At 41.4% G+C, this 72,089-nt stretch overlaps 2 protein-coding genes across 2 annotated transcripts; both read left to right on the forward strand.

The window, feature by feature from the left end:
* The first annotated feature begins 36,976 nt into the window (after nucleotides 1–36,976).
* On the forward strand, nucleotides 36,977–52,299 carry LOC147461787 (zinc finger protein CONSTANS-LIKE 9-like). The gene is made up of 5 exons (XM_086509240.1): nucleotides 36,977–37,752; nucleotides 38,022–38,429; nucleotides 51,075–51,326; nucleotides 51,427–51,752; nucleotides 51,832–52,299. Exons 1-5 carry the CDS (start codon nucleotides 37,330–37,332, stop codon nucleotides 51,959–51,961), a joined length of 1,539 nt encoding a protein of 512 aa, XP_086365366.1. The 5' UTR covers nucleotides 36,977–37,329; the 3' UTR covers nucleotides 51,962–52,299.
* Nucleotides 52,300–52,336: 37 nt separating this feature from the next.
* On the forward strand, nucleotides 52,337–53,151 carry LOC147461788 (uncharacterized). The gene is made up of 3 exons (XM_086509241.1): nucleotides 52,337–52,396; nucleotides 52,478–52,567; nucleotides 52,762–53,151. The coding sequence occupies exons 1-3, from the start codon at nucleotides 52,339–52,341 to the stop codon at nucleotides 52,815–52,817; spliced, it is 204 nt and encodes a 67-aa protein (XP_086365367.1). The 5' UTR covers nucleotides 52,337–52,338; the 3' UTR covers nucleotides 52,818–53,151.
* The last annotated feature ends 18,938 nt before the right edge of the window (nucleotides 53,152–72,089 follow it).

A 72,089-nucleotide genomic window follows, 5' to 3' on the forward strand; every position in this document is an offset into this window, starting at 1 on the left:
GGTTGATACCTTGTGGGCCTTCTTTCCTGGGAGGGACTTGACGTTACTTCATATGCTCTAATCTGTGGTTTTGGTACCCATATCAGTCTGTTATCTCTATAGTACTCCTGTTCCTTTAAGCTCCATTGTGATGTTATCCACCCAATGTGTTTGTCCTTTTGTGCTGATTTTCCCTCCTTAATCCAAACCGAATCATTGACTTTGACTAAACTGCTCGGAACAAACACTTGCTTGAATTTCCTTTGCTTTCTTGAGTACTTTGGCTGAAATATCTTTGCTTTTCTGGGTGTCTCCTTAGAGGTTTTAGTTGGGTCAGCAATTGACTCAAAATTTTGAAAGCCTGACTTGCTTGAAGAAGTTGATCCATGAGGGTTATTTGATGTAGAACCATATTCTGTCACACCTTCTTTGCTAATCGGAGGAGGTTCCACTTTAGCTTTACCTTTGTCTATCAGATTTGTCGATGAATCTTGTGTCTTCTACAACTCTGAATCTAGCATTAACGGTACCTGTAAATGTTGTTGGCTACCTCTTGGAAAAGAGAGTATTAGCATTTTATTTATAGGCTTTGTGTTGTTCTAACCACTGATGTCCAATGATGACATCTCCAAACATTTCCTTTGAAGGCCTCATCTGAAACTTCACCTGCTCTTCATGATTTTGGATGCTAAGGGTAGCAGCCATTTCTTTTTGACTTGTAGCCTTACGCATAATTTCTTTATTATCTGGTTTGCCTTGAGTAATCTCTAGAATACTCTGTATGACGTCTGCAACCATATGGTACTTTGCTTCGTTATCCAGCAGAGCATTGCATCTATCACTTGCTCCTTTTATACTGCTGAGAACTATAGCTATTCTCGTTGTTGGTTCTATTGAAGATCTTTGTTTTGCTTTTGTCATGGTCTCATCTTGATCTAATTATGTCTCTATGGAGAGTGGCTTGAGACTTTGTTTTCCAATCTGACTTACACCAACTGATTTGATCGGCAATGAGTGATTGATCTTTGGACTTCCTATTGCATCCTGATTTTTTGCAACCCCGTTCTTCTTTACTTCTAACTTTGGTGGCATTCTTTGCTCAATAGCTTTTGTGGTTGCTCTTTGTTATGTTTGATCTGCACTATCTATTGCTTGATTTGCTTTAAGCTCTTCTGAAGTTTTGTTTGATGGAGATGAATCATCTTCAATAAGATCTACTTTGATATAAGTCTCCATTTTAACTGTGTTTGAGGACTTTGTGTTGTCGTCTGTGAGTGATCAGTCTTGGTCTTCATTCTTTGTTGTCTTTGAAGACTGCATCTTGTTTGTGTTTTGTATCTCTGACATCTTTAGAGCCATTGGCATTCCCATTATGATGTCGTCTGGCATATCTTTTGTTGTGATCACGTGGAATTGAGCTATGATGATCTGTGAGCTTACTTCAATGGTGGTGGAGATGCTTCCCCACCATTTTTCTTGTTTATTTCCTGATATTCTCACAAATTCAGGAGCATCTTCCAGTTGTGGTTGGCCACATCTTTTCCAAGTGCGAAAGGACACGAGGTTCTTGTCTAGATTGAAAATCTAGCTTTACTTCACTTGACAGCTTTTCTTCTTTTTCACCAACAATGTTGCACTTGATCGTCTTAGGATACATGTATGAATTGACTGCTTTTGTTGTGGTAGTGTCCTTTGGTTGAGCTTTATCTGAATTTTCTTTGCTTTGATCACCTGCTTCCGTTGATGTCGACTCCAGTGGCTGTAATATTGCACTTTTTTGCAATTCTTGAGCATTGTCCTCCTGCATCTGAGTGACCTTTGACCTTAAAAGATCCATTGTACTTTCTGGCAGAATCTATCTCTTCGGAGGAGATTTTGGTGGGGACCTTTGTATAGATTTTTGGACTTTAGCTCCCATTGACTTTGACTTTTTTGTTATTTGTTCTGGCAGCTTGAGGCTTTGCATCATCTTTCGATAGTCTTTGACTTCATCCATACCATCCATATGGGTTTGTACAAGATCATGATCTTGATGATATTCGTTACCATGTGCATCTTGATATGCATATGTGAGCTTGATCACATGTAATTGTTTGAATATTATTGGATTTGTTGGCTTTTGACTCTGATTTGTGGAAATCAACTGAAACTTTTGTCCCTGATAATCTTCATATAAGCATTTATCTGTAGACTCTGATGGAATCTAAGTCAATTGGAAACTTCCAACAACCATATGATCTTTCAATGGTTTCTGCCTTGAAGGGGTCTATTGGCTAGAAGCTCTAGGGCTTCTCACTGATGTAGCATTTCCTGGTACAAGAGTTGATTTTTATGGGTTTGCAACTCCCCCCTTCCTAGGGTGATCACTATAGCCTGCTTCATTATAAGAGCTCAAAATTGTTTGGGTTTGGTTTAGTCTCACCTTTTGGACTGTGAATTCACACTTTGGGCAGCACTGTTGATGTTTGGCATCTGTAAATCTTCTGCATAGTTTCCTATGTATCTCCTTGAAACATGACAAATTATTTTCCAAGTCAAGTTGTAGATAGTATTATCTTTGCCCTAATATTGTCTATCCCGTGGGTCTCCTATGATATGAGCTTCCGTGGTTTGAGGACCCAAGGCATCATAGATGCTAAACTCTCGTCTATATCTACGACTGTTTTGGTCAAAGTATATGCTTGTTTGATCACAACATTGAAGCTTGATTTCCGATGGAGGAGAGTTTGGCTCTAAACAAATTTCTGGGTTCCCTTGGGTAATATCCTTCAGCTCTAGAGAGGATGGGCTATAATACATTCTTTCCTCTAAAAGGAACCATCCTTTCTGATCTATCACTGGACGTACTTCTATGAGCTGGTATGTGGACCGTTCAAACACTGGTTGATCCTTTTTGTACAGTTGCCATTTTTGGTCTACATAGTGTGCATATGAATTATTGGTGCCATACAAAGCTAACATCATTCTGTCTGATGTGTCCCTTAGACTCATGAATGATTGCACACTTGTGGCAGTGGATGCAAAATCATTTGCAAACCTTACAGCCTTTTCAACATTCGGTGATATCTGGACATCTTGACCAAATTCCTGCGGGAATTTGTTGTTCAAAGAATCAATTTTAATCTTTTCAGGTGCCTGTGCATCTTTATGCTCATTTTGAACTTGCAGTGCTATTACTGTGCTTCTAATGGTAATGCAGAATCATCTGATTGCATTAAAAGTGACAAGTTAAATGCACTTACATCGAGATTTGCATTTCCAATTTTCTCTGTGCTGGCAGTTGATGTATCCCTGTTGTCAGGATTTCTTCGACAATCTTCAGAAAAAGGTCCACTTTTTTGTCCACAATCTGAGCAATATGCCATGACTGGTGGTATTTCATTTGGTTCTGTCATGTCAAGATTTAGCTGAGGAGCTTCTGCTTCTACGCTTGCCAAGTTGTCGGCATCTTCTTTTAAAACAATGAGCATCAAGCTATAGACTGCTCCATCTTGACCTTTGTATCGTCTTTGACTTGGTTCTCCAATTAGACTGGATTCTATTGGTTGATCTATTGGATCTTGCAATTCTAGCTCTCGACTATAGATCTGACCATTGTAATCCATGTACAATGACCCTAATTGCATATGCACCAACTGTATGTTTTCCTGGCTTGTGCAGATTTCTGGATAAACACTTGGGTTGATTTTTTGCACCTCTATCTGCACTTCATCTTTGAGTTTGCAATACCTGGCTCCACCAAAGTCTGTGAACATCTGGGAGTTCTCTGAATCTGGCTGGGAGTTCTCTGAATCTGGCTTTACTCTGATCAATAGAATCTTGGCTCCTATGTTGTTTTTCCTGCTCATAAGATACCTATGACCTTCTGTATCTGTGTACAAGACCTTATCCCCATTATAGCCATATAGCTGTAAAATCTGCTCTATTGCAATTGTGCATGTGTTTCCACTGCTACCTTAAGCTTGGGCCGGGTTCCCACCTCAAGCACCTCAAGCTTGGGCCAGCGGGTTCCAAACTCAAGCTCAACGCTAGCTTACCTAAGGTCAAAGGACTTTTACACTAACTATTGGAGGTCTTCAATGAACCTAACCCTAAGGTCTTATGCTCCATTGGTTAGCCTTGCTCTTTGATAGAACATCTCTCATTTGGGCCCCTTTACCATTGGCCCCGTGTTGAGATAGATCTATAAGCACATGTCTATATCTTAACCCTTGTTCCCGTTTATTCTCCCACATTAAATGATCAGTTTAATATGAGAAAATCATTTGGGTTGGTTAGATATTAGATTTCATGACACTCGAAGATAGTGCTGCAAGAGGGGAGATACACGAGCTGACCCTACCTAACAATGACCAACTCCTTGTGAAGCTCTTTGTGGATGACTCCCTTCTCTTCCGCAAAGCTTACCCTCAGATAGTTAGGAAGGATTTGGGGATAGTGCAAATGTTCACCATAGCCTCTGGGTCAAAATGCAATATTGATAAAACAAGATTAAATTCAATGTTAGAAAACAACTCATTCGATCCCTCTATGTGGACTGGAGAGATAGTTTTAAAAGGAAAGATCTTCCACCACTTGGGTGCTCTGTTAGTGGTTGATGTAACTCACAAGCAAAGATTCCATTGGGTCATGGAGAAGATTAGATGTAAGATACAAAAGTGGGAGTATGTGATTCTTCCTTTCTTGAGCATTGTGAAAGTGATCAATTTGTTTATGCTCCCATACATAGCCTTCACTGGTCCGCTCCTTAAGTTAGACAAGTGTAACTATAAAGATTTTTTGAAACCGATGAAAAGATTCTTATGGAAAAATACCACCAAGGTCTCGACGCCATGGTAGTGGGCCAAGTGGGAATCTATTATGAGACCAATAGAGCAAGGGAGCATCAGGATTTTTAATCCCGTACTTCATGGAGAGGCACATTGTGCCAAATTTTTCATGTCAATCACTAAGCAGGACCAGGCTGGGGCTATTATGATAAGTCAAAACTCTCCTTGCAACGTGGCCAATGGAAAGACCTAGAGGTGCACGACAAACTGCTTGCCCCTCGATGGACCACTTTAAGACTTGGAGGCATAACGTGCGAGTTAGTACAAAAATGTACTAGAGCAGTAGAGACTCTAGAGTGGGGAGAGTTTATGAGGTATTTTCAAAAATCCATTACTCATGGGTCTCCTTGGATCTTCAAAGCAGGAAGAATACTTTTGATCCCATTTTGGAGAGTAATTGCCAGAAAAATCAACAACAAAGGGCTTAGGCGACTAGCCCAATGTGTGAGTCCAAGTTCCTGTGGAAATCTTGGCAATGGCCCAAGGATAAACACTTCTTTAAACCACAAACCAAGGTTGTCTATCACACAAAAATGATTTTGGTTTCTTGGTTCTCCCCCCTTAACAAGAAATGGGAAAAGAATTGGTTGGAGTCAAGATTGGTGGCAGTGAGAAATAACATTTGGGGTCCTCAATGGCCACTATCGATGAAGATCTTTATGTGGAAGGTGTCATGGGGGGCTTTTCCAATAGGAATAAAGATTCTAGCTAGAGGTATTGGTTCAGACAGATTCTCGAGTTGCAAAACGACTAGTGAGGATTTAATCAATGGCTTCTTATCACGCCATTCTGCATACAAAGTCATAGATTGCAAAGCTTTGGTGCGATACATGTTAAGTATGTAGGAAACACACATGACACCCTCCATCCAAAAAGCATGTGGAAAAGCTTAGCTTTTGACCATACATTGTACCATCTCCACTCTACATTGGTGTTTGTTTGGGTAATCATCAATGAAAGTCATGAAGTACAAATTGTTATTGAAAGGAGGGGGGCACATCAATGTGAGCAAGTTGTAACTTGTGAGTAGCCTGCATTGAACCGTCTTTTGAAACCTAGAACACTAAATTTTTCCTATAATACAACCTTCACAAAAAAAGCTTAGATGGTGTCTCTAAAGGGAAATGAAGCAACCATATCATTTTTGTACAAATGCATCAAACTGCAAAAATCCAAATGCCCAAAAAGTGTACACCATAATTTAGCATCTAAAACAGATTTAGAATCCATGATTGCATTTGCAAACTTTTCCACACACTTGTCATAAGAATTGAGTTTGTACAACCCATGAGACAAGTTACCTTGTACCACAATAGTTTCACTTGAATTAAGTTTGTAAATAGTGTATCTTTCATCCACAAACTTTACAACAAGACCAAGTCTCGCTAATGAAAAAATAAACAAAAAATTCTTTTGGATCCTAGGCACAAAAGGTACATTAGAAATTGTGAAGAAATTGCCATTAATTGAAATGAGTACAATTTTTATAACTCTTGAACTAGTTGAGAGGCATTGTTGGCACAAGTAATAGTATTCCCATCAAGGATATCATCAAGGATATCATCAAGAAAATTGAATAAGTCATGATGAGATGCAATGTGCCTTATAGGACCACTATCAAAATACCATACATGTGAATCTATAGCCTCAATCATGCATGCATTATGGACAGAAGGGTCATATTGACACTATGCACTAAAATCCCATTATGCATCAACAACAAAATTTGTGGATTCTACAATGACTGCATTTGAAGAAGATTCACTTCCTTTCTTACATGTCTCTTTAACCTTTAGCTCATGACATTGCTTTATCAAATGATCATTAGCTCTATGATAGCTACAATGCAACTTTTTATTTTCTTTCTTGGTAGATTTACTAGGTGTAGTGTTGTTATGGGAGCCATTTTTCATAGATGGTTTCCTACCTTAAGAAGGACAAGTGGAAGTACCAGCATTGTTATTGCTATCTATCCAACATGTAGCAATAAAAGCCTCATCAACAACACACTGTCTAGCTTTTTTTCCCGTTGACATAGCCTCTTGTAATAGAGAACTAACCATCCCATCAAAATTAATAGCATTATCAATTCCCTGTGCAACAAGTCTCAAATTGTAAGCCGCAAAGTCTAATACAAATCTGGTAATACAAATCTGGAAAGTCTAATACAAATCTTGTAAGTCTAATACAAATCTGGTAATGCATCCAAGAATGTCTACACAAGTAAATGGTTGGGAATGACTTTATCTACAACAATAAGTTTCTCATTGATATCTTTTATTTCAGCAAGAAAAATTTCCAGTTCATCTTCCTCATGCATGATCTTTGATTCTAGCTATTTGGGTAGGTATGCTATTTTTGCCTCATTGCGACCTGTATACAATCCAACTAGAATTCCCCAAGCCTATTTTGTTGTTTTGGCTAAATGAATATGAGATAGTGGTGCAGTTGACAGAAAACACAATCAATATATGCACTTGCACATCTCTACTATCCCAATGAGCCTATTCATTTGTAGGTAAAAAACACGAGTAGTAGGAGCAGAATTGCTAGAACTTGCAACATCCTCCACAAAATGTTGGCGTACGTCAAAACTTTTAGCAATATTCCATACACTCTTAGAAAAAAGTACATGATACATCATGTAAGCCCATAATGGATAGTTGTCTTTGTCCAGTTTGTCATCAACAGATTGTAACTTGAAAACATCATTCCTCTCAACCCTAGTGAAAGAGTGAACCCGATGTAGAAAACACTCAAACTGAGCAGGAACTGAAGAAAACTTGTACGTGTTGTACAACACAAACCACAGTAGATTGTCAAGCACTTGTTATGCAAAAATTTCTAGTGGATGAAATCTACACAAAAGGACAAAATTGCATGTGTAGTACTTGTAGTAGTGGAAAGGGAGGCGAAAATGAGCCAAAATCAAAATGTTAAGCACACCAAGCAGCTGTTGCAAAGTATCTATCCGCTCCCCCAAAGTATTTATCAACCTATTGAATCTTGCCAAAGCTCACCCAAATTAGAGAAAGTGAGTGGGGGAGTGTTGGTGACACTTGCGACTATGCCTAGAAGAATGCAACCTGTTTTGGTACCAATTGTTGGAGTTAGGGTTTCACAAATGCACAGACAACTTGGAAACGGAGAAGAAGTTCAAGGCACACAATGGAGAATGTATTACTGAGTGTGAAAATACAAGATAAGATAGCCTTAGAGTGATGGGAAAACATACAAAGTACGGGGGGAAAATCTCCTAATCATGGAAAAAAATGCATGTTCACACACATCACTTTCGTATACATGGCAACAAGAGAGGTTGTGGGATCAACCTCACCTCCTAATTTTAAGGGGGGAATGTGGGTGGAATCCTTTTTTCTTTCAATTGAAATGAGTGGATCCTTCGTTTTAAGGTCTTGTTTCCCAACGAGCTTCTCAAGCCCATAGCACCAAGTGTTATACTACTTAAGAGACACTTTTCACCCAATTGTTGTAGTTACAATTTAACCACATCAATTGATGGTGTTATCTTTACAATGGAGAGTTCCCACTGCAAGAAAAAGGAACCACATATTTCTTCACATGAGGATGTTCACACAGGCAATGGACGGCTTTTCATCTTCAAATTTCTTGAGGAAAAGTTGAATCAGCAAAGAAAAATTCCATTTCTCTCCCTTATCCATTTCACTTAAAGAAAAAATCCTTTTATATCTAGATCACCAAAAACAAATTGGAATGTATAAAATCACATGTATGGAGATGATGTCATTTTGGGCTATTGTGTGGATATGGACAATGTTTCCAAGTGGAGATAGATAATGTCCTTGGAAAGTTTCCAATTTATAAGTCCTCTCCATCTATCATTATGAGGTTTTAGAAAAAATCACCTTCAAGGGGAGCAACATCATTAGCATTACAAAGTCTTACGTTTCTGTCACCATCCTCTAGCTTTGCATATAATAAACATATAAGAAGATGTTGTGAAAGTAGAAAATCAGGGCACATAGTTGGGGACTATTGGAATATCAGAACTTGTGCACATTGTGGGTAGTAGGGACATCCAACATAACCCTAGAAGAAGCACTATAGGAGAGAAGGACAAAGATGAAGACACTAGACAATACTTGATAGTGATAGTGAAAACTTGTATACAATATGGGTGATCATCAACCTCAACATTGGAGTCTTTTTTGGAATAACTAGGATAGATTGGTCCTATTTGATTCTTTCTATGAGGGGATGTATCTATATCCTTTTTAGCATCACAGTACATTGAGGAACTCTATATCCTATGTGGTTGGTGTAACATTTAATGCACTAGTAACTTGTGTGTAGCAAAAAATGATAACATAGTGAGCATTTTGTTAAGAACAAGTTTCTAGTGAGCATAGAGAGAGTACTTAGTTGGAGAAAGCAACATAGAAATTTACACCTAGCTAGTTTGGCATAGACAATACTTGAAAAGAGAGAGATATAGAACAATTGACAACAGTTCAGGACCGGATTTACATGGAGCGGATCCCCCCTCCAAAAAGGCTTTGTATTTTAGCTTCTCCCATCAAAGGAGACTTTTGTACAATACAATCTTTGTGTTCCTTGACAAAACTTGTTGGTGCAATGAAGATGGAAGCTTCATGTACCAAATTATTCTTGGAAAACACACCTAGTGGGCCTAGCCTCAGTCCCAAGACCTCACACACCTTCAAAGATGGTGAGAGCTAGCAGGGAGTGAGGAAAGATTGAGAGAAAGAAGATGTATCTTACGAGAAAGAATTATTCTCCTCACATAATCACTCTAATAGTATAGCTTAGCTTAGTAATTAGCATGGTAGAGGAGATGAGCATGCCATTGAAGATTGGCTCTTGGTTGGATTTGCATTCCATAGCCAATAGTTGTTGGTGTAGGCCTCTACTTCTCAATGCTTCGAGAAGAAGATGGAGTTATTGCTCAACACATGAGTTGGTTCAAAATAAAATCTGAAGTGTACTATTTCAAATCTGAAGTGTACTATTTCAAATCTTGGTTTTAATATAATCTTGAACTTTTTTAGGTTAGGCTTTCATCATTGATTGCCTACCTAGCATAGTTGTCTCAAGGTAGTGTGATGCCATCTTGCCTTCATATGTGCTTATGCCATCACCCGAATTTGCTATTTAGAAGTTGTTGGCGGTCAAGCCAGACGGGCGCCCTTCAAGTCGACCCCTTCTTCCATGAGCCCAAAATTTTGAAATGTCTTCATTATTTTTTTGAGAAGCTTTGTAATTATTTGATACTCTCTAATTATCGAAGGGTAATCTCTAAAGAGTTGGTTACAAAATCTATAATGGAATCTGAGTCCTGTAAAGTCAGCCAATGACCAAAAGAGCTCTAGGTATAAAGTCTATTTTCTAAAGTGGGAAAAGGGCCCCTTATCATTATCAAGTTTTAGAGTATTGAGTGTATGACTAAGAGTGACTTATCTCTTGCAATTTGTAATCATCGTATCTTGAACTCTGGTAATGATATTTCAATTTTGAAACTTGCATTGTGTTCCTTATCTGATTCTCTTTCATTCAAGTACATTCATTGTAGATTCTGGTGTGATTTATGACTACACGTTTGTAGACTAAATCTATTGATTTGAGTGTGTTAATGACTGCTTTTTGGAGGGATATACGTACTTTGGGGCCCACTCCATCAGTACTATGTCACGCCTAGCGTACTCATACCTGCAGCCTCAAAAACAGCAAGATCAAAAACTACGAGAGAGAGTCCTCCGAGATATCATGTGGAAGACTCATTTAGTCGATCGCATATGTCTGTAACAAGACCAATCGGATCCCTAGATTCCCGTGTTAATATGACAATACATAGAGGAAGTGCAGTCCCAGACACAATTTTTAGTATGAGGGTGCCGAACTTCACGATTGAAAGTGCAGGGCATAGAGGCATTCAGCCTACTATGCCTCTATGCCCCTATGCAGGGCATAGAGGCATTCAGCCTACTCTTCAAGGAGTAGAGACGTACTTTGATTGGCCTACCATGAAAGTGGATATACAAGAGTATGTTTCAAAATGTGTAGTATGCCAAAAGACCAAGTATGATAGAGGGAAGCAACCTGGATTACTCCAGCCATTGTCAATTCCTAATTCATCATGGGAGAGTATATCCATGGATTTTATCTTTGGATTACCAAAATCTATCCATGGGAATACAGGAATATGGACAATAGTCGAGAGGTTTAGCAAGCAAGCACACTTTATCCCTGTCAAGAATACTATTAAGGCACACCAAATGGCAACTCTCTTCATGTCATAGATTTTCAAACACCATGGATTGCCAATATCCATCGTGTCAGATAGAAATCCTAGAATGACCAGTAATTTTTGGAAAGGTCTCTACAAAAATCTAGGTACAAGATTGAATTTCTCTTCGGTCTATCACCCACAAACGGATGGCCAAAGTGAGATAGCCAATCTTACGATTCTTGATCTACTAAAGACCTATGTTACAGAAGTAGATCAACGCTCACAATGGGAAAAGTACTTACCTCTTGTAGAGTATGCGTATAATAATACTATCCATACTTCTATGGGAAAAGCACCTTTTGAAATCATAGAGGGAAGACCTAAAAGTCCCTCACTACTTAAAGTACATGGGAAGATCTTCGCTGTCGATGAGTATAGCCGTGACTTACAAACATCTTTTAAAAAGATTAAGGAGCCTATATCCATCTCCCAACTAAGGCAAAAAACTACTACTGACAAGCATAGAAGGGCCTTAACGTTCAAACAAAATGATTGGGTTTTACTTAAGTTTCCTAAGGTCGATTGAGGCAAATGACGGGCAAAAATCTTACGGGCCATCAAAAGTATTATGCTAAATTAGCAAAAAGATACTATGGTCCTTTTCAAATTTTGAAGCCAATCAATGAGGTGGCTTATCAACTCAAGTTACCTAACCATTTTCTCATACACAATGCTTTTCATGTGAGCCTACTCAAGCCCTACAAAGGAGAGCCTCCAAATGAACCAATTATTGAAGACCCTCCCATAATCGAAGATCAAGAAGAGGTACTACAACCCGAAGCTATCCTTCGGCATGAAGACAAGGTACTACGAAATGGTAAGATTATCCGACGGTATCTTATTAAGTTCAAAAATTATCCTTTTGAAGATGTTAGATGGATGCAAGGAATCCAGCTTAAGGATAGTATGAACCTTGTCAATGCTTACAATGCTACATTAGAGTAACCAAATGTACATGTTTCTTTTAAAATGATCAATGTTTTTGTCTTTTAAGACTAGTTCTCTCTTTATTGTGCACAAATTTTAGTAGTATGCATACTAAGAATCATGTTTGGGATGACGATGTCTCTCAAACACCATGTAGAATTTGTCACTCTACTTGGGAGGATGAAATGGACTAAAGAGCAGACATGCTTGTGACAGCTATGTCTCCCAAGCACCAAATGGACTATTCAATCATCTTGGAATGATGTCGTAGGGTAAAAAGTTATCAAATATCATTAGTATTGTCAGTAAATATCTAATATCTACCCAACCCAAATGATTTTCTCATATTAAACTGATCATTTAATATGGGATAATAAACGGGGACAAGGGTTAGAATATAGACAGGTGCTTACGGATCTATCTCAACACGGGGCCAATGGTAAAGGGGCCCAAATGAGAGATGGTCTTTCAAAGAGCAAGGTTAACTAATGAAGCTTAAAAGACCTTAGGGTTAGCTTCATTAAAGACCTCCAATGGTTAGTGTTAAAAGTCCTTTGACCTTAAGCAAGCTAGGGATGTGCTTGAGGTGGGAACCTTAAGCAAGCTAGGGCTGTGCTTGAAATGGGAACCCGACCTAAACTTAAGCAAGCTAGGGATGTGCTTGAGATGGTAACCTTACCTAAACTTAAGCAAGCTAGGGTTGTGCTTGAGGTGGGAACTCCACCTAAGGTGCTTATCATGCTTGATGACTAAGGTACTTGAGGTACTTGTCACATTTAATGAGGAAGTTGCTTGAGAAGCTTCCTATGCATGGGGTGTAAGATGCTTGAGTCAAAAAGAGAACCTACACACTTACTGAGGAAGTTGCATGAGAAACTTCCTATGCATAAAAATCTCAAAGTTAGGGGAATTCTAAAAGAGTACATGGGACACATGCCAGACTCTCACTAAGCTTAACCACATGGTGTGCTTGAATGCTATTGGTTGGGCTAAAGAGGGGTCCAATGATCTTATACTTCCATCTAACAAATATCTAGATATTTTCAAGCTCTCTCTCTCTAAGGGATAAGGAGGAAACTTGTCAAAAGACTACCCATGTACTTGACTGCATGCTGCATGTGATTGGCTAGGGGAAGAGGGTTCAATGAGCTTGCAACATGCAGAAAGGTCACCACTCGCCCAAAGCAAGGAGGGGGGGTGCTAGGGGGATATACTCCACACACACACACTCATTTGCAAAGCCATTCTCACTTGGTGAAAGTTGAGGAACACCACCTCCTTCTCCAAGCTTGTGAGAGTAAAAGCCTACACCAACACTCTTGGCTATGGAATGCAAATCCAACCAAGAGTCATGCTTCAATGCTTAAGCTTGCCATCTTCTCCATATTCATTACTATTCTATTATGTATGCTAACAACAAGAGTAATGATAAGTGAGGAACTATTTATTTCTCCTATGGAATGTTTCTTCTTCCTCTTCCCTATCCTCATTCCCCACTAGCTCTCTCCACCTTCGAAGGTGTTTGAGGCCTTGGGACTGAGGCTTGGGATAGTTAATGCTTTCTTCAAGTTTATGTTATGCTTGTGATGCATGAAGCTTTCCATCTTCATTGCATCACCTAGGTTACAAGGAACACAAAGATTGTATTGTAACAATTCTCTCTTGATGGGAGAAACTATAATACAAATGCCTATTGGAGGGCGAACCGGCTCCATATGAATCCGGTCCTCAACTATTGTCATGTTCTGTAATGGAATTTGCCTATTCAATTTGAGAGTAGCGGAATTTAATAAGAGTACTTTCAAGAAATGATTTTGTGAGCATAGCGGGTTGACATAATTGAAGATAGCAACATAATCATAGCAATTAGTTAACTTGGCATAGACAATACTTTTGCAAGAGAGAGAATTTAGAGAACATGACAACAGTTGAGGACCGGATTTATGTGGAGCCAGTCCCCCCTCCAATAGGCATTTGTATTATGATTTCTCCCATAAAGAGAGACTTGTTACAATACATTCTTTGTGTTCCTTGTGACCTAGGTGAAGCAATGAAGATGGAAAGCTTCATGCATCACCATCATAGCATAACCTAAACTTGAAGAAAGCTTTAACTATACCAAGCCTCAGTCCCAAGACCTCAAACACCTTCGAAGTTGGAGAGAGCTAGCAAGGAATGAGGGTAGGGAAGAGGAAGAAGAAACATTTCATAAGAGAAAGAGCTAGTTCCTCACTTATCATAACTCTTGTGCTAGCATACATAATAGCATAGTAATGAAGAAGAAATAGATGGCAAGCTCAAGCATTGAAGCATGGCTCTTGGATGGATTTGCACTCCATAGCCAAGAGTGTTGGTGTAGGCTCTCAACCTCTACTTGCTTGGAGAAAGAGAGGGAGCTCTTGCACTTTGCATAGTACACAATGAGAGTGTTTGTGAGTGTGTGTGGGTGATTATACCCCCTAAGCACCCCCCTAGCTTGCTTGGGTCGACCCCCCCTTGTAGCTCATGCTTGAAGCTCATTGGACCCCTCCAGGCCTAGCCAATCACAAGAAGGAGCCATTACAAGCAACAGGGATAGCCTTGGGACAAGTGTCCCCCTTTCCCCTTTGAGAGAGAGGACTTGATAAATGCAAAATCAATTAATTAAATATCCTTTATTATCATTGGGCCCCTTGGGTGGCCAACCAATAGGTTTCAGGCACACCATGAGGGCAACATGAGGAGGAACTTGACAAGTGTCCTTGCTGCCTCTTCAAGCTGAGGCTTCCCTTGTGTGTGTGTGTGTGTGTGTGTGTGTGTGTGTGTGTGTGTGTGTGTGTGTGTGTGTGTGTGTGTGTGTGTGTGTGTGTGTGTGTGTGTTCTCTCTCATCCCCCCCCCCCTTGTAGGCTCGCCCCCCTCCTTGTAGGGATCTTTTTGACTTTGGATGAGCAAGCCCCTTAGTCATCAAGTATGACTAAGCACTTGAAGTAGGAGGTGTTCCCACAAGCATCTCAGGCAAGCTTCTCAAGGCACTTCAAGCACCTTAATCATGTACCAAGTCAAGCACGTCAAGCATGGAGCCAGTCAAGCACCTCAAGCATCTTAATCAAGCACCTCAAGCATAAGGTCAAAGGACTTTTACACACATTATTGGAGGTCTTCAATGAAGCTAACCCTAAGGTCTTATGCTCCATTGGTTAGCCTTGCTCTTGATAGACCATCTCCCATTTGGGCCCCTTTACTATTGGCCCCGTGTTGAGATAGATCTATAAGCACGTATCTATATCTTAACACTTGTTCCCGTTTATTCTCCCACATTAAGTGATCAATTTAATATGAGAAAATCATTTGGGTTGGTTAGATATTAGATTTTATGACATTACCTCTCTCTTGAAATCATAGTCGTCCTCGACTATGAGGTAGAAGAGATAAAGCCTTAGTCATTAGTCAATCTTACTTAGCGGGTAGAGGATCCCTTTTTTACCCTACGACATCTTTCCAAGATGGATGACTAATCCATTTCGTGCTTGGGAGACATAGCTGCCGCAAGCATGTCTGCTCTTTAGTCCATTTCATTCTCCCAAAGTAGAGTGACAAATTCTACTTGGTGTTTGAGAGACGTCGTCATCACAAACATGATTCTAAGCATGCATACTAGTTAAATTTGTGCACAATTAAAAAGAGGACTAGTCTTATAAGACAAAAACATGAGTCATTTAAAAGAAATTTGTACATTTGCTTACTCTAATGTAGCATTGTAAGCATTGACAAGGTTTATACTATCCTTAAGTTGTACTCCTTGCATCCATCTAGCATCTTCAAAAGGATAATTTTTGAACTTAATAAGATACCGTCAGATTATCTTACCATGTCGTAGTACCTTGTCTTCATGCCGAAGGACAGCTTCGGGTTGTAGCACCTCTTCTTGGTCTTCAACTTCAGGAGGGTCTTCAATAATTGGTTCAGTTGGTGGCTCTCCTTTGTAGGGCTTAAGTAGGCTTACATGAAAGGCATTGTGTATAAGCCAATGGTTGGGCAACTTGAGTTGATAAGCCGTCTCATTGATGGGCTTCAAGATTTGGAAAGGACCATAGTATCTTTTTTCTAGTTTAGGATAATACTTTTGATGGCCCGTAGGATTTTTGCCCGTCGTTTGCCTTAATCGAGCCTTAGAAAACTTGAGTAAGACCCAATCATTTTCTTTGAACATTAAGGCTCTTCTGTGCTTATCAGCAGCAGCTTTTTGCCTTTGTTGAGAGATGGCTATAGCCTCCCTAATCTTTTGAAAAGATTCTTGTAGGTCACGGCTATACTCATCGGCGGCGAAGATCTTCCCATGTACTTTGAGTAGCAAGGGACTTTTAGGTCTTCCCTCTATGATCTTGAAAGGTGCTTTCCCCGTAGAAGTATGGACAGTATTATTGTAGGCATACTCTACTAGAGGTAAATACTTTTCCCATTGTGAGCGTTGATCTACTTCGGTAACATAAGTCTTGAGTAGATCGAGTATCGTAAGATTGGCTATCTCACTTTGGCCATCCGTTTGTGGGTGATAGGCCAAAGAGAAATTCAATCTTGTTCCTAGATTTTCAAAGAGACCTTTCCAAAAATTACTGGTCATTCTAGGATCTCTATCTGACATGATGGATGTGGGTAATCCATGGTGCTTGAAAATCTGAGATATGAAGAGAGTTGCCATTTGATGTGCCTTAATAGTCTTTTTGACAAGAATAAAATGTGCTTGCTTGCTAAACCTGTCGACTATTTTCCATATTCCTGTATTCCCATGGATAGACTTGGGTAATCCAAAGATGAAATCCATGGATATACTCTCCCATGGTGAATTTGGAATAGGCAATGGCTGGAGTAATCCAGGTTGCTTCCCTCTATCATACTTGGTCTTTTGGCATACTACACATTTTGAAACATACTCTTGTATGTCCACTTTCATGGTAGGCCAATAGAAATACGTCTCTACTCCTCGGAGAGTAGGTTGAATACCTCTATGCCCTGCATATGGAGGAGTATGGGATTCATACATAACCTTCTCACAAAGGGAATGGGTAACGCATAGCCTATTGCCGTGGAGGAGATAACCATCTTGCAAGGTGAATGGTTCCTCTTTCTTCCCCAAAGCAAGGGCTGACATTATGTCTCTAAAGTCAGGGTCAATAGCATACTCATCTATCATAGAGGATAGATCATTGTGAGTAGCTATAGACACCGCATTAACTTTTGGTCGTCGTGAAAGTGCATCGGCAACTTGATTGTGCTTACCAGCTATGTGAGCAATATGGAAATTAAATTGCGAAAGAAAATTTTCCCACCTCATTTGTTTGTCGGAAAGCTTGGTTTGGGTCATGAAATACTTGAGACTTTGGTGGTCGGTTCGTAGGATAAATGGAGTCCCCAATAGGTAGTGCTTCCATGTGTCTAGGGCATGTAGAACAGCTAAAAGCTCTTTCTCATAAATGCCCAAGACTCGTTCATCACTATTGAGCCTTCGGCTCTCATATGCTATGGCAAGCCCTTCTTGAAGCAAAACCGCTCCAAGGCAATCACCACAAGCATCACATTGGACCTCAAATGGCTTTGAGAGATCCGGAAGCATGAGGACTGGTTGGGAAGTAAGCTTCTCTTTGATTTTTTCAAAAGCATTTTGCTCCTTAGCAGTCCATACAAACTTAACATTCTTCTTTGTTAAGTCTTGTAGTGGTCCTGCTACTTGAGAGAATTTTGCTATGAAGCGTCTATAGTATGCACACATACCAATAAAGCTTCTTAGCTCATGTAGATTCCTTGGGTTAGGCCATGATTTTATTACCTCTAACTTTGATGGATCCATACGAATACCATCGTGAGAGATAATATGACCTAGATATTGAATCTCTTGAAGGAAGAATTCACTTTTCTTTTGGTTGAGAAAAAGTTTGTTCTCCCTCAAGGCTTGAAAAATCACTTGGAGATGTTGCTTATGTTCCTCCAAAGACTTGGAGTAGATGATGATATCATCAAAGAACACTCTAGTGAATTTACGATATGGTCTAAAAATTTTCTCCATGAGATGATTGAAAGTAGCTGATGCATTAGTCAAGCCAAAAGGCATGACTAGATATTCATAAAGACCAAATGTTGTGCGAAACGCGGTCTTTAGGATATCTTCATCCACTATCCTTATTTGATGATAGCCACTCTTAAGGTCAATCCTACTGAAGTAGGTAGAGCCTTGTAGCTTATCAAATAGATCTTCTACCTGAGGCACGGGAAATCTATTTTTGACAGTGATATGGTTTAGTGCTCGATAGTCCACACACATACGGTATGTACCATCTTTCTTTTGCACTAAAAGGACTAGAGAACAAAAGGGAGAGGAACTAGGCGTCACCATCCCTTTGTCTACCAATTCCTGTACTTGCCTCATAATCTCCTCTTGTTGAGCTTGTGAGACTCGATTAGGAGGTTTGTTAGACGGTGAGCTTCCTGGAAGGAGCTCAATACAATGGTCATCATCCCCTCGTTTTGGAGGTAGGTCCATAGGGATATCATCGATGAACACATCTTGGAATCCTTTTAGAAAAGTATACAAGTCTAACTCTTCTTGATTCCTATCATTTTCATTTGATGAAACATTATTAGCTTTTAGAGACTCTTTGACATAAATCATGTACGCAGAAACTGAGCTCTTCATTTATTTATCAAAAGAAAGAGGATTTACAAGTGGAATAGTGCGACCACGCTCACTAGCATCTATATACATGTTCTTTCCCTTGTAGGTGAAGTAAATTCTCCTTTCAGGGAACTTCATGTTGGCATGCGATCAAACCATGGTGCCCCTAGGATAACATCCTGATGTTGGAGAGGAGAGATGAAGAAGTCTTCTTTGTCGACATAGCTTTGGACATGAAGCCTCAACTTCCCAATCAAGGGAGTAACGGAGGCTTGTGTCCCTTGAAAGCTGCATCAGCTGTTACTATATCTCCCATCTCAAAAGCTTGAATGCCCAACTTGGTGGCCAACTCTATTGATATGAAGTTGAGAGTAGAGCCTGGGTCAAACAAGATGAAGGCATCATGCTCTCTTACCTTTCCCCACGTATAGGAAAGTGATGATCCTTTGAAATGAGCATCCTCTTTTGGAGCTTCGATGGTGGAAGCCCTAGGAGTCTCATTGCGAGTATTCTTCTTGGGGCAAGAACGATAGCCATGTCCTTGCTCCCCACACTTGAAACACTTATGGTCCTTGCGAAAAGCTTCAAGCTCTTCAGGAGAGAGTTTGTTTTTACCTTTGTAAACTCCCTTCTCCTTGGACCGATTGTTGTTGTTGTTATTGTTGTTGTTGGAAGTGCCTTGGGAATTATTTTGAGCATTGGATTTCCCCTTTGCATCATTTTTATCTTTGTTTTCCATGGGCTTGACATTACGTCTAGCCCCTAGATGGAAATTGATGCGTGAAGCAACCATGGTGTGGTGGATTACTTCGGTAATAGTACCGGACCGTTGAGAGTTGATGTATTCGGCCATCTCTTCAGGTAATCCCGCACAAAATTGTTGTCTTTGCTCGGCAAAGTCTATCTTTTGAAAGACAGTAGCTTTGAGATGTAAATCCCAAAACTTGTCTACATACTTGTTGATAGACTCATGAGAGAGGAGCTTCAAGCCGTGCCATTCGGTAAGAACTTTATCTTTATTATCACTTGGAAGAAATTGCTTCATGATGGAAACTCGTAGAGTTTTCCATGTCTTTGGGGCTTCTCCATTGCCACGAGCCCACCATTGACGAGCTGATTTTTGGAAGTACATAGCTACATGACGTAGCTTGGAGGACTCTGTGAAGCCCTCGTCCCCAAAGGCCGCATCAAATTGCTGGATGAAGGACAACACTTTGTCGGTAGCACCAAAGGTGCCATCATAGGTGAGAAAAGAGATACTCTTTCCTCCCTCCTTGAACTTCTTTAGCTTTTGTGACCTTCGCCATGCAGGAAATGATTTGCGATGTCCTCCCCTCTTGTATTCTCTAGGAGAATAGCCATAACTTTCATCAGAAGAGGAGGAAGGTGAAGAAGAAGGAGAAGAGGGTGACCTCTTCCTAGCCCTTTTCTTCCTTTGTTTCCTCTCTTGCCTTTCAGAGTGATGAGGAGAAGGACTATGGGTTTCTCTTTTCCTCTTGGGAGGAGTAGGCGATCGTCTAGACCGCCGTCTTCGTGGAGCCACATCTTCAGAAGAACTTAGACTGTCATTGCTTTCTTTCTCTTTGGATTCCTCCTCTCGAATGAGAGAGAGTCTTCTTTTGGGGGTCTCTTCTAGAGGCCTCCTAAGCTCTCTCTCCTCTGGGAGAGGAAGGGAAATTCCATAAGCACGAAGTTGTTGAGTAACTTCAGCTTGCAAAACAGGGTTTCCCATAGCTTGTTGCAACCTAGTGACGAGATAATTCACAAACATGGGAGCATCATCATTAGCACCTTCATGTGCAAAATCAAAGCTATCAATGTTCATTCTACTCTCTTGATTATTGTCAGCCATGTTAACAAAATTTATGTTTATACTTAGTGTATGCTTTGGCAATACAAAACCTTAGTTGCCACTCCTCTTAGCCTTTGAAAATCGGCTCTTAAGTATCTACACCCACGGCTCAAAGTGGTTAATTATAGAGAGTAGAGGAGTAGGTCTAACATAGCAGAGTTGCCAAGGGCTAGCTCCTTTCGGACTTCTTATGGCTCAATAATGGTAAACCCGTAGGCAAGTCTAAAAAGACTCCATTATTAAGTCCAAAGCTCCCGAGGTGTGCACCATCCCCCACATAGTGGGCTTAACAAAACCGATAATAGATCCCAGATCCACTTACTCTATTATAATTAACAACATCAACCATTTATAGGCTACTTAAGGACCTCTCTTCTTAAGCAAGAAAAGAGAAACCAAATGCTCTGATACCAATGTAATGGAATTTGCCTATTCAATTTGAGAGTAGCGGAATTTAATAAGAGTACTTTCAAGAAATGATTTTGTGAGCATAGCAGGTTGACATAATTGAAGATAGCAACATAATCATAGCAATTAGTTAACTTGGCATAGACAATACTTTTTCAAGAGAGAGAATTTAGAGAACATGACAACAGTTGAGGACCGGATTTATGTGGAGCCGGTCCCCCCTCCAATAGGCATTTGTATTATGATTTCTCCCATAAAGAGAGACTTGTTACAATACATTCTTTGTGTTCCTTGTGACCTAGGTGAAGCAATGAAGATGGAAAGCTTCATGCATCACCATCATAGCATAACCTAAACTTGAAGAAAGCTTTAACTATACCAAGCCTCAGTCCCAAGACCTCAAACACCTTCGAAGTTGGAGAGAGCTAGCAAGGAATGAGGGTAGGGAAGAGGAAGAAGAAACATTTCATACGAGAAAGAGCTAGTTCCTCACTTATCATAACTCTTGTGCTAGCATACAGAATAGCATAGTAATGAAGAAGAAATAGATGGCAAGCTCAAGCATTGAAGCATGGCTCTTGGATGGATTTGCACTCCATAGCCAAGAGTGTTGGTGTAGGCTCTCAACCTCTACTTGCTTGGAGAAAGAGAGGGAGCTCTTGCACTTTGCATAGTACACAATGAGAGTGTTTGTGAGTGTGTGTGGGTGATTATACCCCCTAAGCACCCCCCTAGCTTGCTTGGGTCGACCCCCCCTTGTAGCTCATGCTTGAAGCTCATTGGACCCCTCCAGGCCTAGCCAATCACAAGCAGGAGCCATTACAAGCAACAGGGATAGCCTTGGGACAAGTGTCCCCCTTTCCCCTTTGAGAGAGAGGACTTGATAAATGCAAAATCAATTAATTAAATATCCTTTATTATCATTGGACCCCTTGGGTGGCCAACCAATAGGTTTCAGGCACACCATGAGGGCAACATGAGGAGGAACTTGACAAGTGTCCTTGCTGCCTCTTCAAGCTGAGGCTTCCCTTGTGTGTGTGTGTGTGTGTGTGTGTGTGTGTGTGTGTGTGTTCTCTCTCATCCCCCCCCCCCCCTTGTAGGCTCGCCCCCCTCCTTGTAGGGATCTTTTTGACTTTGGATGAGCAAGCCCCTTAGTCATCAAGCATGACTAAGCACTTGAAGTAGGGGGTGTTCCCACAAGCATCTCAGGCAAGCTTCTCAAGGCACTTCAAGCACCTTAATCATGTACCAAGTCAAGCACCTCAAGCATGGAGCCAGTCAAGCACCTCAAGCATCTTAATCAAGCACCTCAAGCATGACAAGCACCTCAAGCAGGACAAGCACCTCAAGCACGACAAGCACCTCGAGTTTGGGCCGGGTTCCCACCTCAAGCTCAGCCCTAGCTTACCTAAGGTCAAAGGACTTTTACACACATTATTGGAGGTCTTCAATGAAGCTAACCCTAAGGTCTTATGCTCCATTGGTTAGCCTTGCTCTTGATAGACCATCTCCCATTTGGGCCCCTTTACTATTGGCCCCGTGTTGAGATAGATCTATAAGCACATATCTATATGTTAACACTTGTTCCCGTTTATTCTCCCACATTTAAGTAATCAATTTAATATGAGAAAATCATTTGGGTTGGTTAGATATTAGATTTTATGACATGTTCTCTAAACTCTCTCTCTTGCAAAAGTATTGTTCATGCCAAGTTAACTAAGTACCATGTTTATGTTGCTACCATCAATTAAGTTCAACCGCTATGCTCACAAAGAATCTCTCAAAAGTGCTTCACCTAATTTCCTAATTCTGCTACTCTCAAAGTTCATAGGAAATTTCCATTACACCAGACTCCAATGCTACATTGCGACAGAATGCGATTGCTTTAGCAAAGAACCTTGTGTATCACTCCAAGTTGAAACACATAGAGGTCAAGTATCATGTGGTACAAGATATTTTGGCTAGCAAACGCATTGAGCTAGTCAAAGTTCATATCGATGAAAACCCAGTGGATGCTCTAACGAAGAGCTTAGCCTCAGAGCCATTCACACATTGCATAGAGATAATGGGCATAGGCTGAGCTATGGTTATGCTTCATGTTTTTACAGGTGTACATAATAGCCCCTACATTCTTTAGCCACTTGGGCCATGTTGGCCTTCAAGTGGAAGATTGTAAGGTTTCAGGCCCCATGGCCGGTTTCAGTCGGGCACTCGCCCACTTACATTCTCTTATTGGTTATAATGAAACAATAAGGAGAGTGAGACTTTAGTCTCACAAAGATCAACCCAAAGGTTTGTGTCTACTCCTTCTCCTTCCCCCTTCTCTCCTTCCCTCTCTTGCACCTACACTCACCTCCCTGGTTCCCACATATTCTAGACAAAAAAATCAAACCTGAAACACCAAAGAAGGAAGAACCAAGAACCACGAAGGTGGCGGCATACACAACAGATGAAGGAAGATCTTTAGAGATGCAGCCAATTCCGGAAGTAGACAAACCATGGCCACAATTTTTGTGGAAAACGATAAAAAACAGGAAAGACAAAAGTGCTACATTCCTATCAGCACCAATCCTTGAAATCAATATGGACCATGAAATCTATTCGGGCAATATTCAGTCATTGTACGGAGATGTAAGAATGAAAGTTTCTATAGATAGAAAACCTACAACCTTATTGTCCTGTGTAGGAGAATATGAGACAAAATCTGAGATAAGAGTTGTGCCATCATCGAAATTCTATTCCACAAGTGACGGAGACAAAGATCTTACATGACTTATTGTCTTCTCCTATAAGGTGCACAATCATTCTCGCATAGTTGTTGAAAATTAAACCACATTTGTGGGAACAAACGAACAAAATTTTGGAAAAAATGGGAGTGAAGGTCCAGCCAATAGACGAATTCGTGGAAGAAACCAAGAAACCAGCTCATCCTGAGAAACCAAAAGTGGAACTTGTTCGAGTAAATAAGGTAGGCGATTATTGTGAAGGCAAAAAAGGAAACACCACTTTACCTCTAGAATATAAGGAAGTGGACATCGTGGTGATACTCAAAAGTGGAACTAGAATAGCCATCGCTACAAACAAAATCTAGGAGAAAACGGGAAGGCCAACTCTCAGGAAAATGTGCACAGGAGGAGAACTCGCCATCAAAAACCATTGAACAGTTTGTTCAGGACCCACATCTTGCATCGCATTGTGTTACCCAATGCATCTCTTCTTTAAACATGATAAGGCCACCTTACAATGCCATGCATAGACACGATGTTTTGCAGACCTTCATTTGGGGAGACTCAGATTGGGAAGGGGGGAGTAACAACAGTGGCTATAGTAGCCAATGTAGCACATTGCAAGATGATAGGGTGCAAGATGATTGAGTGATTATGTGTATAGTGTATAGAGTGTGTTTGATGATTTCAATTTTTGTTTTTTGATCACTTCTAGCAGATTTCTACTCTTAATTGGCACAGTAACCATATTGACAAATTTCGATGAAAGAGATACGAAGAGTGAGAGTAGAGGAATAATTTTGGGAAAAATTTTGGCCAAGTAATAATAATTTTTAGTAAATCTCTTTGCTTTTTAACCTAATAATGATCAAAATTAATAAGTAGAGCCAAGAAATTCAGAATCAAGTTCTAAAAGCAAATGTCGAACCTACAAAGCAAGAGCTTCGAGCATGACAAATATGGAATGATTTTATACGAATCAAAAGCTAACTTCAAACATATCAGAATTGCAGAATCAGGAGCAAATGATGACCAAAAGTCTAAACGATGAGCCATCTGAGTCGCAGGTGGTATGGCATGGGAAATGTGGCCAACTAAGGTAAGTATGCAAATTTCACTTAGAATAAGTCGGTCACATATAGGCAAAATGGATATTTTTGACCTCATTACAACTTGACACCTTTAGAGAGAGGCACAAAGAGAGATTTTTGACCTAGAGTCCTCCGCTGCATTCTTGCTTACTGCAACCACCTCGGACCTTCAAACTACACCAGATTTCATAGGCATGCTCCGTATCAGTGTATGAACAATCTTGTATGGTCAAAAGTGCACAAAAACCACCAAAAATTTTGTATCAATCAAATCAAGAAAGGGATTTGGGAAAACTAGCAGAGGACTTTTGGAAGGGCAAACCAAATTCAAATCTCAAAATAAGTGCATGGAAATGTTTCCCTCAATGAGCAGAATCCAGTCATGCAATTACAGTCTAGAAATGAGGTGGACCATGGATCACAATCCATGACCCCCACCTCCAATTGCAACAAAAATTTGGGCAAAATCATGCTGAGGACCTTGCCTGTGCACTGCTGCAATCATATATATATATATATATATAAATGTTGCAAAACATGGATCGCGATCCATGTCTCTCAACATGGCCAATCAAGAAACTCACAACCCAAAAAGTTTAATGTCGCCTTGTGGAATGTGTCCTTAGGGTACAAAATGGACATTGTAATCATTAAAAAACTAATGGAAATGGGCATTTCAATTTGCAAATGGTCATCTTTACCCATGGTTGAAAAAAATGACCTAAACCCAATAAAAAGTGCACCAATAGCTTAGAGAGGATGTCCGAAGAAAACCTGCAAGTTTCATACAATTTAGTGTCGAAACATGGATCTCGATCCATGAACCCCTAAAGAAGATTGGCCAGAAATCAAGTACAGAATGTTTGCAGTGATCTTAAATAAAGAAATGTGTCGAATTGTGGTTGTTTTTCCATCCCAAGAACCCTAAATGTCAAAGTGAGCAAAGTCAAAGTGCAAACCCTGAGGAATACCTTGTCTCCTTCTTTAAAGATTCGATCTGATCTCCTCTTATATACATAATGCTTTTGTCTATCCTAAGCAGCTTGAATATCCTTACGAATTTCCTTGGTCTGAGCTTCCATGTCTTCGATCATTTGCTTTAGGCTTCTACCTTGATAGTAGGGTCTAAGAAGTTTAGCGGAGCCAAACATTCTTGACCATAAAGAGCCTTAAATGGTGACATGCCTATGCTTCTATGCTCAGAGGCGTTATAGGAATATTCAACCAAAGAAAGATATTGAATCCATTTCTTTGGTTCGTGTGAAAAATATTCTCTAAGAATGTCTTCAATTACTTGACTCACTCTTTCAGTTTGACCATTTGTCTGAGGATGATATGATGTGCTAAAACACAGTTGTGTTCCAAATGGCTTGAAAGAGTGAAGTCCAAAATTTCGAGGTAAATTTTTCATCCATATCGCTGACAGTTCTCCTAGGTAGACCACGAAGTCTAAAGATATCCTTCATGAAGATTCGACTAATATCAAAAGCAGTGTAGGTAGTTTTCATAGGCATTAAGTGAGCTACCTTACTGAGCATATCAACAACAACAAATACTGAATCGTAGCCTCCAGCAGTGGATTCCGATTTCATTTGAGGTATATCAAGGGGCTAAAGCTTTCTGGGTAGTTTGATTCTTTCAGCTTTAATACATTGGCATGAGAGAGATTGCTTCACATAGTGAAGAACATCCCCCTTCATTCTTGGCCAAAAGTAGCTTATCCTAATAGCATTTAAGTTCTTTGCATACCCAGGGTGTCCAGAGTTGGGTCCTTAGGTACACAAAGCCTTTGCCAAAAATAAAGACATCCCTCTTGAACAGAGTAATCCTTTATCGATATGCTCTTTGCTTTTGATGTTATGCATTGTTGAATTTGCAAAGATATCAGCTGATAATCTGGCTCTCTCAAGGATTATTAGGCATAGAGATAGGATTATTAGGTATAGAGATAGCACTAAGGAAAGCTTTGAGGCTAAGTCCATCAGCGATTACATTGTCCTTCCCAGGTCATACTTTATGTCAGACTCATATTCTTGAAGAAGTTCAATTCATCTCCTTTGCCTCATGTTGAGATTGGGTTGTGTAAAGATCCACTTCAAGCTTTTAAGATCAATGACTAGCTGAAATTTGCGATTGAGAAGATAATGTCTCCATAACTTTAATGCGTGGATGATTGCTAAAAGTTCCAAGTCATGGGTAGGGTAGTTCTTCTCATGATCCCTGAGCTTTTGAGAAGTATAGGCTACGGGCCTACTTTCTTGAGTAAGGACTCGTCTATTTGGTTCAACTCTCGGTCTCCTGGCAGTTGGTCCAGTTTCGATTCCTTCAAACCAGCCTGTTGGAAATAGTGATTCATGTAGCCCTGGACTGGCTTTAGTGTCACTCGGTTTTCTTTGTGATGAGGTGATTTTTGGTTTCTTAACATTACTCTTCTTGCAGAGATCATCTCTTGAAATAGTTTTTGGTCCTTGGCCCAATATCCAATCCCTTATGGAGTACCCTTGGTATTGACCCTTTTGTAAACCCTTAAGAAGTCTACTAGCCTTGACTAAGTGATCAGCTTTAGGTTTCCCATTCTTTCCTTGAACTAGAACTTCATTTCCTATTTCGTCTGTAAAGGTAAAATTTCCTTGTGCACAATCAATATGAGCTCAAATTTGTTTCAACCAATCCATCCACGATATCCCATCATAACTCCCTAGAGGTAAAGTGAGAAAGTGAGTGGAAGTAGAGTATCCCCCTAGTTCAAATTCTACATGTCCTGTTGTATGTTGAGTTACCTTTTTCTACTTCTACAATTAATCTTTTAGCAGGATACTGGTTTAGTTTCAGATCTCTCATGCATTTAGGAGAGAGAAATGAGTGTGTGCTTTCACAATCAATTAAGAATTCAACTCATTCACCTTGGCAAGATCCTAGTGCTTGATTGACTGCATATTGCTAGAAAGCATTGGGGTTGTCAATTATGGCATGCAGAGTTACTCTCTCTTCATCTTGGTCTCCTGCTATTGGCTCTTCCATAATAACGGAATGAGTTGATGCATTGCTCCTCTTCCACGACCTCTTCCTACGTTCCTTCCTCCACAACCAACAGGTTGACCTCTACCATTTGGTGCTACAAGAATGGCATTTGCGGTTGTTGCTATGTTTCTTCTAGGACACTAACTCATGTAATGACTTAGCTCATTACACTCAAAGCAAAAAATATTTGGATGTTGTGGTTGAACTACTTTAGTTGCTGCTGTTATAGGGCGAGGTTGATAGACCTTATTAGCAGGTCTAGGGATCCAATTATTGGGCCTTGCCCTTTGATTTCTAAAGTTACCTCTTCCCTGACTTCTAGCCCTTAAGAGAGAATCCTAGAGTGATATGGGTCTCATTGCTTCAAGATGGTTATCCAAAGGTTAATTTAATCCTTGATAGAACCTAGCTACCTACTGTTCAATGGACATTTGTGGGGCATATCTTCGCAATACTACAAATTTGGAGTAGTACTCCCCCATCGATAAGGATAACTATTTAGAGCAAAAAACTCATTCATTTTGATGGCTCGATGAGCTAGAGGAAGATATCACTATGTAACCAATTCTTTAATATCCTCCCAAGATTGGGAAGATCCCGGAATACCCAAATCCTTGCAATGCTGCTTCCATCATATTTTTGCATCGCCAGTGAGACGAAACATTGCAAGCATAGTTTGATTTACAAGTTGGGTTCCCAGAGCTTCAAAATAGTCCTCCATAGCCCCAATCCAAGCTTATGCATTGCGCTTGATATGGGCTCCCTCGCCTTTGAATGTGGGTGGTTGGGCTGAAGTTTTTCTCTTGTATGGCAGTGTATAGGGCATTTGGTGGTACCTATGCAAGAATACACTTGTCCATGGTCTGATTTAAGACTTAGTGTTTTAAACTTCCACATCTCAAGACAAACTTTTTGACATGGTTAACTTTAGTAACTTCAAGATACCATAGCTTTATTCATAACAAGATATATACAAAAATTGAGATCTTATTGAGAATCTTGACGAGCGTCTTTTTATTCTATCATAAAATATACAAAGGTTAGCTTTGCCAAAAAGCTAGATGATTCTCAGAGCTGGATTCCCAAGGACATAGTTGCACGATCGATAGGTATTTGTGGATAAGTTTTTACAATCCACTATTTCATCTAAGTAGTAGATCTTATACACATCATTGCCCGGCTCATAAAATACAAGGCTCTTATTTTGGGGGGAAATGTCAAGGACAGAAATGGGTTGGATCCTATAGCTAGGGACCACCTTCACCACTTGATAGAAAACCCATTTATTTAAGGTCATGTCAATGCGATCTTCAGATATAACAGTGTAGTCATCTTTAACAGTACCATGGAAGTAATAAAGTTGGATAACTTGTAGCTCTTCCTCCCACCAAAGCTTCTTTAGATCAGAGGAGAGGCATCCGTGCTTCTTCACATTGATGTAGAAGATGCCACCATCGCAATCCCATGCAAGTTCCTATCCCCTTTGGATTCTTGTTGATGGAGGAGAGAAAGCCTTCATCAAAATCTTCAGCATGTTGCATCAAAAGGAAAAATTTGAACAGCGGCAAGCCTCAAAATACATTATCTCAAAGGTCTTGAACTTGTGATACTCAGCTTCAGCATCTTCCTCAAACATCGGTGCTAGTAAGTTCTCAAAGTTAAGTCTCCAATTCATTTTTTTTTCAAATTTTCAAACAATAACGGTTTTCAATTTCCTCCCAGTTCCCTAACATAGGCTCTGATACCACGTGTGAAGTCCCCACCCCATTACCATAACCTTTTGGCAAATGGAGGGTACCTAACAAGTCGCTAGGCCCTAATCGCTTGAGAAAAGATAGTCAAGAAAGAATCGATTTCCAATGGACGGCCTCTCGTCACCAAGTAGCTTGAGTCCGAACCATTGAAGAGTATTCTTGGCCCTATCTCGCAGGGAAAGCATGAACTAACACAAGAATTTTATACATCCCTAATTATCACATTCCAAAAAGAGGGAAAACCCAATTATCTTTTTTCCCATAGCTTTCAGAGGCACGTATATTTGGGATACACACATGCACACACACTCAGACCTATGCTCGTGCACATGCATAACACACACACACACTCACTCACTCACTCGCACACTTGCATACGAACATAATTAATAATTTTGTGTAAACTTTTGCTCATTTTTTCATTTTTGTGCATTGGTGGGGCCAATGTAGCTCAAGCATCTTTTATCACAAGCCTCCAAGAGGCTCTCTCTACCTCCACTCACACAAAGGTACGGTTAGCCAGAGCCTTCTACTCTCATCACTAATTCATTTCCCTAACCCATCATTCCAATAAACCTTGGTCGGGGAATGATACGCTTGTTTCTTCCTCTCACAAGCCAGACCTGTCCAGAATTATATGCAAAAGTATGAGGAGTGGTTGAAGGATGACCAATGCCGCACGGGGTTACAACTCGCATGACAAGAAACTGCATAAAGGCAACAATTAGAGTGCTATCCACCATGAAGGGATACCTCACATAGGCAAAGAGGGCAAAGTCCTACAAAGTGATTGAGGTCATCCACTAGTTTCTTAACTTGGTGAAGATTTGTAGGTTGGGCCACCATGATAGGGAGACTTATGAAATGTTGGAACATGTCCCACCCCCTTACCCTTAGGCTCCCTTTGTGTTTAAATATGTAATGGTTCCAATGGAGCTCGACTACGCACCCTATGAGAACTTTTGAGCCTCTGTGGTAACCATCATGACGTGTTGTTCTTGATGTTATGGCAGCAACCCCTTCAAATTTTTTTAAAAAAGCACAATGAGGTCTGATTTTGACGTCTTCCCACTATCTACCTTGTAGGGTCACCTACCTCACCAAACGATGGCCAAACCCATCCTACTCCCTCACTATGCCTTGCTTGTCACCAAGCAGCATCTCCACCACCTGTCAATGCACATCTACCCATGTCAACTCTTGTGCCAGTTGTCAAGCTCCTCAATTTTTTCTTTAGTAAAAAAAGAACAATCTTGTAAGATTCTCCATAACAAACCACCTTAACAATCGTAGGGAGCCTTTTTATATAGGGATCCATTGACTAGCTACAAAAAGCACAATGTATTTCTTTCTCCTCTTCCTTTCCCTCTAGGATATAGGCATGTTTTAGCATGCTAAAAGGTAAGGTATCTCTAGCAACAAGCCTTTTACTTAGGCCACATGTGAAGGAATATGAAACATAAACACATCTCTCTCAAATCTCCTCTCACATGATTGGAAGTACTCCTCTTTCTTGTACTTAGGGAATAAGTCCACTCACAATTGTGAGTGTTGAAAAAAATAAATAAATAAAATTAAGATGGGATTAAAGTTATAGGGAGTAGGTGTAAATGAGTGCCTACAATTACACCTTTTTTGTGTTTTAATGTAAAATTATATGGTCCATTATACATACATAATCGCAAATGCCCTTACATGTTACAAAGGGTCCCACTCAAAAAACAAGGTGAAAGCCGAACATTAATATTTTAAAACAAAATAAGATGAAATAAAATAAAAGAGCCAATTGACAGATTAAAATAAAAGAATATTTTACTACTTTCATAAGAAAAGATAGTCTAATAAGCATAGGAAATAATAAAACAATCTCATGAATTAGACCTTTAAGAGGTCTTTCAATGAAAGGATTCTTTCACAAAGAAAAAAATTAAGGGGAATTTCTTCCATCAATACTTCACATCATGGGATCAACTTCTATAAAGGCACTTCTTAATCCTTTGTTCTCTAAGGCCTTTTGGAGCATGCCAAAAAGTTGTAAACTTAAAATTTAAACAAATAGCTTCTCTCTCTCTCTATCTCTCTCTCTCTCTCTCACACACACACACAAACAATGCATGCATAAATGAAGGAGAAATAATTTTATTAAAAAATAATAATCTTTAAAGAAACTAAATATGATCTTAGAAGTAGTGTAACTCAAATTTTTTTCTACAAGGTAATCAACTCATTTTCTTTAGCAATTCCCACATTATGTGGGAGGTTTGTATTAAAAGAAAAATGAAAACAATACAACCCTACTCATACAAAAATGCCTTACCATGGGGACTTCAAACTATAAGTATGTGGCTTTTACAAGGAGCCAATCACCCATACATTCAAGAAATTAAGAGGTCGATAGTATCTCACTTCTTCTTTTTCTTCTTCTTCTTGATCATGCTAGTGCTATTGGAGGACTCAGAGACAACAACAAGATGGCTTAGAAGATCTATCTTTTGCCTATGATTGACATCAACAATGTCTTCATGAATTTGGGACCCATCATCTGACATGACCTCATGCAAGGTTGTTTTGAGCTCACTCTTTTCCTCTTGCTTTGCAACTAAAGGGGACAAGTTTTTTCACTCGTTGCCTCCTCACCTACTTCTCGAATACCGATAATATCCTCCAGAATGATCGCATCTATAGATGAAGGTTTCTCGACATCTCTAAAGACTCACCTCCATGTGGATTTGATTGTCGGTTTGCTGACCATTGCCATCTTTGGGTAGTTCCTAGCAAAGTGGCCCAATTCTGCGGCATTTGTAAAGAGGCAAATTCCAGCTCTTACTGAAAGGCTCCAAAATCTCCCCTGCTAAGATCCACATACATGGGAATGGATTTGCTCATGTTCCACAAAATACATATCTTAACATCCAATCTTGATTTATTGCAGGCTTAGGATAAATAGTACATGGCCCATTGTAGAAGCAATTGTATGAGCATGATTATGCAGCCAAAGAGGAAGGCTTTTAAGCGTAACCCACATAGGGAAGAAAAGGCATAATCTCTTCATTGGAATAGAACTCTGGCATCCACGGCATGGCATATGTAAGAAAGCAAGCATCCCAGACACCTCCTCTGATGACGAGATCTTGCACCGTTTTCTCAAAAGCACACAAAATATAATAGAACCCTGTTCTGAGAGCTGCAAAGTGACTGATATTATTCTTGTTGTTTAGAATCGACGATGCCCACTCTTATAATCGACGATGCCCACTCTTATAATCCTTGGGTCATCATCCTACGGCCCATAAAATACAGCACCATTGATTTAGCATAGCAAGCCTCCCAAGCTCTGTAAAGCCATCTCTAATCTAAAGTCAACATTCATTACATATAGCAGTTTAAATCCTTGTTTAGAATGAACAAGCCAACACCATGAAGAATCTCCTTTGGCATAGTACTCAAGGAAAAAGATGAAGGCCTTAAAACTTTCTTGTGCTTGCTAGCAGAGGTGAAATTGTCATTAGCATGTTTCTTACCCTCAGTAGTAGCGAACACAAATTTTGGCGGCGAGGATGCATACAAACCCACGACAAGCGGTTCATCCCTATGATGTGCAGGATTCGCTCTTGCCAAGAACAATGGCTCCCCCTTCAATCCATCAAGCCCCAACATTGACTCAACATCATGAGCCACAACGGAAAGAGGATGTGAGCCATAATCACTTCCTTCTGTTCACACTTATTAAGCATAGGATAATCAATTCTTAAATGACCATTTAATCCTAATCATTAATTTGATAGCAACATGCTATCATGCCTCTGTTTAGTGAACCAAGAGAAAACACTCAAGCTCATACAAAAAGGTTCACTATCTTGAGATAAAATAGCACCATAAAAAAAATCATCATCATGTTGCTTGCCTACCCTAACCTGCACGCACCAAGCGACAATGATTAGGGGCCAGTAGGCTGCATGAAGGCTTAGGGGAGATGGGGTACTCTGGCTGTGCGCTCATCTCAGTTGCTGTGACAAACCAAGAAAAGGTTGCAAGAGCATGGGACGCTCTCAAGGAGGGGGATCTGGCTGCTCTTAGATTAGAATGGTGGCTCCACCCAACGTGCATCACCATACTTTTGGTAGTAGGGCTTGGCAACAACCCCTTCTTCAACTTAGAAGATTTCTCTTGCGCACCCTATCTGATGCTGCTTGTTTTGGTGTTGTTCCAGTGCCTTCTTATTGTGTGGTGGATCCTCTTTGGTTGGGTACAGATTCTACAAGCCCTGTGATGGTTCGAGGCTCTCTGAAAAAGCCTGATGCAATCCGGTTGGTTCGGTTTGTTGTGGTGTCTCAGAAAACAACTCTTCCTTGGCACATCCTCATGGTGATGGAGCATGTCCGCTCCCCCCATATGCAGCGGTATCTCCTTTTTGCATATTTTTTATCTTTCCCAGGTTTATGGATGATGTTTTGGAGGGTGGCACCTTGCTTAGCTGATATATTGTCTTGAGGTTCATCTTGAGGGGAATATTATATGGGGGGTGGAAGTCCTTGTGATTTTCATGGCAACCTCTTGATGTTATGGTTATGTTGTGGTCGGTTGTGTTGGGAATTCTTTGAACATTGCTAAAACAAATAACTCATCATCATTTGGGAAATAGCCAAAAAAAAATCACCTCCCCATAATCATTTTGTCGGCATCGATAGGCCAATAAAATGGTATAAAAAAAGTATAACATGGACTCCTCATATATCTTCGGCCCCCCCCCCCCCCCCCCCCCCCCCCCCCCCCCCCCCATGTGATGTTAAATTATATCTTCTTCATCGTCTTCACAAAAAGGGTTTTATGTAATCATTGTAATTATCTCCTCCTCCTCCTCCTCCTCCTCTCTCTCTCTCTCTCTCTCTCTCCCTCCCACACATTAGTGTGTGACATGTATCTAGCTAATTCAAACTCTTTGTACGGCCATTGTCACACAATGTTCAATTACAACATTGTTTGTGCCATGCAAACACAAGTCAATGCCTTTGTTCTATGCTTTCTCAACCTAAGAGCTCCTAGAGTTTAAGTATCCCATGCATTTGCAAATTCAAACATGATCAATCAAGTTTACTAAGTTTACAAGTCAATGTCTTTGTTCTATGCTTTCTCAATCTAGAGCTCCTAGAGCTTAAGTATCCCATACATTTGCAAATTCAAACATGATCAATCAATGTACTAAGATACACATTTGTTATGATGTGAACACGAGGATGTCTCCCTCTCTCTGACTCTCTTTCATCACCCATTCTCAACAAGCAAATTGAATGCCACAATCATACTTTCAACAACAAACATACCATAATTTTTCAATAGGAAGCATTCATTACCTTGATTTATCTCAACATTATTGCATTTTGGCTGGTTGACAAATCTAAGAGGCTTGCCAATGTGCACTAACGTGACGCCTTTAATGATTGTGATAGGGTGTGCCTTGTTAGATGACATTTGTTGAGATTGGAGCCACTAGACACATGACTCCTTGTAACAGAACGCGACGAGTGATATTCAAAGTGCAAGATTATCGGATTTTCAATCCTTGGTATTTGGAATTAAACTTCTACTGACTGAAAGAGACTAAGAGACTCGGAATTGTTGGCGTATATAGTTGAACCATTAGAGTCACACAAAACTTCATCACTTAAGTGGTAGCATTGTTTGGCTTACATACATTGTATCTAACTTGAAAATAAACATGTTCTTGTATAATTACTATCTTGAACTAGGTGTTGGAAAGCTTGGTGCTTTGATTAGCAGGATGTAGCTTGGGGTCAGGATTGAGCTCAAATTTTTTGAGCTGATTAAGAGAGTAGATAATCATGTTTCAGGGAGGACTTGATTTTTTCTATCTAGCTTGAAAATACACATTTTTTTCGTAGAATTACTATCTTTGAACTAGTTGCTACACTTTCATGGAAAGCTTGATACTTTTGATTAGAGGGGTTTAGAGTCGGGGTCTCCCTACATATGACACAAGAAGTTTTGGACAAATTCTCACAATAATTCACACATTGTGACTTACCTCAACATCATGAGCTTCTGTGAGGGAGGCACCGCATACCTGGCTAGGTACGATTGGGGGCAGGGGACCGCCGGCCCGGTGGGGGGGCCGGGGGTCCCCTGCCCCCAATCGTACCTAGCTAGGTATGTAGTGCCTCCCGAGCAGAAGCTCATGATGTTATACATTGTATGAAAAACACTGGAAAAGACTCCATTTTCCTACATGAGAAAATTTCTAAATCTTCTTGTGTGAGTGATATTAGTCAGATTGAGTACATGCAACAACATTATGTCTTTCCACAACTTTAGGAGTATTCAGGGGACAACATCGTGAATCGTAGTAAACTTACTAATGTTACCTTTTTTTTTTCTCCAGATTTTCAAGCGGACTATCCAAAGAAAAACCAAACCTCTTTTGTAGCTGAACATGCATGAGCTTGGGAGTATTTTCGCCCGTTCAAGTGGTGGGTCCAAGAATGCAGAGCTCCTCCTTTTGCCAATAGTTGAACACACGCCACTGTAGTTGTTTCTCTTTTGCGCAATCTAAGGTGGTGGTCATGCGAGGCTTAGTTATCAGTTATTTATTTATTGAATGCTCTTTTTTGCATGTGACCAAGAATGAGGTTTGAACTGATACGCCTCATTCTTGGTGACACACATAAAAGAGCATTTAATGAATAACTATGCCCACCCTTTGTAACTATGCCGATTTTGGCATAGTTGTGAAGTTCAAGGCATAGTTGGGAGGATGAATGAATAACTAAGCATCGATTGACCATGCAAGAGGCTTAGTTATTCATCTAATGCTTTGTTTGAGCATAGTTGGCATAGTTATCAATAAATGATAATAACTAAGCCTCATGTGACCATGCCCTAATAACTAAGCTTTGATTACCATGCAAAAAGGCTTAGTTAGATATTTAATGTTGTGTCTAAACATAGTTGCCATAGTTATCTATGACTGATAAGGCTATGGTCACGCGATGCTTAGTTATATGTAAGGCTACGACAACGTCTGATAGGAGCTGAGGGCATCACCGTGAGCAGCAGGTAGAGAGAGGGAAGGCAAAGTGTAGACAGAAGAGAGATACATGGCGATGATCGACAATGGATCGGCACAGTTTTGTAACTATGCCAAAGAGGCATAGTTACAAAACTTTGTAACTATGCCAATGTGTTAGAGGATGTCAGAGGAAACTAAGCCTCCAATGACCATAGCCACCCAAGTTTCATAGAGAACACCCCTTAACACCTTGCACTTTTTCAAGTATGGTTGCAGAGGGTATCGATAATCAATGGAGATATTAACGAGGTATACAGTCGTAAAGATCTTTTGCTTTACCGGCAGCCCACGTAAGCTGCACTTTTTGCACTTTACTGGCCTTTTCTTGCATTTCTTTTAGCAGGAAAAAGACACGCACTGTGCCAGAAAGGCTCTCTCCACACACACACACGTTCCACACTCGGTTGTGGATTGTGCAGTAGCCCTGCCTTTTTCCTGCTCAATCGAGCAGAAATCAGCACATGCCCTGCCACCATTGCAACACAAGCTCAAGTTGCTCAACATCTCTGCCCTCCACCCTGCAGACAATGAGGGCTTACAGACCATTCGCAGAGCCCAAAACACGCTTCTTGTTCTTGCAAGTGATGGTGCCTTTCTCAGGAAGGTAACCTTCTTCTTCCTCAGCCTCTGCAGATAGAAGCTCTTCATCCTGCTAGAGTCAGCACCTTTTGCCTGCCCCCATTCGGAGCTTCGGAGGTCTCTGTTGTTGGGCCGTCTCTCTCATGAATACCATGGAGGTGCCATGTGATTATTGCGCAGAGGTGATATCGACGGTTTATTGCAGAGCAGATGCGGCCCGGCTATGCCTTTCTTGCGATCGTCAGGTTCATGCCGCCAACGCCCTGTCACGCCGCCACTCACGAACCCTTCTCTGCAACGCTTGTGGCACCCGCCCTGCAACACTACGGTGCCTCACGGATAGCATATCTCTTTGCCAGCAGTGCAGCGGACATGCCCATGATGCTCACAGTTGCCGTGTCATCAATTGCTTCACAGGTTGCCCCTCCGCATCCGAGCTTGCCGTTCTCTGGGGCTTCAGCTTGAATGATTCATTGTCATCTTCCTCTCATCGGTCTCCATGCACACAGGCAGAGGGCAATGCCTCTGCGTCTGCTCTAGAATGTCATGACTTGGGTAGTCATCCGGTATGTGACAAGTGCTCCTTTTGATTGATTAATGTGCCAACAGAGTTTTTGTTATAAATTATGCAGTTCTCCAGCTCATTGGGCGTCTTGTTTGAATTTACAAAATTTCTAGCTTTCAACACACAGATTAAAGGTCAAGCTAATTCATTTTGCACAGGAACCTAAGTTTCCTCATTAGAAGGGCATTCATTGCCTTCTCTCCTAGAGTGTTTGGGTATAGGTTTCTATTACTTGTAGGTCTTTTCAAAACATTGCTTATATGTGTGCAGACATCGCAATCTGTCCTTGGCTTTGTACCAAACGCAAGAATGCAGAGTATATCAAAATTGCAAGCAAAAACAAAGCAGAAAGTCTTTCAACAACTTCAGGAGCTACAGAAGTCAAACAATCAATCCTTGAGACATCAGGAACATATGCCATTGTCATCAACGACCCAGGCTACACAAAACACATTGATCTTGCCCCAAACAATAGAGAAGTGCCGAAGTAATGATGCTCATGCTAGATGGCAGAGTGAACAACAAAAGCAAGATGCATTTTGTCAGAGCCAGCGAGCATTAATTGACCAGATCCTCATGGATGATGCTCCCAAAGTGAACCAAGAAATCAAAGATGAAGATTGTTTACTTCAGGGGGATGCTTTCTGGAGTTGCAATGCAGACAGCCAAGCAAGTCAGGTATGTGCTCCTTTGGCTCCATCTTTTGGAATCTATTCTGGATTTTCTTCTTTTGATATCAATGTTGCCATGTTCGTACCTGTCTCTCTATCAGCTGCAAATTCATGTCATGTGTAAGAGGTGTCTTCAGAGACTGGCCGTAGCTCACACGAATTCTCACTGTTTAAAGACAAATAAGAACGTGCCAAGTAAATCAAATCTATTGATGTGTTTAAGGTCATTCAAGAAAATGCCTACAGGTTTTATCTGACATCTTTGTTGGAGGCACCACACAAAGCCACTGGGTTTTTGCATGCACTACAGAGAGCTGCGTTGGAAATAGAGGTGTTCTGAAGTTCTATATTGCCAACTCTAATCACAAGATGATTTGAAGTACATGTTTGCAGGATCGGAAGGAAGAGCAAAAATGTTGGTCACGAATACCTAGGAATCTGTGAGGACAAGGTCTAGATTAATGAATTCTTTGTTTGGGGAGTGCATCTCCTGGATGGGTGTATGTGGCACAAAGTCCATGTGTGCTGGTGCGTAAGGGCCTGGATTGTCGGGCTGGCCACCCACCTAGGTTGGCACTCTCCTCTCTTTCCCGGTTGGATCATGGGAAGGGGGTAGCCACCGAGTTTTTGCAGGTGAAATGTTTCACTCGACTGGTGGAACACATTCAAAAGCAACAAGTATCATCCATTTCAAACTTTTACTGGTTGTGAGGCTTTCCAAGATTCATGTATGAACGTTTTGGTTCCATGTTGCACTGTGTTCTATTGTTAGACTGAAAGTTGTGTTACGAAACATGTGTCAAGGTGAAATGTTTCCGCCCTGAAACATTTCATGGTGATGCAGGGAGGGGGTATTTCTTCACCTTTCTTTGCAGTAGGCACTCTCCTTTTTCATGTGTGAGGGTTGTTGCTGATTGTTGTGGGGCTGCCGTACTGGATGGCAGCTGGAGTAAATACAGGGGCCTTCCAGTAGTTTGGGTGTTGTTTTGAGTGAGGATGGAGCATTGTCCGATGGTGTATACACTCCACACTTGGATTGATTCTTCACCCCTCTTGTGAAGAATTTTCCTTGTTTCATCTCTCTCCCATGATTTGTGGAGGTGATATTTTTCAGAGAGTCCTTTATTAGGCTTCCATGACAATGCTTTGTTTGCGGTAGAGCAGGACATATGTCAGTTTGATATACACACAGAGTAGAGCATCCAGAGCATCGACAGCAAGCAGATGTTTAGGAGAGGGAGACACAGATATCAATAGGTACTAGAAGGTCAAGGGCAGAGAGAGCCAAGAGAAGAGAAGGAAAGAAAAGGAGAAGAAGGTAGGAGAGCAACCAAAGGCTCCTCCTGTTTTACCATTCGCATCTGTTGGTCCATAGGATATTGTTGTTCCTTCATGTAATTCAAACAGAATGTTTGAGTTGATAAAAATGTAGATCTAAGAGATTGAGAACCAAGAAGTAGGCTTGATTGTTACAAAATTGGTACATTATTGTATAGGGTGTATGTTGGCGAGGAGCTTGAGGTGCTTGTTGCCCGAAAATAGCAGGTGGCTGACTTGGCGACCCAAAAATAGCAGGTGATTTGACTCCACAATCCAAAAATAGTAGGTGGCTGATTCGGCAATCCAAAAATAGCAGGTGGACACACTGGCAACCCATGCATGGAAAGTGGACACATAGGTGGTGCATGCATGGAAACTTGAAAGTGGACAAACAGGTGACGCATGCATGGAAAGCGCCACACACAAGCATTCATGCATGGAAAGTGGACACACAGTTACTGCCAATATGGCAGGAGCTAGGTGACAACACACGAGGAGTCCCTGCATGGAAAGGGCGCACATGCCACACGCGTACGGATCGCGGAACGGAATTGAGCATGAACTGCCATTCCCCGTTACAGATACTCACGTCTAAAACACAAATTGGGGATTTGGAATGGGAATAGGGAACAGAAGCCCTGAAAATGGCCATTGCCTATAACTATAGTTTGCATAGCAAGAACAAACAAGTGGCACAAATATCTTAGCTTTGCTAGTTTGCACACACTTCTTAAATGGGCTGAAAAGCTGGTCGTATATCTCTCTTTTCATCACTTTTTAGGTGCCATTCCTCTATGTATTATTATTGAATTTGAATATAATTGAGAAATACCATTAGGGATGCCTATTCACAGACTGTGTAGGAGAGGAACTCCACCTCCCCGTATCTCCATTTCTCTTTCTCTCGCATTCTACCTCGTAACACCATGTGCTCTACATTGTCTATGAGCAAAATTCTCTCTTCCTCTCTTATGATTCTATGAGCTCCTCTACATTGTCTATGAGCTAAGTTCTCTCTTCCTCTCTTACGATTCTATGAGTTCTGAGCTATCTGTCTATAACATTTATCTTCGAGTGAATACTCTCTCTTTTACTCTATCCCTTGTGCTAAATTTTTTGTTTTGCAGCTTTTGCTATCTCCCACTGCCTGGTGAGTATCATCAGTTGGTCACAGTGGTGTCAGAGACCAGCTGATTGCTCATCATCGTCTACTTCGACATAATATTAGAGCCAGTTGGCTCGTGATCGTTGGAGACACGCGCACAGGAGAAGAGGTGTTCGAACTTGGTGGGGGGTCTGGAATTGGCAAGCATGATCATGTGGAGCAAGAGCTTGGAGAGAACTTGAAGAAGACTTTCCAACCGGGTCAACACTTCATTTTTTCTGATCTCGGAATTTCTTCCCATGTGACCTCGGCCTCAAGATGGCTCCTCCGTGGTTGAGTGCCAATGGAAAACGTATCGGAGACAGCTATGCTCACTGGAAATTGATCAAGTAGCTGTGGTTTACATACGTCCACTATGAGTTGCAGAGTGGGTGTTAAAGTTATGCATCTCAAGTGAATGCCCAGTGTGACCTATTTATTTATTTTGTCATTTCCTAAGTTGTTTTTATTTATTTGACATGAGAATTGGGTTGGCCAATTTAGTTGAGGGGTATATAACGACCCCCATCCCCATTGTAGTGACAAAGATGCAACGGAAAAGGGTGAATTGGGTCCACTTGCAAAGCTCCTCTTGGGATTGGGAAGCTAATGGATCTCGGATCTATTGCAACAGATCTCCTCGAACAAGTCCTCCTATCGTGTACCGCCCACTGAACGGGCATTGGCAACCAATCTACAAATATGGGTGTCACAAGTTGCTGATGTGGCATGGCCTAAAGGGACTAGGGCCCATGAGGAATCCTTGCACATGGACAAAAGCTTGGAAACCCTAAAATCTGACGAAAATGATGACGTGGTAGCAATATCCGTAAATTGCGCTGAAGGTGCTGACGTGGTAGTGGTTGCTGCAAAACATGCTGGTCTGCTTTTGTGTGAGGATTTTTGAACGCCAACTTTTGGAGCAACAGAAGAGAGAAGCTGCGGAAGCTCGCAGAGAGACGGACCCTCGACAGTTGTACCTTTGTGGACATCAATAAAGAAAGAAATACTGAAAGGGGCGCCAATCTTTGGGGACTGTGCATGCCGCTTCGTGTCGACTCCTCTCTCTCTCTCTCTCTCTCTCTCTCTCTCTCTCTCTCTCTCTATTCAAGTTCAATTGTTGCATTTTCTCTCATGCGTTGCTATTGATTTTCTTGCTTGGGTGTCCAAGCCTCTTACAGTGGTATCACAGCCCAAACGATTCTTCTTCTATGAAGGATCCGATCCACCTTCTAGCAACAACATTTTTCATACTGACAACTATGAATGTGAAGAGGGCTGAAGTGCTCTTTGATTTTCTTTCTTACTCTTCATGAGAAAACAATGTAAGTAGTCCCCCTCAAAAAAGGCTTACCTTGCATATAACATGTAAAATTTAAACAAGTGTCTATAAAAAGTGCTCTCCACTTTTCTCTCTTGATGGTGGTGAAAAAGAAACATAAGTGGTCCCCCCTTATCACTATATGGCACGGGGTCTCTTAGGAGGGATCCATTGTCAGGTGTAGTGGAATTGAAATGGTGACAAGATCTAGACTTTACACTTTCACAAATCTTTACTTCTTTCCTTACGTTAATGTGTGCTATGTAGCACGAGTGATGGTTCTTTTTATTTCAGAGAGAGAGAGAGAGAGGAGGAGGAGGAGGAGAGAAATTTAACTCGTGGGAAACTATCCCAAGATACCTTAAATATCTAACCGATGAGAAGAGTTGAACTCAAGACCTGTTATTCAAGAGGGAAATGGTATAACCAATCTACCACACTTGGGTGATAGAAAGATTATATGATTTTTCTCCTTTTTTTTATTAGCGCGCGCACACACACACACACACACACTTGAGAAGAAGAGAATTTTAACGTCGTAGGAAACTATTCCAAGAGACCTTAAAGATCTTAACCGACGAGAGAGAGAGAGAGAGAGAGAGAGAGAGAGAGAGAGAGAGAGAGAGAGAGAGAGAGAGAGAAACTTTCATCCCATCAGCATACTCACCCACTAGCGTTTTTAGTCTACAGTAGTAGTTTTGCATCCCCGTCAGTTTTCAGCCCTAGCCCTTTTAGAAGTTGTAGATTTCAGCCATAGTCCCATTGTTTCCAGATTCAACTCTCATATCAGCTAGCATTTTTCAGCTTTCAGCCCATCCTCGACGTCCGCCATAGCAAATGAGCCCATAGCCCAGTTGAGCTTGTATATCCCATTCAACATCCCTAGCGTTTTCAGTTTTCAGCCCTTGGGCTCGCAGATCCAAGCACCTACAGCAAGATCCCATCAGCATCTCAACATCTAGGACTATTGTATTAGCACTTGTGCAATCTAAAGCAAATACCTCTCTAGCGATAGAGAGGGAGGCCCTTGGAGGGAGGTTTGGGACCCCATCCGGTGTTAGTCTTCTTCTCTCTCTATCACTCACAGAACCTTCACTCACTGTATCATTCTCTCCTCTCTCTAGTCTTTGCACATCTCTCATGAAGTACAAAGGAACCTTGAGCTTGCACTGAGCACTCATCCTGAGCATTGAACATCAATCACTTCCGTTGCACATTACATTGGTATCAAAGCGCTTTGACAGTTGTTTGTTATCACCACTCAAGAAAAGAACTCAAAGAACCTCTGTCATATTTATTGTGTCAAAGAATCTTCGTGTCCCTACCCTGACTTATTAGCCACTTCCACCCTTATGTTGAGATGTCGAGCTCTACACCTTGAGCTGGCATCCACTACGGGTCTTGGCCGCTTACGGCATTTACTCACTGGCGCGTTAGGTGACCGACACGGAGGATCTCTGCCAGTGATTCTATAGCTGGACTACACTTATAGTGCCAGCCTAGTACGCTTCTAGCGAGTTCACACTTAGTGACCGCATGTACATATGTGCTACTTTTTAGCTTTAGCACTTAGTCATTTTGTACTCTCTTTTCTGTGAAGAAGAAGAAGAAGCTTTCCATCTCTGTGTGCTTTGTGCTTGTCTTGTGTAGCTCTCTTGCATCCTCATTCTTTACATGGTATCAGAGCCTGGTGCAGGCAAGAGAGGCTAAGAGAGCAAGCGCATCACAATCCCTTCGTTCGCAATCCACGACTAGATGCCGAAGGCGCCTCGCGCAGCGAAAAAAATTTTAGGGGTTTTTCGCACAAGTTTTTGAACAGGTCTCCAAAGTGCAGTATACAGAGATTTACTGTACAAGTACAGTGGTTGTATGTACGCTTGATTGTGGACACTCGTTGAGTGTAGAAAGCGTTACAGGAACCACGATAGCAGGTTCAACAGATTTGCAGGTTTTTACAGATTGCAGCTATTTTGTCTTAGTGCTTCAAGATGTCTGACGGTTTCAGTCAGATTGTTACTGAGAAGCTTGAGAAAAATAACTACCCTACATGGAAGTTCAGAATAACAAATTTCCTAAAAGGAAAAGGTTATTGGGACTATGTAGAAGGAGACAATGAAAAGGAACCAAAGATTCCCGAGGCAAATGCTACAGCAGAACAAAGGAAAGCTTTGAGGGACTGGCAACAAGGCCAGAGCAAAGTGATGTATTGGCTGTCTATGAGCATCACAGATGGCATGATGGGCTATCTACAGGATGCTGAAACCCCCGCCATTGCATGGAGAAACTTAGGCAGAGTGTTCGAGGTGAACACCAAGGCCAGGAAGCTTCAACTAAAGTCGGAGCTAAATCAGGTTAAGAGGAACAACCTCTCAATCAATGATTATGCCTTGAAGATCAAGAGTATCATTGAGGCTCTTGGATCTATTAAAGTCTCAGTGGAAGACGATGACATTGTCCGTGCATGCTTGGATGGTATAGGAGATGAGTATGTACATTTTAGGTCTTCCATGAATACAAGAGACGACATCCCCGTGTTCCAAGATTTGATTTCTATGCTTATTCTTGAGGAGAAGAACCTTGACACATCTTCTTCTCATGGCAGAAATAATTCTGAACAGGCCTTCTATTCTAACTCCAACAGAGGTAGAGGTAGAGGTCGTGGTCGAGGCCCAAGGGGTTGCAGGGGCCAATTTCTGGAAGGTCAATCAAATCAAAACAATACAGGTGGCAGGGGAAACCAATCTCAAGGCAGGGGGAGTCAAAGAGGTCGTGGTGCAGGATCAAGCAGGCAGCAACATACTCCAGATAGTAGAGAATGTTGGACTTGTGGTGAAAGAGGTCACATGTCACGTGACTGTCCAAAGGGAAAAGCAAGTAGAAAGAGAGAACAGGGCAACTATGCATCTACTAGCAGAGATGCAGATGACAGCAAAAACGAGCGCATGTTTGTTATGCAGCATGTAATGAATACAATGACTGCAGAGAATTCCACCCAAGATGATGTTTGGTATGTGGATTCAGGTGCCTCTAATCACATGACGTCTCGTGGAGAGTGGTTTAGAGATATGCACAAACCAGATGTGTCAGGCTATGTGCAGACAGGAGATGACACAGCTCACCCCATTGCTCATGTAGGGGACATACCTCTAAATACGAAGAGTGGGAAATCAAAGTACTTAGCAGATGTACTTCATGTCCCAAACATTACAAAGAATCTTGTTTCTGTTGGACAAATGGTTGAGCAGGGTTTGCAGGTTCGCTTCAATCCAAATGGCTGTTATGTAGAAGATTTCCAGAATGGCTGTAAGCTGATCACAGAGGGCAAATGTGTGGGCAGAATGTTTACGCTGAATGTAGACATGCCTGAGGTAAAAGCTGCATTATTTGCACAGGGCACAGGTGTTGTGGCTGATGTTGACATTTGGCACAAACGCATTGGCCATGTCAATGAGCAGAGATTGCGCAGCATGCAATCAAAACAGATTGTAAAAGGTTTGCCCAAATTCAAGGTGGATGGTATGCATAAAGTGTGTGCAGCATGCCAGTTTGGAAAACAGTCAAAGGGCTCATTTCCACATGAGCGCAATGTATGTAAAAGGCCACTTGAGGTGGTGCACACAGATGTTTGGGGTCCAACCGATACTGCAAGTATACATGGTTGCAGGTATTATGTCTCTTTCATTGATGACCATACAAGGAAAGTATGGGTCTACTTCGTGCGTAACAAAAGTGAAGTGTTTGGTCACTTTCAAGACTTCAAAGTCATGATTGAGAAGGAGACAGATATGCAAATCAAGACATTGAGGTCAGATGGAGGGGGAGAGTACTTCTCCAATGATTTTTCAGATTTTCTGCGAATGCATGGTATACACAAGCAGTTTACATGCAGATATACTCCACAGCAGAATGGGGTCGCAGAAAGGAAAAACAGGCACATTGCAGAGGTTGCACGTGCATTGATGAATGAGAAGAACATGCCTCATCATTTCTGGGCTGAAGCTGTAAATACAGCTGTGTACATTATGAACAGGACACCTACAGCTGCGGTGCATGATGTAACACCTGAGGAAAAGTTTACAGGTACAAAGCCTGATTTGGCACACTTGAAAGTGTTTGGCTGCATAGCTTACGTGCATGTACCAGATGAGTTGCGTAGGAAATTGGATCCTAAAGCAGAGAAATGTATTCTTGTGGGATATTCCCTTGAACAAAAGGGGTACAGGTGCTACAATCCTACTACACGAGAATTACGAGTGAGCAGAGATGTAGTCTTTGATGAGATGAGCAGCTGGTACAGTAATGCACATGGCACTATTGGGGCTGATGTAAAAGATGATGTGGTTGTACAAAATGTGAGGCCACAGTCACAGGTTTTGAGTGGACCACAAGAGTCCTCTTCTCGTGGCTCTGTTGAGAAACCATGGAATGGTAGACTACGTACGCAGGTTACTCCACCAACAAGTACAGGGAATGTATCACGAAAAGGAAAGGAAAAGGTTCATGAACCTCCCTTTATGGTTGATGCATCATCAGGTTTTTCACATGTAGACATGGATTCAGATGGTTCTGAACAAAGTCTTGATGAGGAATTTGGAATTCCGGCTGTCAGGACACCTGGTGTAAGGAAAGTACAAGAAGATGCTAGAGGGCAAAGGAGTGACCAAGGACCGCGCAGATCTAATAGAGTCAGAAATCCAGTTCAGAAATTGACTTATGGTGGGTATCTAGCGCATCACCAAGCCTACATGGCTAAGGTGATACAGGATGTGGAGCCCACATGTTTTGAGGATGCAGTTGGAAATGTGCATTGGGATGATGCAATGAATGAAGAGATGGCTGCATTGGAAGCAAATGACACATGGGAGTTGGTGCCATTGCCAAGTGGCAAGAAAGCTATTGGCTGTAAATGGGTGTATAAAACCAAGCATAAGGCTAATGATAACATTGAGCGTCACAAGGCAAGGCTGGTCGCAAAGGGTTATGCACAGACGTATGGCATAGACTATGAGGAGACCTTTGCTCCAGTGGCAAAGATGACGACTGTGAGAGCTGTCATAGCAGTGGCTGCATCTAGAGGATGGATTATGCATCAAATGGATGTAAAGAATGCCTTCTTGAATGGTGAGTTGCAAGAGGAAGTGTATATGGATCAGCCACCTGGTTATGTCGATCCAGGTTACCCAGATTATGTATGCAGACTTCTCAAAGCTTTGTATGGTTTGAAGCAGGGCTCTAGAGCATGGTATGACAGGATTGCCAAGTATCTTGTCAGTATTGGTTTTAGGAGAGCTCATGCTGATCATTCACTCTATGTACGTGAGAGTGATGTGGGGATTGTGGTCATTACCATATATGTAGATGACCTTATTATTGTTGGTGACAATGCTATCGAGATTGACCATGTGAAGGGTCTTCTCAAACAGGAGTTTGAAATGAAAGATTTGGGCGAGTTGCGCTACTTTCTTGGCATTGAGGTGATCAGGACTCCAGAGGGTGTATGGCTGTCACAGAGACAATATGCTTTGGACATGTTGTCAAAGTATGGTATGGCTGATTGTAAGCCGATTTCCATTCCCTTGGATGTGAATGCAAAGCTGAGTGCAGAGAAGGGTGATGTTGTTGAGGATGTCAATATGTATAGGAAGATGGTGGGTAGTCTAATCTACTTGACTATCACAAGGCCAGACTTGAGCTACACAGTAGGCTTGGAGAGTCAGTTCATGCAGCTTCCGAAGAAGCCACATTTGGATGGAGTACGACGCACACTTAGGTATGTGCAAGGGACTCTTGACTACGCATTGTTCTATGGAGCAGATGCACCATTAGCATTGTATGGGTATACAGATGCAGATTGGGCAGGTAGCATTGTTGATAGGAGATCTACGAGTGGCTTCATGTTCTCTTTTGGGAGTGCTGCTGTTACTTGGAGTAGCAAAAAGCAGCCTACGGTTGCTTTATCGAGCACAGAGGCCGAGTACAGAGGTGCAGCAGTTGCGGCGTGCGAGGTAGCTTGGCTACGCACATTACTTGAGGACTTGGGAGTGCAGGTGGACCAGCAGATTTTCATTCATTGTGACAACCTCAGCAGCATGCAGTTGGCTAGGAACCCAGTGTTCCATGCTAGGACCAAACACATAGAGGTCCATTACCACTACGTTCGAGAGCGAGTGTTGGCGGGCGACATCGACTTGGTCTACGTCAGCACAGAGGAGCAGATAGCGGATATCTTTACCAAGGCCCTCGGAACTGAGAAGCTTCGACGTTTCCGGACTATGCTTGGACTCTGCGATATGCAGAGCTCGAGGGGGAGTGTTGAGATGTCGAGCTCTACACCTTGAGCTGGCATCCACTACGGGTCTTGGCCGCTTACGGCATTTATTCACTGGCGCGTTAGGTGACCGACACGGAGGATCTCTGCCAGTGATTCTACAGCTGGACTACACTTATAGTGCCAGCCTAGTACGCTTCTAGCGAGTTCACACTTAGTGACCGCATGTACATATGTGCTACTTTTTAGCTTTAGCACTTAGTCATTTTGTACTCTCTTTTCTGTGAAGAAGAAGAAGAAGCTTTCCATCTCTGTGTGCTTTGTGCTTGTCTTGTGTAGCTCTCTTGCATCCTCATTCTTTACACCTTAGTCCATTGCACATTAAGCGTGCTCCCTTCTTCATCGCTCTATCTTTAAGGGCCATTAAGCCATAAAGAACCACATAAATTTTTTTGGTTGTTTGAGATTGCACGTAACCCAAGACCACTTGAACATGTCAAACTCTCTAATCTGTGTTTTTGAAGAGTTACAACTAACCTAGAAAAGAAGGGCTTGTCCAGCCTCTCCTCTCGTTCCTCTTTTCTACTCATTGAGACGGTGATGAGAGTGAAATTGGAGAAGAAGAGAAGAAGTCCCTACATCAGGAGGACCATTTATGGATCCTCCTTCGTCCCTATCTGCGCCACCGATTGCACCAAATTCTATGGAGGCTTTGGTAAAGTCTATGATGGAGATGACGCTACAACAAGAGGCTTAGCGGGTCGCTATAGAAAGGGAACGTTGAGCTTGAAGAAAAGAGAGCAGCTATGGAGCTAGAGTGTGAGGCGCTACGAGACCAAAGCATGCAAGACTTGGTCTTGCAAGTCTCTCGTTAAGTGGTATGGTCACATGAACGGTGAGCGCATAGTGATCTTGTTTGATTCTGACAGTATGCATGATGTGATTAGTGACTCTTGTGAAGAGTGCACACTTAGTCATTATTCCGGTGGATCCCATTGTGGTTTCTGGATTTGCGCCTGGTATGCACTCTTCCATCGTGCATGAATGTCCTAACGTGAGAGTTTGTGTTCAGCAGGCATGTTTTCATTGCAAGTTTGTTGTTTCTCCTTTGATTGGATGCGACACAATCCAATAGCATCTCTCAGTACATAGTCACATAGTTTAGAAAAGAATCAGTCATTGTATGAAAAGGAACCTCTCTCTGTCATGTGGACAAGCTAGCTCCTATTTCTAAGGTTTATGACGGCATAGAAAGTGTTTTGGCACCCTTGTGAGCCTACACGTAGGATGTGCCTGTCTAGGCACTTTAGAGTAGTTGCATACCCTCTGGTTGCACATGAGCACAAACAGTGTCTACTAGGTGTAGGCACTAGGGAGTGTTCCCATACAGTTGCATTAGTGCCCAACCTAGGTATTTATTTGCATGTGAAGCACCTCTTGTAAGTGAGTTTATTAACTCATTAATGAGTGACATTCTTAAAAATTGTGGGATTTTTTTTGGCATTGCCTGACCCATAAGACCAATACCTGTAGTACAAGCACCAACAACACCATGCTCTAGGGTTTTTGCTAGCAGTACCACCATCAACACCCATGGTGTTTTTCCATCAGCATTTTCAGCCACGAGCGTTTTTAGTCTACAGTAGCAGATTTACATCACCATCAGTTTTCAGCGCCCTAGTGTTTTTAGAAGTTGCAGATTTCAACCATAGTCCCAACGTTTCCAGATTTAGCCCTCAAATCAGCGAGTGTTTCTCAGTTTCTAGCCAATCCTCGACGTTGGTCATAGCAAATCAGCCCATAGCCCTTGTTGAGCTTGCAGATCCCATTCGGCATCCCTAGCGTTTTTAGTTTTCAGCCCTTGGCCTCGTAGATCCAAGCACCTACAACAAGATCTAGGACCATTGTATCAAGCTTCAGCACTTGTGCAATCTAAAGCAAATACCTCTCTAGCGATAGAGAGGGGGGCCCTTGGAGAGGGGTTTGGGACCACATCCGATGTTAGTCTTTTTCTCTCTCTATCACTCACAGAACCTTCACTCACAGTACTATTCTCTTTTCTCTCTCTAGTCTTTGCACATCTCTCGTGAAGTAAAAAGGAACCAGCTTGCACTGAGCACTGATCCCGAGCATTCACCATCAATCGCTTCCGCTGCACATTACAGTTGAACTTGAGACCTCATGGTTCCCACTCTTCCATGCAAAGATCAAAGCCTCTCTGCGGGACCTAATTTGGCCCTGGATCCCCCCTGAAGGGACCATGTGCCATATAGTGACGAGGGTAGTTCCCCCTCAAAGAAAGCTAACCATACATAGGACATGTAAAGGTTAAAAAGTCCCTATGAACGTCAAAAAAACAGCTTAAGTAGTCCCCCACTATACATAGGACCTGTAAAGTTTAAACCAGGTGCTCTCTAAATTACTTCCTATTTTGGTCCGTTGCTCTCCATAAGAAATACTCTATGTACATTCCAGTCTTCTATGTACTGACAAGGAAGATTCTTAAAATCTATTGTAAAGCCTGACACATTGCCTGTCCTTGTTTTTAGATTTGTTGTCCTTTTTACCTTGAAATAATAAACCTGTGTCTGGTTTTCAGCTTTGGGGTACACATCTTGAAGACCTTGGGACGTGTGAAGATGGTGTAAGTGGCGGTGGTGGATTCAACATGGCAGATATCGATTTAACATTTGACAACTATGAGGATATCTTCTCTGGCTCCCACATGCAGGCTTCAGATTTTGAAGACTTGGTTTCTGTTTGCTCCTCCGCAGGACAAGCAGGATCATTCATTGAACCCAGCTGTCAGATGGAGAGTATACCCGAGGGCAATCCAACAAATTCTCAAAGTGTTAGTCTGCAACTATTTTCTACATTTCCATTTGCTGCTAATATGCTAAGTACAGAGAAGATAATGCTTATTCTGATTGGTAAATTTTCTGCATGTATAGCTTTCTGCGACAGAATCGGTGCGCCCTCTTTCACCAAGACCTCAGCTTACATGCGTAAAGCCTTTGGAGTCATCTAGACCAAGTCTTGCTATGCATCAGAACTTATCTGGCTTTCCAACAGTTGCGCAACCATCTCGTCCATGTCGCTCTCTCTCTCTTTCGGGGTTGAGCGGTGATAGTATCGCTGATCATCTGGACTGCAGCACATCCTCTTGTATGTTAACAGGTGAACCTCCTTGGGGATCAACAAGTCCTGATAGTGCAAATCTGGCCAAGGCACGGGGTGAGGCCATGGTTCGATACAAGGAGAAAAAGAAACACCGACAGTAAGCATTCTAGCAGCATTCCTGATGTCCTTGAATTATGATGTATGGTTTTTTCACCGATTTCCATTTTGTTGATCAGGTACGAAAAAACAATCCGGTATGAGTCTCGGAAAGCACGAGCGGATGTAAGGAAGCGTGTAAAAGGTCGTTTTGTCAAAGCAGGCGAAGCATTTGATTATGACCCAATTGCTGCAACAAAGAGCTATTGAGGCCCTCATATACTATTTTCTGTCCCATGAGTGAAGGCAAACGGAACGTGGGTTTTTGGCTTGATCAGATTTGCATCACATGAGACCCTGCAAACATTCAATCTCACCTGGGAAAGCGAAAGCGAGCTACAGGGAGCAATCCCTTTGTGCAGATTCCCAAGAGCAAAATAACAATGATAGCACTACTGATTTTTGCTGAGGGTTTTGCTCTTGGATCTCTGCACAAGAGCATCAACCCTAAGAGACTGATCTCACTTGTAGCGCGCTTCCTTGTCTGTTCATATATACTTCATGAATAATGTACAGAGTGCTGCCATTCAGCATTGTTGTGTTTTCAAGGACCAGTGTTTCCTTTCTGCATTAGTAGTGTAGAGCTCATGAAACCCATCATGGCAGAGGGCTGGAAGAAGTGTAAATCCGGTTACAGCATGTCAGGTTTTGTGACAGATTTATCATCCTCTCAGTGATGCAGGCATGGAACTCTTATGTGCACGACTTTCCAATGCATCATTGAAGAAGCCTTAATGAAGAAGGACGTTTGGGTTTTCCGCAGTGTAATCGCATTTTTTGCTTACAAATGTGTGCCTCTTATATCTAATGGGCCATGTGAGTTTCTCTTGTTTTAGAATGCCCACTTGCTTCTTCGCTTGTCTGTATTAAGGCTGGTGCTATTATTTTAATTGTTTGTCCTTTTAAGGGCTGATTGCAAGTGACAATGTCCTACATCATTTTTGATGACTAAGCATCGTAAGTGAAGGCTTGAAACCTTAAGACATTAATATATGTTGTTGGCCTCTCAGGGACGATGATTTCAAGCCTTGGTGGGGAGGTAGGGAATAAAATCAATGGCTCTTAGCTTTCGGTGACTATGGGCCGTCGGTACCACACCATTACCGCAAGCTAAAATCCATGCACTAAGATATACAAGTTACAACTTGGCTTGCAAGTTGAAGTGTGCAATCAATGTCTCGACCTACTGTTGTTGTGTATGATGACAACTTTCTCTTCAGGTGGAGTGATTGTGGCAGTCCTGAAAGAGTTCTTCTATAAAGAGGTGTCTGCCTTAAGAGGGCACTAAGACCCTTCTTGTCATCGAGTCCAACTAGCTGCCACCCAAAACAAGACATGAAAATTGTAGAGACTAAGATGTAAAGATTTTGATGTTTGCTATTGAGCTTAAGATACAAAGATTTTTGGATGTTTGTCGTGCAAAGAAGCCAATAACAGTAAATCAAAGTACAAAGTACTCAAAAGAATTTTACCTTGTGGGAAAGAGTTATAAGTAGATTATAGATATATAATCTTGGCTAAAATTGCATCATATATGTAAAAGGTATGGAGGGAAAATTAATTTTCGGGAGAAACAATGTATTCTTCGACCTCTCTTAGACATAGCCACACTTTGATAAGAGGGTTGTTATAGAATCATTGCAAAGTTTATGGCATAGTCTTATGGCAAATAAATGGGTCACTAGTAGTGCTCGAAAACAACTTTTTTTCATAAAAAACTTTGGAAAACCTACATATGTGACTATATTTGAAGGTTTTTGCACTAGATATCTCTCAAATTTGTAGGTTTTCTCACCTTCAAATTTAAAATGTAGTGGTACATCTCGAAATTTGTAGGTGGGAGTACGCTAAAACTTAAACTTTTTTCAGCAATGGCACTCACTATAGACCTCCCAAGGGTGCCAGCACTATGCTACCCTTGTGCACCAGACTCTGTTCTATCGTCTTTCTCTTCCTCCTTGATCTCGCTTGCTCAAGAGAAATACCCCTCCCCCACCCTTTTCTTGATCCTCCTACTTTGTGACTTGCAGAAGCCCTACTTTTGGCTTTCAAACTAATGGTCAAGTTTTGCACCATCATCCATACAATGTTCTAAGCTACAAAGCATGTAATTCAAGAGCTAACCTAAGCAACAATTTAATGTTTTACAAAATGCTATGACATATTTATCGAAGAGCATAGTAAGTAAAAATACACTTCAGTAACAAGCTTGACTAGCTATCAAGTTTGACACAGCCTGAAAATAATGACAAACCAATTATCAAGTTGAAAGAAAACGAATGCGTTGTATAGTTTTATAGTAGTCTCGCAATAAGCATACTCACAAAATAGACCAATATGTAAGTTCTAACAATCAAGCCTCAAATAACATAACAATGTCATTTATACAATCTTGCAAACTCCACAACGCTGTATATACACTCAACAAAGGAAATAGTGAGAAAAATTGTACAAAAAAAACAATTATCTCTTTTGCACAAGTCTCAAATTAATTATGACCATGAAATGTACACAATCGTGCAAGTGTCGCATTGACTTTGGCATGTCATTCTAAATCGATCCGAGATGGATTGTAATGTCTCCAACACACCACATACTAGCAACAATCAAATGTCACGTGGAATCACATACATCATCAATAAAGAGGAGATAATAATTGCAACATTGTTTGAGACACACATCAAGTTTTGAATCTCTCTCCATATTCCTAGTCATTGCATCTGCATAATCTGGCAATAGACTTCAAGTAAATCAGAAAAAAGTAACTACATGTTCACTTGCATAAACATAAATTTTAAGAGGAAATATTATAAATTGAATCCATGTAAACAAACTATAATGCACTTGTCAATGCTCCATAATAAGCAATGTTAAGAGGTAGACAAGGAGAGCGCTTGGGCTCTTGCAAGCGCGCGCGCGCACACACACACAGATGAAGGCAAACCTTCTTCTTCTTATTTTTCACTGACTCAAAATAAAAAGTTTACAATGAATAAAAAGAAAAAATGCAACATAGGGGAAACTATACAATGGTGTAATGTGAACTGCTAGTTAGTGAGCTAGATGCATAAGTGTGCCATCACTCAGGTAGGTAGAAAAAGTCGATGTAGTCCAGGTGTAGTGTCACTACGAAAATATGTGTATCCCTTAAAGTGAGGCAGTGATGATGAGTATCTGTGATAGTCATCCAAGAGTAGTACATAATATCTCAACACTCTCCCCCCCCCCCCCCCCCGTGTTCCCCCCCCCCAAAACCTCAACATCATCTCCCATATGTTATGCATCGCTTGAAACCGTTGCATCTTCTGTGCTCCAAGGGCCTTCATGAAGATATCTGCAACCTTCTTATCCGTCGTCATGTACACAAGATCGATGTCACTTTAAGATCCTCTCTCTGATGAAGTGGTAATGCACCTCAATGTGCTTTGTACTCGCATGAAAAATTGGATTTCGATCCAATTGTATGCTGCTAAGGTTGTCATAATAGATGACAATCGGCCTATGTACATGTAATCCAAAGTCCTAAGGTAGCAATCCCAGCCATGCTACCTCACATGCCGCCACTGCATCACCCTTGTACTCTACCTATGTACTCGATAGAGCAACTATAGGTTGCTTCTTACTGCTCCACGTGATAGTAGCACTCCCAATAAAAACATGTATTCTTTGGTAGACTTGAGATCATATGTGCTACCAGTCCAATCCGCTTTTGTGTAACCATAGAGCCGCAAATCAACATCAACCTTATCCAAGAGTGCATGATCCAAAGTAGCACTCACATAGTGCAATATGCACCTCACTGCATCCAAGTGTGTCTTATTAGGAGATTGCATAAATTGACTCATTGATCCAACTGTGTAACTCAAGTTTGGATGTGAGATAGTTCAGTACCCATAGCAATACCCTCAATCCAACAACAATGAGGCAAGTTCTTCTCACTCATCGATGCTCTATCAACTTCTACTATGTGCCTATTATTTTGCTTAGCAACACCATTTTGTTGCGGGGTATACGTGCAAGAAAATTGTCTCTAAATTCCATGCTTTTTTAGAGAACCATTGAAATCATTGGAGAAGTGTTCTCCCCCTCCATCGAACCTTAGGCACTTTACATGATTCTCAGTCTGTTTTCCAAACATAACATTGAAATTCTAAAACTGCATAAGCACCTCACTTTTTTGCTTCATGAAATAGACCCATTATGCAGTACTTGGCTGATGTACTGCAAGTACCTAATATCACAAAGAATTTGGTTTTTGTTTGGTTGAGAAAGGTTTGTAGGCCCGCTTTAACTCTGATGGTATCTTTGTTGATGAGCACAAGAAGAATGGAAGGTTGGTTGCATAGGAAAAGAAAACGAATAAAATTTTGACTTTTCTTCACTTTTTTGCTTCATGAAATTCTTTATCCTATATGCATAATGGGAGGTGTAGTATTATCCCCAATTCCTACATAATGGGATGTGTAGTATTATCCCCAGTCCCTACATAGCTAGGACTCTGAAAAATCTGCATTTCCTGGAAGGTTGGTTGCATAGGAAAAGAAAACGAATAAAATTTTGACTTTGGATGCTTCATGAGTACTTCACTTTTTTGCTTCATGAAATTCTTTATCCTATATGCATAATGGGATGTGTAGTATTATCATATATGCATAATGGGATGTGTAGTATTATCTGCAGTCCCTACATAGCTAGGACTCTGAAAAGTCTGCATTTCCTTGAACCACTTATTATGACTAGTCATTTGATTTGACACACCCAAATCCACATACCAAACATTATCACTAGCTTTTGATACATTGGCAAGCATAGTATTCTATATGTGCTACACCATAAATAACCTCTGAGGCTCATCTACATTCTTGATAGTGGTTGCATAATTATTTTGTTGCCTCTTGTTTGGACAGTCACGTGTAAAATGACCATGTCTCCCACAACTCCCTACCACAAAAAAATGCTCGACCATGTGTGTTTAATCTCTTAGCATTATTTTATTGTGTGCTTGGTGGTTCTCTTCCTCTATCACCTCCATGACTTGTACCCCATCGTCTTCCTCTTCCTTTGTTGTTAAAAAGGAACTATTTATAATTATTTCTGCCTTCACTACAATACGTCGTGTGAAAATCGACGTAGATATCAACGGCTCAAATTTTGTTTTAAAAGTAAAAAACCCTGGTATAAGCATCAGCATCGTTGGTATACGCATCAGTATACTCAACGTCAAAGCATACAACAGAATGCACGCAGATAAAAACGTTGAAATAAGAGTCGGGACAATGTCGATGCGTATTAGGAGGCATATACTGATGGTTATACCGACACCTGTATCGGCGTCAAAACCTACAAAAAAAATGGGCAGAGAGGACTGGGAATTGATGCTGCATATACTATAGCACCAGGAAACAACCCTCTTTGCCCAAAGGAAGAGTGCAAAAGCAACCGCACTCCACCTACAATTTGACATTGAAGAGCGAGTAAGTACAGATTAGCAAAATTGTAAGCATAACAAGACCACAAAATCAAAAGCTTAAACATGACAAGTTTTCAAAAGCATAATCATAACTTTGACTCCCAAACCATAGGCACAAGGACATGAAGATTTTCTAACCATAATTAAAACATGATTTGAAAATCGCGGGTATAACCATAACATGATTGCCAAAAGAGATTTGCAAAACCATAAACATAATTTGCTTTTCATACCATAACCATAACCATAACCATAACCATAACCTTTTTGTCATACCATAACCATAACATCCATACCATCATTGCAAAACCATAAGCATAACCTGATTGCCAAACCATAACCATAACATGATCGCCATACCATCATTGCAAAACCATAACCATAACTTGATTGCCAAACCATAACCATAATATGTGTGCCATACCATAACCATACCATGATTGCCATACCATAATTGCATAACCATAACCTACTTGTCATACCATAACCATAACAGCCATACCGTCATTGCAAAACCATAACCATAACCTGATTGCCAAACCATAACCATAGTATGTGTGCCATACCATAACCATACCATGATTGCCATACCATAATTGCATAACCATAACCTACTTGTCATACCATAACCATAACAGCCATACCATCATTGCAAAACCATAACCATAACATGATTGCCAAACCATAACCATAACATGATTTCCATACCATCATTGCAAAACCATAACCATAACTTGATTGTCAAACCATAACCATAATTTGTGTGCTATACCATAACCATACCATGATTGCCATACCGTAATTGTAAAACCATAACCTTAACATGATTGTCATACCATAATCATAATCCTAAATGGAATACAAAACCATAAACATAAGCGTGAAACTGTACATGTACACAATGAATGAGCAACAACTGTATCAAGAAGACCACATCTAAAAATAAAAAAATAAAATAATATATATATATATATATATATGGAGGATGTCACCCTCATGGTAATGCCTCCTAGTCAACGGCCCCTCCCTCCTCCTGCAGCTGGGTCAAAAGGGCCACAAGTCCATGCTTGTACCCATACTTCTTCTCTCGGCGTGTCGGAGGACGCTTTACAGCAACTTTCTACAAAATAAAGAATTAATCACAAGATAAATATTCAATAACATATGTATGTTCAACAATTTAAAGAATATGTATAATACTTACAAACTCATGTCGAAGTGTGTTGTAGCCTCCACTTCCATGATGTGATGCTCCAACAGACTCCAAACGTGCTCTGGCTGCATCTCTCTGCTCTTGAAATCTCTGAGGATTGTCCTGTGTCTCTCGTGGGATCCCCCTCCACTCCTCTATGTTCAGCCATGCCAGCTTTGGACTATCGTCCTTGTACCTGTCTCTCACCTCTGACCGACGGTGTGACATTGTAGCAATCGCCACGCTCAAGATCCAGTTATTCGAGACTGGATCATACCCTTCTGTCTGCCTATACTCTTTGTGAATGGCCTTGATGATGTCATCGTGATCATCTCAAATCTCCATCACAGAGTGGCCAAACTGAATTGTACAGAGATACTGAATCCTCTGTCGCATGGCCTTTCTGACCCTGTCTACCACAACACCCCCATCCCTGCTCTTATACACCTTGTTAGGATCATGCTCATGTGATCCCCAAGGTGTACATGGTGTGCCAATCGGTGAACTATCTACTGAAGAGAGTGGTGGATGCTCTCTTGGTGGTGTGGATGTATCGGTAGAGCCGCTACCACAACAACCTCCGCCTGGAGAATGATGCCTACCTTGTCTTGAAGAAGAACCAGCCGTCGGTGTAGAGGGCATACTAGTCCTAGGTGTAGGGATGGCCGTAGTAGGTCTAGAGGAACCAGCTCCCCAAAGGTTCTGTGCGTAAGAAACTTGCTCTGGTGTGAACTATGACAAAAAGGAGCCCATATGCTCGGGTGACATGCCGACAAGAGTGACAGGAAAACTAAAACTAGGAGAGTATGTATCGTCGTCATCGGCCAAAAGCTTAAGCAATGCAAATAAGAAAAAAACAAAGCTGCAACACAAATCATTATATCTATCCAGTGTTGTACACTAATCAAAAGAGTTTTACAAAAGAGTTCCTAGCAAAAACCAGTAGTCAATCTCTCATCTTCTATGAGAGCTGATGCACCAAAGGTATCTATCTCAATATGTACTTCTGCTTCTTTGTCATCAAACTCCACTTCTTCATCGCTCTCCGCATCAACTTGTGTATCCGTATTTCTAGGTTCAGGCATCTGCTCACCACTGACGTCTTGCTCAATCCTCACTTACATCATCCGTCGGCCGTGCACTTTGTTCATGAAGCTCTTCAACCTCAACTTCCAATCCTTCACACCACTTGCTTGCTCCATGGAGCAACTTGAACAACATAGAGCCAGTGTGGTTTAGACAGATCTTTTTCATCTTTTTTACTCCATAGTAGATCTATTGTGAACACAACTTGTTCACAATGTTACGGAAGTACGAATGTATCCCGCGCATCTGTCCACACCCGCCTAAAGTTCACTTGAATCAGTCCACTCTTATCTTCTTGAGTAGATCGAGTATTGTAAGATTGGCTATCTCACTTTGGCCATCCGTTTGTGGATGATAGGCCGAAGAGAAATTCAATCTTGTTCCTAGATTTCCAGAGAGACCTTTCCAAAAATTATTGCTCATTCTAGGACCTCTATCTGACACAATGGATTTTGGTAATCCATGGTGTTTGAAAATATGTGATATGAAGAGAGTCTCCATTTGATGTGCCTTAATAGTCTTTTTGATAGGAATAAAGTGTGCTTGTTTGCTAAACCTGTCGACTATTGTCCATATTCCCGTATTCCCATGGATAGACTTGGGTAATCCAAAGATGAAATCCATGGATATACTCTCCCATGGTGAATTTGGGATAGGCAATGACTGGAGTAATCCAGGTTGCTTTCCTCTATCATATTTGGTCTTTTGGCAAACTACACATTTTGAAACATACTCTTGTATGTCCACTTTCATGGTAGGCCAATAGAAATACCTCTCTACTCCTCAAAGAGTAGGTTGAATACCTCTATCCCCTGCATAGGGACGAGCCTGAGATTCATACATAACTTTCTCACGAAGGGAATGGGTAAGACATAGCCTATTTCTGTGGAGAAGATAACCATCCTACAAGGTGAATGGTTCCTCTTTCTTCCCCAAAGCAAGGGCTGACATTATGTCTCTAAAGTCAAGGTCAATAGCATACTCATCTATCATAGAGGATAGATCATTGTGAGTAGCTATAGACATCGCATTAACTTTTGATCGTCGTGAAAGTGCATCGGCAACTTGATTATGCCTACCAGCAATGTGAGCAATATGGAAATTAAATTGCGAAAGAAAATTTGCCACCTCATTTGTTTGTCGGAAAGTTTGGTTTGCGTCATGAAATACTTGAGACTTTGGTGGTCGGTTTGTAGGATAAATGGAGTCCCTAATAGGTAGTGCTTCCATGTGTCTAGGGTATGAGAACAACTAAAAGCTCTTTCTCATAAATGCCCAAGGCTCGTTCATCCGTATTGAGCCTTTCACTCTCATATGCTATGGAATTCCCTTCTTGAAGCAAAAGTGCTCCAAGGCAATCACCACAAACATCACATTGGACCTCAAATGGCTTTGAGAGATCCGGAAGCATGAGGATTGGTTGGGAGATCTCCAAAAGAAAGATATCCATGTCCTTGATCCCCACACTTGAAGCACTTATGGTCCTTGCGAAAAGCTTCAAGCTCTTCAGGAGAGAGGTTTTTTTGCCTTTGTAAACTCCCTTCTCCTTGGACTGATTGTTGTAATTGTTATTGTTCGAAGTGCCTTGCAAAGAATTTTGAGCATTGGTTTTTCCTTTTGCATCATTTTTGTCTTTGTTTTCCATGGGCTTGACATTCCGTTTAGCCCCTTGATGGAAATTGATGCGTGAAGCAACCATGGTGTGATGGATTACTTCGCTAATAGTACCAGGACGTTGAGAGTTGATGTATTCGGCCATCTCTTCAAGTAATCCCGCTATCTTTTGAAAGACAGTAGCCTTGAGATGTAAATCCAAAACTTGTCTACATACTTGTGGATAGACTCATGAGAGAGAAGCTTCAAACTGCACCATTCGGTAAGCACTTTGTCCTTTGCATCGTTTGCAAGGAATTGCTTCATGATGGAAACTTGTAGAGTTTTCCATGTCTTTGAGGCTTTACCGTTGCCATGAAGGCTAGCCCACCATTGTCGAGCTTATTTTTGAAAGTTCATAGCTACATGGTGTAGCTTGGAAGACTCTGTAAAGCCCTCGTCTCCAAAGGCCGCATCAAATTGCTGGATGAAGGCCAACACTTTATCGGTAGCACCAAAGGTGCCATCATAGGTGAGAAAAGAGATACTCTTTCCTTCCTCCTTGATCTTCTTTAGATTTTGGGACCTTCGCCATGCAGGGTATGATTTGCGATGTCCTCCCCTCCCGTGTTCTCTAGGAGAATAGCCATAGATTTCATAGGAAGAGGAGAAAGGTGAAGAAGAAGGAGAAGGGGGTGACCTCTTTCTTTCCCTTTTCCTCCTTTGTTTCCTCTCTTCCCTTTTGGACGATGAGGAGAAGGACTGTGTGTTGATATTTTCCTCTTGAGAGGAGTGTGCGATCGTCTAGACTGCCGTCTTCGTGGAACCACATCTTCAGAGGAACTTAAAGTTTCATTGATTTCTTGCTCTTTGGATTCCTCCTCTAGAATGGGAAAGAGTCTTCTTTTGGAGTTCTCTTCAAGAGGCCTCCTAAGCTCTCTCTCCTCTTGGAGAGGAAAGGAAATTCCATAAGCACGAAGTTGCGCTTGCAAAGTAGGGTTTCCCATAGCTTGATGCAACCTAGTAACGAGATAATTGACAAACATGGGGGCATCATCATTAGCACCTTCAGCTATCAATGTTCATTATACTCTCTTGATTATTGTCAGTCATGTTAACAAAATTAATGTGTGTACTTAGTGTATGCTTTGGCAATTCAAAACCTTAGTTGCCACTTCTCTTAGCCTTTGAAAATTGACTCTTAAGTATCTACACCCACGGCTCAAAGTGGTTAATTATAGAGAGTAGTGGAGTAAGTCTAACATAGCAGAGTTACCGCGGGATAGCTCCTTTCAGACTTCTTATGGCTCAATAATGGTAAAGCCATAGGCAAGTATAAAAAGACTCCATTATTAAGTCCAAAGCTCTTGAGGCGTGCACCATATCCCACATAGTGGGCTCAACAAAACCGATAATAGATCCTAGTTCCACATACCCTAATATAATTAACAACATCGACCATTTATAGGCTACTTAAGGACCTCTCTTTTTAAGCAAGAAAAGAGAAACCAAATGCTTTGATACCAATTAATGGAATTGGCCTATTAACTTGAGAATAGCAGAAATTAATGAGAGTACTTTTGAGAAATTATTTTGTGAGCATAGCAGGTGAACATAATTGAAGATAACGACATAGACATAGCAATTAGTTAACTTGGCATGAACAATAATTTTGCAAGAGAGAGAATTTATAGAACATGACAACAATTGAGGACCGGATTTATGTGGAGCCGGTCCCCCCTCCAATAGGCATTTGTATTACGATTTCTCCGATTAAGAGAGACTTGTTACAATACAATCTTTGTGTTCCTTGTGACCTAGATGATGCAATGAAGATGGAAATCTTCATGCATCACAATCATAACATAAACTTTGAAGGAAGCTTTAACTATCCCAAGCCTCAGTCCCAAGACCTCAAACACCTTCGAAGGTGGAGAGCGCTAGCAAGGAATGAGGGTAGGGAAGAGGAAGAAGAAACATTTCATAGGAGAAAGAATTAGCTCCTCACTTATCATAACTCTTCTTGCTAGCATACATAATAGCATAGTAATGAAGAAGGAGAAGATGGCAAGCTTAAGCATTGAAGCATGGCTCTTGGTTGGATTTGCACTCCATAGCCAAGAGTGTTGGTGTAGGCTCTCAACCTCTACTTGCTTGAAGAAGGAGAGGGAGGTCTTGCACTTTGCACATTACATAATGAGAGTGTGTGTGAGTGAGTGTGGGAGAGTATAACCCTCAAGCAACCCCCTATCTTGCTTTGGTCGACCCCCCTTGTAGCTCATACTTGAAGCTCATTGGACCCCTCCAGGCCTAGCCAATCATAAGCAGGAGTCATACCAAGCAACAAGGGTAGCCTTGGGACAAGTGTCCCCCTTTCCCCTTTGAGAGAGAGGACTTGATAAATGCAAAGATAATTAATTAAATCTCCTAAATTATCATTGGACCCCTTGGATGGCCAACCAATAGGCTTCAGGCACACCATGAGGGCAACATGAGGAGGAGCTTGACAAGTGTCCCCTATGCTTTCTTTGTACTAGGCATACCTTGTGTGAGTGTGTGTGTGTGTGTTCTCTCTTATCTCCCCTCATGTAGGGCTTGCCCCCTCCTTGTAGGGATTAGATTTGACTTTTGCACACCTCAATCCACTCAACCTTGGCCTTGGTTCCCACCACAAGCTTGGCCCATAAGCACTTCAAGCTTGGGTTGGTTTCTCACCTCAAGTACATCCCTAGCATGTCAAGAACCTCAATCATCAAGCACCTCAAGCACCTTAGTCATCAAGTATGACAAGCACCTTAAGCTTGGGCCGGGTTCCCACCTCAAGCTCATCCCTAGCTTTTACCTAAGGTCAAAGGACTTTTACACTCATTATTGGAGTTCTTCAATGAACCCAACCCTAAGGTCTTATGCTCCATTGGCTAGCCTTGCTCTTTGATAGACCATCTCTCATTTGGCCCCTATACCATTGGCCCCGTTTGTTGAGATAGATCTATAAGCACATGTCTATATCTTAACCCTTGTTCCCGTTTATTCTCCCACATTAAGTGACCATTTTAATATGAGAAAATCATTTGGGTTGGTTAGATATTAGATTTTATGACAAGGGCTCTCTCGGATAAGGAAAGAAGAAGAGGATCCATACGAAGGGCTCAAAAATCTACTACTTGATGATGCATCTCCTTCCCAAAGAAGAACTCAAGTTTCAATGGTAGAGTCCCCACCAAAGGAATGCAAAAGAAGTGAGTCTCTTGCCACCTCGACGGACATGGCTCCACGAAGACGGCGGGCAAAACGCTCTCCAACACCCCCTAAACAGAGAAGACCATTGCACACTTCTCTACACCATAATTCAAAGAGGGACGATAGAAAACAAGAGAAGAAAAAGGCGTGAAAGAGGTCACCCTCTTCTCCATCTTCTTCATTCTCTTCCTCTTATGAAGAAAGTGATGGTGCAGACAAGGATGGACAAGGGAAGAAAAAGGCAAGAAAGAGGTCTTCTCCATCCTCTTCAAATTCTTACTCTTCTGAAGAAAGTGATGGTGCAGCTTTTGAACCACCAAAAAGAAGAGGCCATAGGAAATCTACGCATGGAACAGGTCATCCAAGCTCAAAAAGTTCAAAGAGGGAGGAAAAAACATCTCTTTCCTTACCTATGATGGCACCTTTGGTGCTACGGACAAAGTCTTGGCCTTCATCCAACAATTCAATGCGGCATTTGGAGATGAGGGCTTCACAGAGTCCTCTAAGCTACACCATGTAGCTATGCATTTTCAAAAGTCCGCTAGACAATGGTGGTCAAGCATACGGTCAAACGGTGAAGCTCCACAAACATGGAAAGATTTCAGAGCTTCCATCATGAAGCAGTTTTTGGCTACCGATGCCAAAGACAAAGTACTCACCGAATGGCGAAGCTTGAAGCTCTCTCCCTATGAATATATTCACAAATATGTTCTCAAAGCCAATGTATTTAGAAAGATGGACTTTGGAGAGCAAAAAGAAAAATTTTGTGCGGGTCAACTCCCAAAGGCCATGCACCATATCTGCTGTCATACACCATACCATGGTGGCTTCACAAATCAATTTCCAACAAGGGGCTAAGAAAAATCTTAAGTCCACAAAGAACAAGGACCATAATAACGAGCTTAAGGGGAAGGACACTGTCCAAAAGTCTCCTAAAGGCAATGCCAACAACAACAAAGCTAAGGAGAAGGGAGTCTATAAAGGAAAAAATAAACTCTCTCCTGAAGAGCTAGAGCGTTATCGTAAAGATAACCACTGTTTCAAGTGCGGGGAGCAAGGGGATGCCTATCATGCTTGTCCCCACAAGAATACACAAAATGAGCCTCCTAGAGTCACCTTGGTCGATATCCAAGAAGAGGATGCTCACCACAAAGGATCTCCTCTATGCCATGCTTGGGGAAAGGTAAGAGAACATGATGATTTTATTCTCTTTGACCCTTGTTCTACTCACAATTTCATATCCACAGAGTTGGCCACCAAGCTAGGCATCCAAGCCTATGAGATGGGAGATGTCCTACCCGCCGATGGTGCTTCCAAGGGGCAAGAAGCCTTAGTCAATCCCATAATTGGGAAATTGAGGCTCCATGTCCAAAGCTATGTGGACAAAGAGGGCTTCTTTATCTCTCCTCTCAAGCACAAGGATGTAATCCTAGGGGCACCATGGTTTGATCGCATGGATGCCAATGTCAAATTCCGTGAAAGGCAAATCTACTTTAGGTTCAGGGAAAAAGATATGTACATAGATGCTAAGGAGTTGGGTAACACCATACCCGTGTTGGAATTAGGGTTGCAGATAAACACACACTACTTGGAGAAGACGAAGGAAGCTCAAGGCACACAATAGATAGTGTGTTACTTAGTGTGCAATGGAAAGATAGATAGCCCTAGAGTGATGGGCGTATATACAATGCACGGGGGAAAAAACCTCCTAAAGAGGGAAAAAATGCCTTGGCGGTCCTGGTGTGTTCACACACATCACTACCACATGTATATGGTAACAAATCCCCCCTGGAGAGATGCGGTGAACGAGAGCTAGCACATGAGTAAAGGGAAGTGCCATGCCCTGAGGACACGATCAGTCCACAAAGGGGAGTAAGCCCAAAGCTTTGCGGAAAGCTTCAAGCTTCTCATGAGACAATGCCTTTGTGAAAAGATCTGCAAGGTTTTCCTGTGTTGGCACATAAGCCAAGCTGATCTCTCTTGCTGAGAGCCTCTCCCTGACATAGTGGTAATGCACCTCAATGTGCTTTGTGTGAGCATGAAAAACTGGGTTCCTCCCAACTGCCAATGCGCTCTGACTGTCAGTGTAGATAGTGTTGGCAGTGTCCTGTCCAACACCCAAATCATCCATAAGGCGTCTGAGCCATACACACTCAACCGTAGCTGTGAAGACTGCCCTGTACTTAGCCTCACAACTCGAAGTGGCCACAGTGGGTTGCTTCTTGCTCAACCATGATATACATGAACTCCCAAGCATGAAATAAAAACCACTTGTGGACACTCGCGTGTCAAAACAACCAACCCAATTTGAGTCCGAAAAAGCATGTAAGTCTGGCGGCAATGATCCCCCCTTGGGATAAAACAAGCCAAGATGTAAAGTGCCACTATAGCGGAAAATCCTCTTGATAGCCTGCCAATGCTTAGACCCTGGGCTATGCATAAATCTGCTGACCTGTGACACTGCAAACTGAATATCTGGCCTCGTGTTGCATACATAAATGAGGCAGCCAACAGCAGTTTGGTAAAGAGTGACATCAGCAGGATTGCCGGCATCATGTAGACTCAACTTCAAATCTGTTTCCATGGGAGTGGCAATAGGTTTGCAATCCTCAAGTCCAAACTTACATAGCAATGTCTCTATGTAACTTTTTTGACACAAGGCAATACCACCATCACACTGCTTAAACTGTATACCCAAGTAATGATGCAACAACCCCAAATCTTTCATCTTGAAAGTAGCATTCAAATCAGCCTTAAATTCAGCAATATGTATCTCATTTGGTCCAGTGATCAGCAAATCATCAACATAAAGAACCACAATGAGAAGTACATCACCCTCACGCTTTACATACAATGTGCTTTCTGTTGGACTGTTACAAAAGCCTCGTTTAACCAAATGACTGTCAGCTTTCTCATACCAAGCACGAGGAGATTGCTTCAACCCATACAAAGCCTTCTTACATCTGCACACTTTCTCTTGTCCTTTTATGACAAAACCGCGAGGCTACGTTACATAAACTTCCTCAAATATGTCACCATTTCAAGAAAGCAGTAACAATGTATGATTGATGTACATCCCAACGAAAATGAGCTGCCAATGCACATAGAAAACGTACAGTAGTCATACGACAAGTGGGAGCAAAAGTCTCTTCATAGTCTATGCCTTTTTGTTGTGCATAACCTTTTGCAACAAGTCGAGCCTTATGGCGATCGATCTCACCATCCGGCTTGCGTTTCAACTTGTAAACCCACTTCGTACCAATGGCCTTTTTGCCAGAAGGCAAATCACATAAATTCCATGTGTCATTTTCTATAAGTGCATCATATTCTGATTGCATGGCAGCCATCCAATTTTTTGAATTCTGTGCTTCATCAAAAGACAGAGGCTCCTCAACATCATGTAAGCTAGAAACAGCCAAAGCATAACAATCTGATGCATAAGATGCATGGCGAGAGCCTGAACGAGCACGACTAGACAAAGGTGCATCCAATTTACTGTCACGCAAAGTGTGCACCAGCCATTTTGGCATACCTCTTGCTTGCTCATTTTCAGCCCTTTCCTCATCAAGTACATCATGTACATCTGCATCAGTAATAGGCTGATCTAAAACATTTTCAGAAACCCCCATAGGCTGTACATTTGCCTCATTGGAACTTACATTCGTATTTCCACCACTGAAAAGAGGCAACAAAGTGTCATAAATGTCCTGTGAGCTTACATTACTGTCTCTAGTACATGACAGCAAGGGCTGAACAGAATCTTCCACAAACACTACATCTTGAGAAACCAGAATACGTTTTGTTTGCGGATGATACAACCTGTAACCTTTGCTTTCAGCACTATAACCAACAAAAATACATTTGACAGCCTTATCATCCAATTTTCTGCGCTGCACTTGTGGCACCAAAGCATATGCCAAACAGCCAAAAACACGCATGTGCTCAATAGAAGGCTTTCTATCATGCCATGCTTCATATGGAGTAATAGACTGCAAAGCTTTCGTAGGACACCTGTTTAGTACATAAGTGGCACACATGATGGCCTCAAGCCAAAAAGAATGCGGTAAAGCTTGACTTTTGACCATACATCGTGCCATTTCCGTTAGTGACCTGTTTTTCCTCTCAGCAACACCATTTTGCTGAGGTGTATAAGGAACTGTACATTGGTGTTTTATCCCATGACTAGCCAAAAATGCATTAAATTCATGAGACATATACTCCCCCCCTCGATCGGAACGGAGGGTGCCCATAGTACATTTTGAGACATTTTCAGCCATAGCTAGAAATTGTTTGAAGTACATAAAAACTTCGGACTTCGCTTTAAGCGGAAATACCCATGCATGCCTGGAGTAATCATCAATGAAAGTCACGAAGTACAGGTAATTGCCCAAGGATGGAGTTTGCATGGGCCCACAAACATCACTATGCACAAGCTGCAACCTGCATGTGGCCCAAACTGAACCATCCTTTGGAAATTTAGAACGCTGCATCTTACGCAAAATACAGCCTTCACAAACATGTTTGACAGGTGCTTCAAGAGGGGGCAAAGAAGCAACCATATCAGATTTCTGCAAACGCAGCAAACTAGAAAAATTCAGATGACCAAAACGTGCATGCCAAAATTTTGCATCTGAAATTGCCCTTGAATCTGCAACAGCATTTGCAACATTTTATCCACACTTGTCATACAAAGTGAGCTTATACAGCCCACGGCACAAAAGGCCAGATGCAACAATTTCATCACCAAAACTGAGATCATGAACTGTACATCTGTCATCCACAAATTTGACTACAAGTCCAAGTCTAGCAAGTGCGGATACAGATAAGAGATTCTTCTTGATCCCAGGTACATAAAGTGCATCAACAAGTGTGAAGGAACTGCCATTAGCAGTAGTGAGCACAATCTTTCCAACTCCCTGAACTGGATAAGAGACGTTGTTGGCACAAGTGACTGAATTCCCATGAGGGACAGACTCGAGAGAGGTAAACAATTCACGATGTGAGGTAATGTGCTTTGTAGCACCACTGTCGAAATACCACACATGTGAATCTGCAGCAACTAACAAGCATGCATCATGGACAACAGGATTGTAAGTGCACTCTGCGCTAAAAGCCCATTCTTCATCAACATCAGCAACAAAGTCTCCTTTCATAGAAGACTCAACAATGGCTGCATTTGTAGTGGAACCAGCATTTGCACGGTGGAACCACCCTCTTTCTTCTTAGCCTCTTTGGCCTTCAACTTAGGACACGACTTGATCAAGTGATCATTGGCTTTACAATAATGGCAACACATCTTCTTTTTGCCCTTATAACCAGAATTTCTAGACGAATTGCTGCCAGCAGAAGCATTAGGAACAAAATTTTTGCCACTCGCAGCAGAACCATAAGAAGTGGCTGCATTGTTGTTACCACCCTTTCTTTGAGAAGCAATAAAAGCCTGTTCAACTGCACGCTATCTAGTCCTGTTTTTTCTGGAAAGTGACTCTTGCAACAACAATGGACATAATGCATCAAACTTGACAACTTCAGGATTTCCTTGGGTCATAAGTCTCCAAGTACTAGCAAAAGTCTGGTAAGAATATGGTAAGGCATCAAGAACAGTCTGCACAAGGGAACTGTCTGAAATAACTTCACCTACAGAAATAAGTTGCTCATTGATATCCTTGACACTAGCAAGGAAAGTGTCCATATCATCTTCCTCATGCATAATCTTCGACTCCAACTCTTTACGCAGCAAAGCAATTTTAGCCTCATTGCGGCTTGCATAAAGACCTGCTAGAATATCCCAAGCCTGTTTTGCAGATTTTGCTGAACGGATGTGAGGAACAATGGTGCACTTCAGAGACAACGCAATCAATGCATGAGCCTGCGCATCCTTAACATCCCAACGAGCTTGTTCTGTCGTAGGCAAAACAACTCTAACAGCTGCAATCCTTGCAGCAAGACCTGCAACATCCTCAACATCGCCTACATCCTCAGAACCAGGACGTACATCAATGCCCTGCACAATGTTCAAGACACCCTTTGACACAAGAACATGTTGCATCATATAAGCCCACATAGGGTAGTTGTCCCCATCCAACCTATCCTCAACAGCAAACATCTTGAACACATCTGTGTTGTTGTTGTCATCCATGGTAAATGCTGCACCTGATGTGAAAACTGTCCGAAAATAGGAGAAACGGAGCGGGAACAACCTGTGCTATATAGCACAAACCGTAGAAGACTATAAGGCACCTGTTATGCAGAAAACGGCACTGACAGAAATTCTGCACAAAATGACGAAATAGCTTGTGCAGTACTGCCTGTAGTGGAAACGGAGGCCGAAATGAGCCCAAATCAAAATTCTGAGCAGACCAAGCTCTTCGAGCTTACCCAAAATATATGTCAACCTGCGAACACTTTCCAAAGCTCACTGAAATCGGAGAAAATGAGCAGGCGTGTACTGGAGCAGCTGGCGACTAAGCCCGGGAGGACGTGACCTGCTCTGATACCAATTGTTGGAATTAGGGTTGCAGATAAACACACACTGCTTGGAGAAGACGAAGGAAGCTCAAGGCACACAGTAGATAGTGTGTTACTTAGTGTGCAATGGAAAGATAGATAGCCCTAGAGTTATGGGCGTATATACAATGCACGGGGGAAAAAACCTCCTAAAGAGGGAAAAAATGCCCCGGCGGTCTTGGTGCGTTCACACACATCACTACCACATGTATATGGTAACAACCCATTGTACATACGCAAACTTTTAGTAAGTCAATAAAGAGCTCTATTTTCGTGTACATGATTTTTGTTAAAGATTCTCAAATTGAACCTAATGCTTTAGCAAAAGAAAATATAATCAATCACAAGGAATTAGAGATATCCAATTTTCTCAAGGGATTTCAAGATGTTTTTATTGACGACATTCCTTGTGAACTACCTCCTAAATGAGGCAATGATGACCATGCAATTGAACTTCTTCCAGGAAGTTCACCGCTTAATAAACCTCCTTATAGAGTTTCTCAAGCTCAACAAGAGGAGATTATGCAGCAAGTGCATGAGTTAGTTGAGAAGAGCATGGTTAGGCCTAGCTCATCTCCATTTTGTTCACCCGTGTTATTAGTGCAAAAGAAAGACGGCACATATCATATGTGTGTCGACTATAGAGCACTAAGTAGGATCACTATCAAGAATAGGTTTCCCGTTCCACGGGTAGAAGACCTATTTGATAAGCTACAAGGGTCGACCTACTTCAGTAAGATTGACCTAAAAAGTGGCTACCATCAAATAAGGATATTTGATCAAGTCATTGTAAAGACTGCATTTCGCACTACGTTTGGTCTTACAAATACATTGGCATGCCGTTTGGCTTGACCAATGCACCAACGACATTTAACCGCTTGATGGAGAAGCTATTCAGGTTTCACCAAACCTTTACTGGAGTGTTCTTTGATGAATTAATCATCTACTCTAATTCACTAGACGAACACAAGCAACATATTCATGTAATATTTCAAGTCTTACAAGAGAATAAACTTTATTTAATCGAAAGAAAAGTGAGTTTTTCTTACAAGAGATTCAGTATTTAGGTCACATTATCTCTCAAGATGGCATCCAAATGGATCCATCAAAGCTAGAGGTATAAAAGGATGGCCTAATCCAAGGAATCTACATGAACTAAGAAGCTTTATAGGTATGTGTGCATACTATAGATGCTTCATAGAAAAGTTCTCACAAATCGCGGGAGCATTACATGACCTAACAAAGAAAAA

Source organism: Adiantum capillus-veneris, chromosome 3, assembly GCF_014529385.1.
Source record: "Adiantum capillus-veneris isolate H3 chromosome 3, ASM1452938v2, whole genome shotgun sequence".
NCBI classification, from domain to species: domain Eukaryota; kingdom Viridiplantae; phylum Streptophyta; class Polypodiopsida; order Polypodiales; family Pteridaceae; genus Adiantum; species Adiantum capillus-veneris.

Excerpts from the sequence above, each read along its gene's own strand:
- LOC147461787 (XM_086509240.1), top strand. The coding sequence starts at position 37,330 with ATGAATACCATGGAGGTGCCATGTGATTATTGCGCAGAGGTGATATCG. Across the intron at positions 38,430-51,074 it reads CAGACAGCCAAGCAAGTCAG|CTTTGGGGTACACATCTTGA; the intron begins GTATGTGCTCCT and ends TCTGGTTTTCAG. Across the intron at positions 51,327-51,426 it reads ATCCAACAAATTCTCAAAGT|CTTTCTGCGACAGAATCGGT; the intron begins GTTAGTCTGCAA and ends CTGCATGTATAG.
- LOC147461788 (XM_086509241.1), top strand. The coding sequence starts at position 52,339 with ATGAAACCCATCATGGCAGAGGGCTGGAAGAAGTGTAAATCCGGTTAC. Across the intron at positions 52,397-52,477 it reads ATCCGGTTACAGCATGTCAG|AAGCCTTAATGAAGAAGGAC; the intron begins GTTTTGTGACAG and ends GCATCATTGAAG. Across the intron at positions 52,568-52,761 it reads TCTTATATCTAATGGGCCAT|GGACGATGATTTCAAGCCTT; the intron begins GTGAGTTTCTCT and ends TTGGCCTCTCAG.